The sequence below is a fragment of the Corvus moneduloides genome, chromosome 8, assembly GCF_009650955.1.
Source record: "Corvus moneduloides isolate bCorMon1 chromosome 8, bCorMon1.pri, whole genome shotgun sequence".
Taxonomy (NCBI): Eukaryota; Metazoa; Chordata; class Aves; order Passeriformes; family Corvidae; genus Corvus; species Corvus moneduloides.
Genome location: NC_045483.1, coordinates 6974110 through 7026488, shown reverse-complemented (window position 1 = coordinate 7026488; position 52379 = coordinate 6974110). Strand labels below are relative to the sequence as shown.

Genomic DNA, 52379 nt, shown 5'->3' with positions numbered 1-52379 from the left:
CTTAAATTCTAATGAATCAGCCTGTCTTTGTCTATGAATTCTTGACGATATAAAAAACAAGCATTAAGTCCTTTCAAATGTGATGCTTTATCGGAGATCTGAGTATACCATACATCACAGTTCTGAGTTCCATTAACTATTATTGAACCCAGTTTTTTCCAGGATGACCTAGGATAACTTGGAAGCAGATTATTTTCCGTGTGCATCCTTTAAACTTTTTTTCATTTTCTGTTTACTGAGCTTCTGTGGGTGACTGGTTAACTGATCTGTTTGCAACCCAACAATGGACTTTAATTATGTGAGCAGAGGATAACTCAATTTTAATGTGTCTAATTCAACACTTTACTGGACTAACTTAGTCTTGAAGAGATTAATAGGAACTCCCTGAGCTACATACTCACCTTGATTCTTAATTTTCTGCTAGGGACACTGAGCAAAGAGTTGGAACATATATTTGCTTCTACAATATACAGCTGAAGAAATTAACTTCTCAAGGCTAGCTTTATTAAAAAAAAAAAAAGGAAAACCTTGACCTTGAAAATGCTTTTGTACCTAGCATTTGCAAGAATCTCTTTAACCCAGTTCATATTTTTGTGTGCTAGATATGGAGTAACTCATCAGTCAGTGGAAAGGATTATACCAAAAGGGAGTCTCCCCTTCCTGTACACCCTTGTCTTAGGAGGTGTCAATAGTCACCCTAATACTTAAAAGGTTTAACATTAAAATGTGGAGATGCAGGTTTCTCATTTGTGTCTACACAGAATAATGGAATCATTTAGGTTGGAGAAGCCCCACATACACCTACAGGAACAAAGATTTCTAGGAAAGTCTGATCAGAAACGTGAACATAATAGTATAACAACAATATAGTACTATGTGAAATGACATCATTATCAAAACACTAAAAAATAAAATTACTGCAATTAATACAATTTAATTATGAAGATTCATGGTGATTGAATGTGGTGACAATCTGCCCCACGAACTATTCTCCTCTCTTTAAAAGCATTTCTGTCACCTTTTCAAAGAAGCCAGGTAATTCATCCAGTAGCAAAATTAGAGATAAGAGATCTACAAGATGAACAAATAAAAAGTGACAAACTAAGCTATTTAGTTTTTTTATTATTTTTCATACTTCTTTCTGCATTTTCTCCAGTGACAGTTTGAACCTTGCAAACATGTGCTAGCTCATCCCAAAACACCTTTTTTATCTCTTTGTCTTGCAACAGTAGACTTAGATATCAAACACAAACTTGAAAACGTTGCTTAAGACTGTAAGTTATTTAAGGCAGGGATCAGTTCCAGGAAGGACAGTTTTGCTATTAAAACTGTGGAGTGGAGTGCAAAGGATGGGGGCTCTGCCACTGCCATCGGGTGTGATGTTAAGTCACAATCTCAACTCAGCATCACACCAAGAGGAGCAGCCCCGCTGATCCTGAAAGGCCCTGTGTTTGTTCAGTGTTTACATCACACTTCCCACCAATTTTTAGCTTTGAAAATAATAACCAATGGAGGAAAATAACACCCTGTTTGAAACTTTGCATCAGGTAGGTGGAGTCACGCAGCAACTGGTTGGACCTGGTTGGTGTTATCTTGGATGAAGGCTGACAGAAGGAGATCTCTTTTGGCATTACCCAACAGAGCCACAGATGCAGCTGGGAATCTAAGCATTGTGGAGCAGCAGAGGGCAGGCACAGTGCTGTCCTGCTTCTCTCCAGGTTCCTCAAAGAGCTTCTGCAAGGTTTGCCACAAGCACCTGGGAAGCTGACCCTGAGAACTTGCTCTGAGCCTTGCCAAGGTAAAATGGGATGCACTGGAGCCAAGAACATCTAAGGAACTGAAATAAGGATCATGATGATGAGGTGTAGGGTATTTGGTGAGTGGCTGGAGGAGACAAGATGGAAGCAGGACATGCTTGAACCTGCACTTGGTTTCACAGGGGTGAACTCTTTGCTCCCAACAGTGTATTATGGACTTCAGGGGACTGGGAAGACTGATCAGGAAGGAGATGCAGGACTCTGCTTGTGCAGCACTGGTTGGATGATCTGGGCATGACATTAGATTTTTTAAGAATTGTCTATTTTCCTCTGAAGATAAGTTGCTTGTGGTAGTAGTGAGGGTGTACTTAAAGACTTTCCCTGCTTCCCCTTGGAGTAAATGATGGGTTCCATTTACTCCAATGCTTACCTATCAGCTGGTGATCAAGTGATCACACAGATGAGGGCTGATAAGCATACATGGCTGATAGCAATGATCAAAATGAGTTTTCAAGACTATCTGTATGATTTATGAGCACAAATTAGTTTTGTTCTTGGGGGTTTTTTTAAATATAGTCGTTGAATGACAGTTCTGTGAGTAACTTTTCTATGAAATCCTAGGACAAACTTCACTCTGTAAAAATATGTTGTTGTAAATCCTGTAAGGATTTAATTTGCATGCCCATAAACTGCAGATCTACAGAGAAAAAAAAGTTTCTGTTTGTCAAGGACAGGAAGATGATCTTCCTAAAGGATACCATGATTATGCAAAATCTCCATGGCAAGCAGAAATAATCCCAAAGCTATTTTCTTGAAATCTTACTATGTTTGAGAAAGTGTGGCTTTTTTTGAATCTAACTCAGTAAATGACTGAAGTACTAAGTTTCAAGGGGGTTTAATGGGTTAAGGGAACCTTTAGGTGAATTCCAGGTTCTAATTTCAGTTATGTTTGAATTGTGTTCTTTTTCACTTCAGATGTTTGCAGTATGGATCACTACTCTTTTTCTTCTCAATGCAGCCAGAGGTGAGACATATAATGAGTAAACTCTATAAACAGTAAGAATTATGTGCAACTTACACCAGGATATCCATATTCTAGAAAAAGTATGTTCATTGGAAAGGATTTAACATAATTCTTCATTAGGACCACTGAGTCATGTCATGTCTTTCCCACATTTAACCCACTCCTCTTTAATTCTGTAAAGGTTTTTGCAGCTAGCAAACAGAACAGGAATTAGAAAGGTATTTTTATATGCGAGTTGATAATAAAATTCTTCCAGAACATTTTTTCCCTACCCACCCTTAATGCACTCATGGTAGCTATAACCCTGGTAGTGAGAGCCTGGGCACCTACTCTTCACAGTGCTATGCAGAGAACAAGAAAAAGAAAAAAACAAAAAAAAAAAAGTCTTGATCCAAAATACCTCTTTAATGACAGGAAAGAATAGTCTTTTTAATAGCAATAAAAATTATTTGGGATTTCACAGCTGTTGTGCTGTAACAGTGTGGAAGGATGACAATTAATGGCAACACCTGCATGTCATATTTGCACCATTACTATATTAAAGGCACAATAGAAATTGGGAAACCCGTCCTTCAGGCACAGACCACACTTCCTGAGGCAGTGCTTTGCTCTGAGCTTCCATTCAAATTCCACTTTACTGCTTCCACTAAAATCTTATGGTGATAAAAAAAAATAAGGGAGATGTTTAATGTCCATTGTGGAGCAACCAGAGGTGTCTATTTTAATGTTTTGGTTTCTTTTTGCTCCTTCATGAACTGTTGTGCAAGAAATAACAATTTAGATAATCCCTGGAGCATTAGAAGTGATTTGAAGGGCTACTTTGTGCTCACAGCAAAAGCTGGTTTCTTCTCTGGATCAAGATTTTATTGTCTTTTTCCAAGGGCTGTGGTAACAATGTGTTTGACTAAACACATCCTTCATTCTCCTGAGTTTACCAAGCTGAGCTCCAGGGTCTGTTTGCAGCAGGAAGCACTCCTGAAGTTCAAGTCCTTGCTACAAGCACCAGAGCACAACTGAGCCCCCTAATGAAAAATGCTCACAAGCGCCATCATAATCTGAATCAGGCATGTTTGTCTTTCCTGGAGTAAACACTCTCCTGCCAGCTTCATGTACAGAACCTGTGACATTCCCAGAACACTAACACCTTTCTTTGTGTACCCCAGGGAGGGAAGTTTGCTACAAAAGGCTTGGATGCTTTTCAGATAGCCCCCCTTGGGCTGGGATCCCAGGGAGACAACTGGCAGGCTTGCCCAGCTCTCCAGATGATGTGAACACAAATTTCCTCCTTTACACCAGAGATAACACGGTGAAATACCAAGTAAGAAACTGCTTTGTTTTCAAATACTGACTGTGTATAATACATTCAACAAATTCTAGGGACAGTTTCTTTTCTCATATATGTTTGCTCTTAAGACTCCCAGGAGAACCTCCAATTCTATATTAGATACATGATGATTTTCTTCCATCTTTTTTCCTTTTTCCTCATTTCAGCTCTCTGAGAAGCCAGGTATATTTACAACATATTAATCACAGCCCTCCAACACAAGTTATTACATGTAAAAGGCTCCAGAGTTAAGGGGTTTTATATAAATGGCAGACACAAACAGTGGAAGTGTTTATTAAGTCACTTCAGAACAAGTCCAACTCCTCCAGCTGAGAGGGCCGATGAGGTTTTAACAAATCAGTCTTTCACTGAAGGTGAGATGTGTGCTAATTAGTGCATGACATCCGACTTTTAAATCAACAAAACCATAACAAAAAATATGTAAGAGCTAGTACTCAGAATTTCTTTAAAAGAAAATGATGTCTTCTTTCTCAATGCACACCAAAATACCTACAGCCTCTGACTTTGTAAGCCTGGTGGGCTTTCCCATAAAATATAAATGAAGCAATGAAGGTCTTATCTTCAAAGGAAAAAAGAAAGAAAGATAGGTATAGTTTCAAAGTCAATCACATAATACCTTTCAGAAGATGCTATCTTTGCATATCTACGGCCAAGTTTGATAAAATCTTGTACTTACATAGCATGTTGTACCAGTATATCTCAAAGCAGTGTGCAAAAGATGCCAGTATCATTAGTTCAATTAACCAGAGGAAGTGAATCATTTGTTGAAGTGATTAATTGATTTCCCCTCAAAAGGCAGTTTAGGAATGAGAAATAAGACCCATTTCTTGAGGGTTCAGATCTATGCCTTAACCATCGGGGTACTCTGCCCTTTATCAAAATGTAGTGGGATGGAGCAGTCACATCCTTGTTTTGTTTGTTGGTTGTTTGGTTTTTTTGGCACAGAAAATTTCAGCCACAAACCCTTCAACTATAAAAGCTTCGAATTTCCGAACACACAGGAAAACTCGCTTCATTATACACGGCCACCTTGCTGGAGCAGATCTCCCCTGGATAACAAGCATGTGCAGGGTAGGTACAACTATTGTTTGACAGTCATTTTGTATTTGAAAAGTCTTGCATTTGAAAGTCTAAATATCCACCTCTGGCTTAAAATCCCCATGTGAAATTTACAGCTCTGTTCCCTTGTTAATTCAGGGCATATATAAGGAGCACAAAACTCAGAATGAGGCCCAGTTCCACATGACCACCCTCTTGTTCCTGGCTATGAGTACAGTGCACTTGAGCTTTCTGCTGAATGCCCGTTTGCTGCATTCACCTCCACAGGGAAAGCTATAATAAACTGATTTTTCAATTCCTTGCCAATAATAAAGAGGGAAAAAAGAGTAAGTTTTCTCACCTCAGCAAAAGGTCACAATAAACATGTCAGTCTCAGTGAGACATTTGATCTAATAAAACCAAAAGGCTTTGTTCAGCAGATTGGTTTCATTTTACTCTGGCACATTTCAAAAATGAAATTGTGTCAGAATAAAAAACAAAATCAGAAAGTTCCATTGGCAGAAGTAGATAAATAGAATATTTTGGTTATAATGTATGAATTTAGGGCTGAACAATGCAAGCACAAATTTGAGAATCCTTTTAGACAATCCAAGCCAAAAAAAATTGAAGAATAAAGCCTGGACCTCTTTTGGTAACAGGGGTACTGTCATCAAGAGAAGTTGGTACCTTAGAGCCAACCAAGGTGTCTGGAATGGAAAAAGGAGCTGAAGGAAGCTTGTGAGTGTCCTCTAATCACTGGTTCCACTCTGCCTCCTTGTGTTGATCTTCAGCATCAGTAGGAATTACTAAAGATGTGTCTTCACTGGCCGCACAAACGGAACAAAATATAGTTTACATATGCCCTGCTACAATTGTAATTAACTCCTGTTTGCTTCTTCTCTGTTGCTTTCCTGTTCTCCACCAGTTCATGCTCCACACTGAAGATGTGAACTGCATTTTGACAGACTGGAGGGGAGGCTCCAGTGGTCTGTACACGGACGCCGTCAACAACGTCCGCATTGTGGGGGCCGAGCTGGAGTACCTGGTGAACTTCCTCGAGGTAAAATATCCCTGGAATGTGAAAGCCAGTGCATCTTCCACGTGGTAAAGGTTGTGCTCAGAGTGGCACCTTCAGGTTTGATCCAAAAGAGCTGGGAAGAACAAGAAGTACCCAGTAAAACATCTCAAAATATTATAAAAGGGCTCTAATCCCACACAAATGAAAATACCTGCTTTAGTGTCATAATCAATTTTGAAAACCTACTCTAATATGACTTTTCAGCAGTTCAAAAGTTTAAAAATCTGAAATGAAGAATTGAATCCCCTAGATTTAGTATATCAGGACAAGATGGTAAATAGCCATGAACACCCTGAGAAGGAAGAGGAGTGGGATGAATGGGAAATTGCTTCTCTTTAGGCAGAGATCCCATCACCCAGAACTGTAACTTTCCACCAGGACACTCACCTCCATCGCCCAGTGGTCTGGCCATGTCCTGGCACTGCATGGGGACATGCTGCAGTGTCACTGGTTTGTATCCCCACACTGATTTTTTTCCTTTCCTTAAATCTTCACAGAAAGACTATGGCTACTCTCCTGCCAACATCCATTTCATTGGCCATAGCCTTGGAGCACACGTTGCAGGGGAGGCAGGGAGGAGGAAACCTGGCATTGGAAGAATAACAGGTACTGCAGCCATTTCAGCAGATAAAAACTTTGTATTTTCACACAACTTAAGAGAACTGAAGAATCACTGCTGCTTTATAAACATACAATGCAGACTGCAATGTGCTGGCTTGTCATAAATAAAAATGTCCAGCCAGATGGAGGCACACAAGTCATGAAACAGTCACACATCACTTTATTTTAAAAACTCACTATTTTCTGTTTTCCTTCTCCCCCAGTCAGTTCTTTTCTCTGCATAGACATTGCTTTGTCTAAGCCATGCACACAGTGAGCAGTCACACAAGCAGCTCAGGGAAACTGGGATCAGTGCTGTGTTTCTTTATCTCCAAAGAGACCTCACTGACACTGAAGGGAAACCATTTTCAACCAAGATATTCTGGAAATAAAAATAGACTTCTTGCCAAAAAAAATTTTATAAATAAATCTACATGCTCAGAGTAGCATAAGATCTCATATTTTTCAATAAAATGACAAAAAAAGCCCAACAAACCAAACTTCTTCTTCTATCATTGTTCCCAAAAATAAGCCAAGCAACATTTTACTGTGCTGCAATGCCTTCAGTCAGCTTTCTGTTAACACCCTGCCAGTTTTTCTAGCTGTGGACCACAAAATGGATTTTTAGATGTGGAGTAAAGGCAGAAATGTAATGCCCTATAGTGCACACAACCTGCATGTTATATATATACAGTATTATTTACTCAATCAGATGTATCTCCATTCACTTAGGTTTGGATCCAGCTGGGCCCCTTTTCCAGTACACTCCCACAATGGTTAGGCTGGATCCTTCAGATGCAAAATTTGTTGATATAATTCATACTCATGCTGGCCATCTTTTCTTTGACTTTGGTAAGTTTCCATGCAAAGGCTGCCATTGGCTCATAGGTTGGCCACAGAATACCTGAGAGTGATCTGCCAGGATCCATTGTGCATTTCAGCTCCAGGGATACTTCAGACTTGTGGGCATCTGGATTTTTACCCAAATGGTGGGAAGAAGATGCCAGGATGCCACCAGCTTCGTGTGCCTCCTGCAACTCGGGATATCAATGACCTGATGAGAGGTAAATGTATTTTAAAGAAGTAATACCTCACTATAAGCTACAGTTAGAAACAAAGGCTAGAATAAGGTAAGACCTTTGAATGTATATGTTATTTATATAGCTCAGATTTGGAATAAGGAGACAATGCTCAAAAATGGAACATTTAAAGCTGCCTCTGAAATACCCTCCACTTTTCTTTTGTACTAACCAAGGCAAATTCCAGATGAAAACTTCAGTTAAAGCATGCAAAATTGTTCATCACAAGCTTTATAAGAGCCTGCCACTGTGCTGACAGGCTGACCTCAGTGGGAATTCCTCACACGAAGGACTGGTAAAATTTCATTCATGGATAATCCAAAAATACGTATTTCAAAATCTGAGCTCTTCTTCTCCCTAGGAAGACATCACTCCCAATATTACTGGGATTCATCCATGCCACTAAGCTTTAGTCTCTTCAAAGGGAACAGCCCAAGGTCAGAAATATAAAAGATGATAAAATGACTGGTCCATTAGTAGTTCTTCAAAGAAAGCTGGGCAGTTAATCAGAATTACCCCGGGATCCAGTACAATAGATCCACAAAATCCTGTCTTCTGATCCTAAACTACAGAAATGAGCACATCTGTTATTCACAGCTAAATGTTTAGAAATCCCTACCACTAGTTAAATAATTTGCTTTCAGAAATGCTCCCCCTTAGAACTGGTCGAGAACTTAATAACAAAGAGAACTGAAACTGGCTGGGCTCAAAGTCACTTAGAACAAAAACACTTTCCAACTGGAATGCATAAAAATGTCTGCATTTTCATAAAAAAATAAATATTTTCCAGAGACATTTCACAAGGCCCTTTGCAATGTTTTGTCTTGAAGGAGAAACTCAGCTTTACTGAACTTGAGCAGATGGAGTTGGTTGTTCATGCAGCTCCTAAAAATAGAGTCAGCCTTAACTCCCTCCTCTTGGTTAAACCTTACTTTGTTTGGTAACCTCTCTTTTCTTTGCTAATGTTTACATTTATGTAGTGCTTTTATGTATGAAGTGCTTTAGAAAGAATAGTTAGTGACTTTTTTCCTACAGTTTTTGATGCAGTAGAGAGACTCTAGGTGTTAAGTGAATTTGCCACTAACATAATTGAGCCAGCTGTAAGAGCTGAGGGTTTAAAAGCACAAACCCTTCTGAATTAAAGAAGCAGCTGTAAAGAAAGCATACTCAGGAAGCTGTGATGATGCAACTATTCTCAAGAAAACCAGAAAACAAGCACTTTTCAGAGAGGTTTTAGTATGTTGCTTCTTCTTTCCTTATGTAAAGAACAATGTGCCAATGGGTCAACACCAACTGGTCTATCTTAAATGCATAAATATTGCTATTAAAGGAAATTTGATTTCACTATAAACTGTGCTAGCTTGCAACTACTTCAGTGCCTCCCAGGCTTCCCCCTGTGGTTTGGTGAGCCCCCACCACACGCTGAAGCAGAATAGAGCCCATTTCCATACCACCAACCTAACATTAGTATATTGTGTTTTGAAGTAGGAGAGACCTCGGAATCAAGGAAGACAACATTTGCTATAAGGGATGTGTAAATATAACCCAAATACCACTTTCTTCTTTCCTTACTAAATGCTTATAAATTTCAGTCTGATGGGAAAAAAGTCTTGTTTCCAATAGTTCTGACAAAATCAAGGACACGCTGCCAAACATCCTGCTTTTCAGAGAATTTCACAGAATTGCTATCAAATGATGGCAGATTTTGTAGAGCTTAAAACCACCAAAAGCCACTGAGTTTAAAATAATTGCTAAAATTACCTTTAATTCTAGAAATTAGTGGAAACTGTGATTTTACAGAATACCATGTTGTGGTAACGGTGAAAAAAGGAAAACTACTTCATTGTAACTACCGTATGCTTTACAAAAACTGTAGCTGTGAAATATTCCTGTCTTTGAAATATCAAAGGGGAATACTCCTAAATGCTTCTTGTTTCACCTTGGTGCATCTCCACCTCTCTTAAAAACTACCTCTTTCCAATAGAAAAAAATACATGTAGGCATAAGTACACTTTCTTACTACAAAACCAAATAATTCACACTTTAAATGTTTTTTTAATTATTGCTATTTTTTTTACCTGAAACATCAGTCTATGTGCAAGTGATTTTGAGGAAAAGAGACCCATAAATGTTGCTCTGGCATGGACTTTGTATTAATGTATAGCTTTAATCGCTTTTTATCTGTTGGGTTTTTTGTTGGGTTTTTTTTTTCTCCAGCATACAGATCTTTTGGATGTGGACATAAAAGAAGTCTCAGGTATTATGCTGAGAGTATCATCACTCCAAATGGATTTGCTGGGTACCAGTGTGACACATACCGAGAGTTTGTGCTGGTAAGTACCAGGACTGTATTTATCTGAGGGCCTATGGCTCTGCCCTTCTTCTTTTAATAATTTCTGGGACAACTTCTACATTTGGGATCATGGGATATGGGCACAGGGGACATTCAGAACTACTGACTAAGTTCATCCAGACCATAGCCAAACCCAGGCAATTTCACAATAGACAAGTGATGATGATAATTTAGCCTTTTATTCACCAAATGCACAAATAGCCAAAGGTCCACAAATACCAGTTTGAACAGAACCTCCCACATACCAAAACTGAACTACCTAAACGTAGCAATGCTATTTTTTCCAACTGCAATTAATCTGCTTTCTTGCTTGTCTTTTCTTACCTTTTTTTTTTAATGGATGTCAAGGTCTTGATCTGATTGTCTGATCTATGTAGGTAAATTAATTTCATTAAGGTTCTGCATGGGAATAAAGTTTGAAGAGCAGACAGAACAAATCCCAAATTGAAAGCCCAACCTTCAGTATTCCTAAACATAAATATTTTTACCATATCAGTTAGATATCCAGCCAGCCCTCCTTGGAAATGTGGTTACTCATCCTATAACTAGCAGAAAACCTTCCAGTGGACCCCGTGAAAGATGAATATATTACCTGGATTTTACAGGTCAGGTAGCAAGGCACAACATTTGTTATGGTATTTATTTATGGTCTCTGCAAGACCACAGGGAATTAGGCCAGATTTCCAACCTGTTTCTCTCTGATTTTCAATCAGATGAAATAAGCTGACTGACCATCTCAAATTTTTTTCCAACTACAATGATAAATACTGAAGATACGATCTGAACTGAGAAGCAAATACCTCTTACAAAAAAAAAAAAAGCTGGGAAAAAGCTGAAATACCCTAATTTCTTAAAATTTAAGAGGCAAGATTAAAATAGGTAATATCTTATAACACACATTTTTATTTTCCCCCCAGGGAGACTGCTTTCCATGTCCAGAGGAAGGATGCCCACTGATGGGTCATTATGCTGATAAGTTTTTAGATAAAACCGGGAAAGAACAGCAAAAGGTTTATTTAAACACAGGGCCTTCCCCTCCATATGCTCGTAAGTGCTCATTTTGTGGTGTATTCTAAAGTGGCAATGAATTATGTGTGAAAAAGGGCCTTACATTTCTGCAGAGCTGCTGCAGTTAACGAGTTGCACTCAATAAAACATCTAGAATTTTAGGTGTTAGGAACATGCAGTACCAGCATTATTTGGGAAAGCTGAGATAATTGTAATAGCAGATCAACTGATGCTCACCTTTGGGTTAAATTTGATTGTTACACGATGGCTTCAAAACATAAAGCTATAAAGCTGAAATTGGGAGAAATGTTATCCTGGAAGTGCATAATTTCAAATTTTAAAATGTTGCATTGTTTTTATTGGCAAAAGTTTATAAAACTGGAGCATTTCAGGATACTTTTGCCAAGCTCATCAAGTCAAAATGGCAGGGAGCTATAAGAAACACAGTTTTAGTTGTGATTAATGTAGAAATAGCCACAGGACTGGGAAATAGGAAAATTAACAAATAAACTGTAATTCATCAGAGGTGTTTGCTTATAAGCATATTTATGCAATCCTTTTCTCTCTCTTAGAGACACTGAAATACAAAAGAAATTTTCCCCTTAGGAAAGAAATCTCCTTACAATCATAATCCATTTGATTCTGTTTTCAAAGGCTGGCGAAAAGAGATACATGTCAAAGTCTGTGCAACAGAAACCATGAAGGGAAATATAGACTTAGCCTTGACTGGAACTAATGGGATCAGGAAGAAATATACCATTGACAAGTAAGTTTAATGTGGCTGTTGAAAACGTGGCTCTATCATTGTTATCATATGGAATGTATACACAGCTATTTTTACATGCCTCACCTTGTTCTGTGTGGTCTGTGATTTGCACTGGTAATAAAAGTAGCTGTTAAGTGATTGAAGTTCCCCGTGCTACAGATTGTGGTAAAAATCTGCTTGCTGGTCTCCATTTTTTGTTTGTTTTCTGAGGTTGATGTTAGCACAGCAAAGTGGGCAAGAGCTCTGTGGCTGCTACTGGACTCAAATATGATTTGGTGATCTCTGAGAGGACAAAGAGCTCAGTGATGCACAGTAATTTAATCATTCCTCTGGGGAGTACGTGAATAAGAAAGTTGCAGCTTGCCCATGAACTGTGCTGGAATATGGGATTCCTGTCCACTCAGCCTGGCTTTTTCCAGTTAATGTGAATTTAAATCTCAATAAACAGAGGCTGGTCAGCAACCCAGCTTCAGTATTACAAAACCAACCTCCTCTGTGTTTGAACACAGTCCTGTAACGGGTCTCTGGTTATAAATACACCACTGCAGCAATACACCTGCGGATAATTTCAATGTTAATGCCACACTGCAAGGTGTGTTCTGTTAGAGTAAACAGTGATAGCACACTGTGAAGGCACAAATGTAAACTATAATTTTCAATTTCCTTCATGGTTGAGAGCAACCAGAAACATTGAGAGAACTTTTTGACTTGGATTTATTTGAAGATAGATCTTATTTTTCAAAAGTAATGTACAGAATAAACCACGGCCATTCTGACAAAGGCTAACTGATAGAAGTGTTTTCATCCTGAAAGGCACAGGAATTTCAGCAACTCTATAAAAAAAGTTCATAAAATTGTGACGATAGTATTCAAAGCTCCAACTCCCATGGCAGCCCACAGCTTATCTCCCTTACTGCCTATACTCAAGCTTTTCTTTTCCCCATCATTTGTGTAGAACACTGAGCATCATTTCTGTGCTTTTCCTTTGGCAGGGGAACTTTCAAACCAGGCAACACATACTTGAACTACATTGATACAGAAATTTCTGGGAACATTTCAAAAGTTGAGTTTCTCTGGAAAAAGCATCTAGGTCATGCAGACAGAGGCTGCATGGGAGCTGAAGAAGTCACAATAATATCTGGGGAAAATGGACATATGTAAGTACATAAGCTAATGGTGATCCAGAAAGGTAGACGTTTTTCTCCTAAATTGCAGTTTCATGTGCCCAGCTCTCAATTAGCACACAGCACAGCACACAGAAACATCTCTGCAGGGTTCAACATTGTACCTGCCTGGGCAGGGTACTTCAGGCTGACTCCAACCTGAGCCCATGGGCCTGGCAGCCACTGGCATTTGCAGGACATTAGATACACTTTTGGAGCACACCTCTTGTTTAGTTTTAACCAAAATTAACCCAGTTGATGTGTCCACCCCACTCTGTCATGTAAACCAAAGTGTGGTCAGTGGGGAAAACAGAGTGAGCAATTCCCTTCCAAAGCACACCCCTGTCCCAAATGAAAATGCTAAGGGAGCCTGATCATAAAGGCAAACACATCCTAAAAGTTAATAATTAGTCATTAACTAGTAAGTCTTAAAAAAAAAATAATTTGATACCATACACTTGATATTCTCAGTCTACTGGAACTCATGCTTTGACCTAACATGAAATAAAAACAAAATTTATATTGGCTATGTTGGGCTGCTGCTACGATAATGTCCCATTTTACTGACAAATCTTTTCCCCCCTTGTCAGGTCCATGTTCTGTGGGTGTGGAGCTGTGCAGCCCAGCATGTGGCAAGCCCTGGCTCTTTGCTGAGGCTGGGCCAGGAATGCCTGGAATGCTGTGGCAGCCCTCACCAGCTGGAAGAGGACACTGTGGTCAGCAGCAAAGGGTTAATGAGGCTCCCTCAACAGACTTTGAGAAATTTGCCCAGCCCACTACAAAAGCTCTATTTCCCAGTTAGTGCTGTCAGCTTTTCTCCACACAGGGCAGTTACACTCCTGTGAACTCTGGTCATGATGACAGATAACATGTATGTTAATAGGAACTAGCTGGGATTCTTTTCTGTGCCTGAAACAGGCATCTTCTTTACCAAAACTGTACTGTGCTACTGAGAAACTTGAATTTTCTGGCAGCCTTCAATAAGGAACTATTTTCTCTTTACCAGTGAAGCTGGATTTTCCAACTCTACTTTGCCTTTGTGATGATACTGAGGTCAGGCTTGAGCTACATTATTTGCATTAGCATTGCCACTCCAAATTTGTCAGAGTTTTGATTGTACCAATTAGCAAAACCGCCAAGTGTTATCAGCATCAGCCAAAATAAGCTTTGTTTCAACACAAGCTATCCACAAAAATTCTTTCATTTTTTAATTACCAGCTGTTGTCTAAGGCATGCAACTAATTCTTGCCTCTGATGTGAGGCTTATCATTTGGGTGCAGAAATTATGTGTATCAATCACATTGGGCAACTCTTTTCTGTCCCATCCCAACACCTAGCTATTCCAGAACACTTCCAGTGAGGTTCACCAAAAGGTGTTGGTGTGTTACACAAGGCTGAATGTGGCTGATGAACAGGTGTGTTTCAAATTATGCAGCAAGACCTTTGAGATGTCAGAACCCCGTCACCTCCTGTGAAGCTTCCCGAAGGATCTTGCTCAGGATATTTGATAAATCAGGTGTCTGCCTTCTCAGAGCCACTCCTTAGTACCCTTCATTTATCATCTCCCCACAAGCAGGGTGGGACCAGAAATCATCTTGAGCAGGAAATTCATCCTTCTTTACCCCTTAAGGAAACTTCTTGGCAAGATGCCCTTCTTGAGCAAGAAGGGGTTCCCTCTTCTGTGCTCCCATGGAGATGTAAAAGAACCCCAGATACTTCTACACAGATGGGAAAAATCTGTAACTGGTAATTACCATAAACTGCACGTGGCTCTCTGCCCCAGAGTTGCACAAATTAAGGAGACTCTATTATTTTGCCTTTCTTACAGTCAGGAAATGAAGCCAAATAAATGTAAATATTTTCCTCAGAATCAAAAAATGTGTGCAGCAGGGCCAGGAACTGGGTTTAATGGCATGAACAGGAGTGTGATCAGTGCCATGTAAGGGATCACTCCTCACAGGAAGGAAACAAAGTCCTATTGGATTCAAGATTTCTCTAAAGCCCATCCTCTCCTGGCTCCATACCTGCCTGTGCCACTTTTGCAATTCTAAAAACTAATTTGATGTTTTTGTGAATGATAAATCATATTCTTTCAAAAACACAAGTTTCATTTTGTTTAATTTTAAGCTATAGATTTCAACAGCATTCTGATAAAATGTGACAGTTCATATAGGCTGCTGATTTGTGCTACAAGTGTGGTACAGCTGATTAGATCACTTAAAAATATGCATTTTTCTCACCCAGCCAGTTCAGCTAAAACTAAAACATTGCATTATTTTCTTCCCCTTGTGTTGTTCTGTTTTCATTCTTTTCATATGGTATTTCTTGAGTTAATTTTTATTCTTTGGTATAGTAGACATCAACACAGCCCTTTGCTAATGTATTTTTAGACAGAACAAAAGAGATTTATTTTTATAAGATAAAGGTGAAAAAAAGCACATTGACAGCATCTGTGTGTTGCTGGTAGCAAATAATCTTCCTCCTTATTTCTTTCTCTATTTATAATTTAAAATTGTTCCTTGTATGAAATCTTTGGATACTAACACTTTGTATTAATGGCGCTAGTCCGAATAATGCAAGGGTTTGATATTTCATGAGACAATCTGCCTTTGACAAAGCCCTGGACAGGCAATTCTTTCATATCTTTACAATAAGGTAAGCCATCTTTTCAAAACAATTTAAATTGAATCTTTAAAATGTCAAGTGAGACACACCGTTCAATATGTTTGGCTGTCACGTGGAAAGGTAGAGCTTTTTAAAATCAAATGTGCCTCATTTCTCCAGGAATTTAAGGACATATTATGATTTGCATTCAGTCTTTTACATTATTTAAATATTTTGACAAACTACAAGTGCTTCAGAATGACAATAAAAATTTAATTTTATGCTACTTAAGCATGTGTTCACTACAAAAATTATGCCAAACATCAATTGATAAGAAAGCCATTATGAAGATTTCAGCCTCAGTCACTTCTCTCTTGTGACACTCTTTCAACAATGGAGTAAGGTAAAACAACTACACAAACAAACCTCTTCAGCCTTTTATAGAAAAAGGGACAGCAATAATTAGCAATCTAAAATATGAACTCTCTGGTCCACTTACATCATCTTTATGTACTTTAAATGTGACACAAGGAAAATAGTTTTAGGAGAAAACCTATGCTTGTCATAAAGGCATATGTGCAGGTGTGCTAATGAGAAAAGGGCCATTTTTGTCAGAATTCCCTGTTAACAAAACCAAAATACTTTACTGCATAGCACAGCAGTTTTTCTTCTTTCCAAAATCACAGCCTATCAAAATGCACCTCATAAATATTTGTAAGCCCAGAACTAAAATAACAAGAATAATTAAAATTAACTGAATAGGACTAATAGGCAGAGATCTCAGCATTCATATTGTGCCTCTTTTCCTGCTTTTGATCCTATCTTAATCTGTGACTTTTTAGAATTTTTTATGCTACTCTAATAAACTACAATATATTATATATATATTGATTAAATCCTCATAAAATAACCAGAAATTTGCATGACTAAGCCTACCAGGGTCTTTTGGTTTTTCATCCTTGTTTTTCTTTCCTAAAGCAGGCTCCAATTCTCAAATATGTGTCTATTTATAGAAATTTTAAAAGGCCTTTGGAAGGTAATTTTCCTGAGACTTTAATGCAGTCAGGGTATTCTGTGTAGCCCTTGGGTCTAACAGTTGTTTGACAGGCTGCTGGGACAGAAGCAAAGCCAAAAATCTTTGCACATTCCCAACATTTGAGTTATTCTTCCATAACCAAAGCTGACTGAAGTTGGAGTTGCCACTAAACAACTGACCTATAACTGACCTATCAGTAAATCTGTCTGGATGGAGTCCCTACAAAACTTGGGGCTCTGTTATTCTCCTTTTGTCATAACACAGTATCAGGGAACTTTGTAATTTCAAGTAGTCTCCAAGCTGCTTTAAGTTGCTCTGTTTCCAGTAATTAGGGAGCAGAAGTTGATAGCACGTCCAAATCTCTTTTTGTGGCATATTTCCAGGACAAAACAGAGCCAATAATCTGCTCCTTATCTTCAACTATCAAGGATATAAAACCTTCCAGAAAGAACATGGCTCATCACCAGCCCTTGCACAAACAGAGCACGCCCATGTTGCTGTGCTGAGGAGCACAAACCTCTCCTCCCAGCTGCCACAAGGGTCTTGCAACACCGGAAGCATAAGCAATATGTGAAAATACAGGCTGGCAGTGGTGTCATCCCAGAGTTTTTCCCTTTTTTTGTGGCACTAGGAAAGCTTGGGGCCAAATGCAGATGTCCAGAGCTCTAGATGATTAGCTTTGTTCTGAGCCACTGGGCTGTAGATGAGCTTGCCAGAGCCATGCTTTTATGAAAATACATATTCAAGATTTGCTTCTGCCTTTCCATTTCCAAGGCAAATCTATAGTTATTCCCTTTTCTCTCACCTGATTCTTTCAAACAAGTTTAACTCTCTAGCATTAACAGGATATAAAGCATTCTGAATAATGAACTTCACCCTCTTCCCTTTAATTCTGCCCATTACTTGTAAAGAAAATCTGGCTGTACCTAAGGACTCTCCTCTGCCTTAGATTACTTTCACCATCTGCTCTAAAGTTCCCGTTTCCTTCAAATACTATATTCCATAAATCTCCAGCTCACAAAACCAATAGTTAATATTATCTTTGCTTGCTTTCAGTGATTTAATTAGCAGCCAGCATGTATTATGGAAAATCATAAATATTTATAACTTCCAAAACATTCCTTTAATTGCTGTTGTGTGATACTAGAAAGGATATACTAAGGCAAATTGGTCTTGTCTCTATTCAATTTAAAATTTGTTCACTTGACCAGAAAGAAAACACTGGAGTTAAACAATAGAAATATCGAGCAACTCTTTTATTCTTGGCTCTGCCACTCAGATACTGGAGGTAAGATCTCCAGGGAGCTGAGTGGTCTTTGTCTACACATATCAGCAATTCCCTAGGGGATGGAATACACAAAGCTACTTCCACATGACCTCCATCCAACCTAAGAAATTCATTAACCATCGTCAATCTAAAATTGAAATGACAGCGAGAAAAATGTTGCTTTTACAGTTTTATACACTTATCCTTCTGTGAAAGCCTCAGTAACTTGTACATTGCTGTACTTGAAACACAGTTTCTGAGATTCCTTTGGAGAACATGATTCTCAGTGAATGTTTTGATCCTCTTTTTCCCACCTATGTGAAGGCCACTGCTACCAAAATGCATTTATGTCCTTGATAATTCTCAGGCTGACATTTATAAAACCACTGGATACGTTCACTTGCACATTGTCAGAGGCAGCTGCAAAAGCCAGACTTTTCTTCCTGCCCACTAAAATCTGTTGTTCCTCTTAAGACATAGAAACAGGCCCAGAAAAATTGACCATTCCTAAAAGGAGCTATGCCTCAAAACCCTACTACATGGGTTAGAAATTATTTTTACTATTAATTCTGGCTTGTCATAGTGGCCTACATTAATTCAATCACACCACTGCCTATTCCCTCTGAAATACACTGACAGTGAAATTCAGTGGCACTGTTTCAACACTCACACACAAAGACTAACTCTATGGAAAGAACAGCAAAATATTTGAGCATATCCAGCAATCTTGGTCCCCTAAAAAATGTTTCAAAGGGGTCTGATCTCCACACAAAGGTGTCCATCAGATTCTGAAGATGTCTCATCATAAATAGAGGCAGCAGTTTCAGTAGCTGCTTTGCATTTAACTTATGGGCCAGAATTTTGACACAAGGCACATGAGGGCAGATAACATTGCTTATCTCTTTTCCTTGGCTCCCCAAACTCATTCCTCCCCAGACTTATCTAATGAGCTGCATTGTTCAGAGGAGATACGTGTCCCATAACTGCTGCCAAATCTCCATCTTCCAGTCAATGAAGGTAGACTTGAGGGTTGAGAATTTCTTATTAGCTGGATCTCTTCTGTGTTATCAGAAATTACACACACATTGTCAACATAAGCAGCAATTAAGTATGAGATGCAGTGCCTTACTGGCCACTGCTTCCTCCACATTCCTTTGAGACTTCTTTCTTTATTTTCATATATGGCACTGCCTTGTACCACTCTACCAACAAGAACCAGACCCAGACTCAACCACTGCTGTAGGTGCCGTGTGCCACAAGGAGTGACAGACACTCCTGACTCGGTTTTTACAATGCCTTGCAGGCTGATTGCCTTGCATACCATTCAGCATGTGGAGAAACACTTTTTTGGTGTTATTTCTTCTGGTGAAATATCTTCTTTCAGGCAATGCACATATCTCAGGACCACAAATTGGCTCCTTATGTGAACCATAGATCCGGCCCAAGTTACTTCCTGCCCTCAGGCACTTGAACCACTCCTTAATTAAGGGTGACAGTCCTACAGAGTTGCCTGAGCAGGTGATTATGGCAGCAACCATCCTGCAGATAGCACTGTAGGAACTTGAGGCCTTGCTCAGGAACTGAAAGAACTGGGTTCTGACATGGCTGTGACTCACAATCTCCAGAGCACAAAAGAGTATCTGGGATTTACATGATGGACAAGACATGAAAAGATGAATGACATGATTATCATCATCCTATCCTTCTCCTGAAGCGATTTTGAATGAAAGTGCCTGTGGTTTCTCTGATCTGAGTGGATCACAATAATGTCAGTTTACACCAGTTATATTCAGAGCATGCCAGCTGATAAGAGAGCTTGGGACAGAGACACATAATGTGTAAATCCCCCATGGCCCAAGAGGACATAGATTAGTCAAAATGGTAGTGGGTAGAGAGAGCTTGTGCAACTTCACTAGTAAAAGCTATTAAATGCTCAGATATTTATTTTGTCCCTAAGTTGTAAGACTACTTTTGTTATTCCCTCTTTTTAAAAGAAGCTAGTCTGCCCTTGATTAAAAAAAAAATAAATAAAATTATTAAGAGGTTTGATCATATGAAAATGTACAAGGGTTTGCTTTGACAAGGCATGTTCATCAGACAGCTAACAAAAAGACAGCTGGTGGGGGACACAGCAAGGAAGAAAAGGTCCTGCTCTGAGCTCCCCCGCAGTGGAGGGTCAGTCATTACCTGTAACACGAGCTCACAATAACCAGTTCACTCAGGAAAGCATTTCATGTTGGCTGGGATGAATGTTACATAAAACAACCCCTCTGAGTGGGCTCAAACGGCCTCGTCTTGCTTTCCTTCAAACTAACAAAACTTCAGGAAGGGAAAATGTTAATGAATTAGGTGCAAAGAGAGACAAGAAAAGGCAACATCTGTTATATGCAGCATTGAGGGGATCATTCTTACAAAGGTTCTCGCTCACCCACACCAAGCCTATAATTAGACGCCGTGTGGGCAGGTCTGCACCTACTGTTGTGGGACTGATTCCAAGTGAAAAAGGCCGGCAGCGACCAGGATTTGACAGGGAGCTGGCTGAACAGAGCCTGCAAGCAGAAACCCCTTCTGCATTCAGAGTGGTAAGTGCTGAAAAATTGGTGGGTTTTGGGGGCAAGTGTCTGCACAAACTGCAGATCAGGGCTGGGGGACTCCAAGGACTCCTTGACTTAAAAATATCCAGGCTGAATGGTATGGTCTGAGTGACCATGCAAAGAGCAAACAGCAGCACTCAGAGAGAGACCCTGGCAGCAGCTGCGAGGCTTAAAATTTTTCAATTCCAGGAAATCCTAGTAGGAGATTCTGGGCTGTGACAATGCAATGCAGCTTGGAAAACAGGGTGGAATTGGTGGGGCTAAGGTAATTTGGGACTGAATATATCCCTGTTTTTAAAGGAAGAACAAAATGACAGTATTTGCAGATGGTATTTGGGCTTCTTTCATTTTTCAGGGAAAATGCATTAAAACACAAAAACCAGCAGAAATTAAAAAGGAGGATAAAACAGGCTACATATTTAAGCATTATTAGGAGCACCAAAAATTTATAGGGGGAATGGAAAAGGGGAGGAATTATAGAACTGTTTCTTGGAAGAATGTGAAAAGTGAGACTTCTTTTGGTAGACTGCTGTGCACAGGGAATGAACTAGTCATTGATGAAGGCTATTCTGCACTTCAGAAATGGCAAAAGGCCAACAGTGTTGGTCTTGGAGTTGACTAAGTTTAAAAGCAGCCTAATCATGGAGACAAACAGTGGAGATCACCCTGGGAAGACAGACAAGTGGCCAGGTGGTGGCTGCAAGTCAGCTGAAGGCTCCCTGGTTACTCAGAATTGGCACAGACACTTCCCAAAACTGAATCACGTTTGTTGTCGGTTTGTTTTGGTTTTTTTATGATGCTTGTAGTCAGATTAAATTATCGTAATTGTGTCTGTAAACTTGAATGTATGAATACCAGTGTAAGGTCAAGGTGAGAACCCTATTATTTAGGAAATCTGAGCAAATACTGCAAAGTAGGAAGGCCGACTTGTTATTAAATATGTTTTCTTCACTATTATCCTACAATTTCTTTAGGTTGTTCACCAGTTCTAAGCAACTGACCTAAACACCTTAAAAGCCTAAATCTTACAGCACCCTCCAACATACCTACTAACCTTTTATTGGAGCTCTTCCCACATTAAGTGCCTCAAGAAAATAATTTGCATCACTACTCTGAGTCATTCAGGTCAATGTCCTAGTCCACTGTTTCAGTTTAAGAGGTCAGTTGGCACTCAGAAAAATCTACTACCCAGGCCAGACGTGTGTGAGCCCTGCCTTACCGTGGTTATTACTTTGTAGTGGGTGGTTTGGAGGAAGAAAATTGGCAAACAGTTCTGCACGTCTTTGCTCTGCTACAAAATTGATTTCTCTAATACTAAATTTGTGGGTTCCAGAGCTGTTCAATTAAGGCCAGTTTCCTCCTGCAGATCTTCACTGTACCTAAAAGCTGGCGAGCAAGCAGGAAAGGAGGCTGACCAATGCCAAGATGGCTTTTTACTTGTTATTGCTCGTTTGCATCGAAGCAGTGCCAAAGAACCTTCATCCAGAATCAGGACCCTGCATTGGGCTGTTCATGGGGAGGAGATGGAGATGAAATTAAGTCTTTAACAATTATGCCAATTACCTGAGTTATCACACCATATCACCAGCATTTTCCTGCAGTACTCTGCACATCAGTTTTCAGTATTTGATAGTCTGAACATACAGTGTGCCTGAGCCACTGATTGTGGGCTTTGCCTAGGAAGAATGGTATTCTTTGTATGCTTGTATAGAGTAGGTGGAACAACAAAATTACACTCAAATAAACAAAAATATATATATATATTGTACTTTCAGGCATTTGTATCTGGGTAAATACGTACATGATCCCCGTTATGATGCCTAAAGGTACTATTGTAATTTTTTTTCACTTACTGTCTTTTACCATTCTCAGTAATGTTCAATACTTGGGTGTACAATTAGTTCTCTAAATCCTTCGTGCTCAAAGCCATGCAAGAATTTGATGGGAGAACAAGAAATTTAACCTACAACTCCTGTATCCAAAGCTTATATGCTGAACTCTGGGTGGGTTCTCCTCCTTTGTATTGATTTACACTTTTAACTGAGCACTGAGCCAAACCACTGAAAAATAAGAAAGACTTAAATTAAACAGTGGAAAGACAGAACTGAAAAAATATTCTCTGCTTAAAGACAGTGCCAGTGCAGGAAATATAGGAAGTATGGTTGGAGTGGTAAGGAAAGAAAAGAATTGAAAAAAAAATTCACACATCAAAAAGACCTGAAAGAAGGTAGAGAACTTAAACTTCAGTATTGAAGGGAACAAAGCAGACCTGAAAATTGTAAAGTAGTATTCTCCCAACTGCATCTGTGGAATCAAAGAATAACAAGTTCCTTGGCACTTCAAAAGTCACTACTAATATACTAGCAAGACTTTGAAGGTCTTTTCAGTAACAGCTCCCTCAAATGTCCACTTCAGTTCTGCAAACATGATATGCAGTGTGACAGCATTTAATTCCCCAAACACCAAAAAATAATCCTACATTCAAAACCTGCACATTTTTTACTATACCTTAGTCTACATTCAGTACTTTTTCAGTCTGAGCTCACGTCCAGCAATACCAGTGTTGAAAGCTGGCATTCAGTGTAATGCCAGCAACTGCTTCCTCTAAAATCTTCATCAGGGATGATCCAGCATGAGCAGTGAGTAAAAAAACCCCTAAAGATAAAAAGCTAAAAGACATAATCACACCTTGATCATGGTAAGAGATGATACATGATACGCTGTATGATATAATATAAGATATATGATAAGATACATGAGATTGATATGATATGATTGATATGATATAATGGTGCACAGTAGCAAGAACTGTATTTGTAAATCCAGGAGCTGCCTTCTTGTTCTTCCAACTGTAGGCTGAAATGCAGTAATGACTCAAAAAATGACTCAATTTTTAATCTACTTAATCCATGCATTTAATTTTAATCTACTTAACTGTTGTAGTATTGCATGTATATAATTTTACTTTCTTAATCAAAATATCAAGTGGCAGAGAAGATCTTCCTAAAATTCAAGTATCAGGTGACTTAAAATGTTGACCTTATGAGACTGTCAAGTTTGCCATGTCATGTAACTGAATTCAATTACACAACTTAATCTTTTAACAATTTTTCACAATTTTTCTTTCATGACCGATTATCCTGTGGAGAGTTTCATTATTCTGCCTCAGGCTGACATTAGACTGAAATTCCACAGGTCTGAAATTCATCAGGTCATTCATCCTAGTTTTTTACCTAATCTCATATTAATTTTCTTCTAATTAGGTACCTGGAATTTTCTTAAGAATCAGTAACTTAAAAAAAAAATTGCCAAAATTGTTTTTTGAAGCATCTCAGCTATGAATTACTGAAATTCAATTATTATAGAATATGTGGTTCCAGCAACTGCTGTAAAGTAGATCTAAAGTCCTTGTCTGAACAAAGTATCACCATGCATGCTTCTTTTTTTTCTGCTGTGAATTTCACCTGGTGTTGGTAAAGAAAGACAAAAAACATTCCATATTTTTAAATTCTTCCATGCATGAAATATTTTTTCTTAATTCTCATCTTAATTCTAATGGCCATAAATTGTAATGTTGGCATTATCATCTTCCTTATGAAATCTTTTCTAGCCATTAATTCCTAGTTACAAATATTGCCCTTTTTTGCCCCCTTGTTTTCTTCCAGTTTCTTCCACTTCACCAAGTAGTTGTTTTTAATTTCTTTTCTATTATTTGTTTTCAGCATAAAGCTATCCAATTTTCATTGAAGGAAACAGTGGCCGTTTTTGTACCCTGGTACTGCTCACCAGAGAAAGAGATAACAAGGGTTAAAAGAGAATGGTGAGTAAAATTCTTAGCAATTTGATACATAACAAATGTTGTTTAAAATGTTAAAAAATATCTATTTATGGCAGTGAAATTACTGGGTTAAAATGCTGATAACGAGAACTCCTGAGATCTGGCCTTGCTTCTCATTAGAGTCTGTGTGCCTGCTTGTGTGCATGTCCTAGGGAAGGTGTGTGGGTACATGTGTGGGACTTGAAAATACACTGCAGACAGTCATTATGCAGACTTTCTCATATCTCACCAGCCATGCACTATGGCCCATGAGTCACTGATTGAGCAATGGTGTCCTGAAGGTGACTTGATGTCCTGTTGTGAGGGACAACCACTGCTCCAGTCGAGCTTTTATACATTAGGATGGCAGTCTATGAATATTTGCAATTTTTTTTTCTGAGCTGAACATCAATTTAAGAATATTTAGAGCTGGTTTTGCATGTCTTCTGCCCATTGAGAGGTTACCTGAGCTCAGAATTCAACAGCCTCTTTCCAGAAGCACTGGTTAGGCTGACATCACATTCAAAAACAAGTCCTTCCAGTTCCTCTTGTTCAGCTCTACGCCTCCTAAATGCCCAGTGGAAGAATTTTCAAATTGCATGCTTCCTGAACTCTTTTTACATAGTTTTTTAACCTCTTTGCAATCTTTTTGTCATTAACATAGACCGACACAGAAAGGCTTCCCACTAAAAAATTATCTTGTAACCAAACTGCAACTCTCTTAATTACAGAATGTATCAACATTCCACAAATAATAAAATTTCTGCTGCTTCTTTTTTTTTTTTTCCCTGGCCACATGTTCATTTCTATTTTCTGCCATCAAAGGAAGATCCTTCAAAGAAAATTACTGACCACATTTATTTGGCAACAGCCTCCCACATTGCCTTAAATCATTACTTTCCTTTCAGGTTTTAGGTCTGAAAAGAAATTCTACTATCCTCCCTGCTGTAGTGTTCCTGACATGGACTGTACATCTCCCAAGTATGAGGGCTGTCCATTAAATATTAAGAAATCCCATGGAGCTCTCAAATTCATTTGATGAGCCGTATCAGCTGTGATTTTCCTTCACTGTCATCAGGTTCTCATCATGATGATGGGCACCTTGACAGACATTCCAGATGAATGGAGCTGCTCCTTTTGGCTAACAGTTGGGACTTCTTTGTTCTTGTCCTTCACCAGCTGCTTAGAGTAACTCCTGATCCCTTTCTTTCCTATTTTACTGCCAGAATTCCTCTCTGCTTTCCACTCTCCTTGAGCAGATAGTTTTCCTCTCTGTTAACAACATCAGTGGATAAATTAGGCTTAGGATCAGAACTGTATTTCTAAGGAAATTTCATGATTCCTCTCAGCTCTGCACTTTGCAGCTCCTGCTCACTGCTGAGATATTCATGCTCACTCCTCTGCCCAAACACACAAACAAAACAAGCTATTACCAAACAGGGACTTCAGAGTTTATTAGAGAGTACTCTGACCTATCCAGTTTGGCTTTGTTAGGAAACCATGTCATTACAGCCAAATAATCCCACTTCCATCAAAAACAGGCACAGAGGTGGATCATTCTTCCTGTCTGACGTGTGTCACACAAGCTTCAAGGACAAATTCTGTAAAATTCCCAATTGTTTCTGAAAGCATTTTGTAGTGTCAAGGGCCTTTGGAGTGTTGTGTTTCTGGCTTTCTCACATCTGTAAAAATATCCCTTAGAGAGTGTTATACACATAGTGAGATTATAACTACTGAATTTACCTTTTTTTCTTAATATTTCTAATGAGCTATCCCAGTGGCCAGGGGTGACAAATTTTTGGTTTAAAAGAAAAGCAGTATGTTAGAAATGGGAGGTGAGTGCCATAGGAATCACCTAAAAGAAGAGGAAATTGAGAACAGCGAATGTGGCAAAAAAGAGGGGAGGGGGTGAAATTAATGGAATTCCTGCCATGGAAAAGACAAGTAAGGTAAGCGTAGAGGAAAGGAATCTGATCAAAGTTTTCCTTGCAGTGAGAGGCCCTAAGCTGCCAAGAGTGCAGACTTCAACTAGTTACACATAACCACTGTGCTTGTTGTACCACACCTCTCACCTATCCCATCGCAGCTGGGAAAAAAATCAGACCCCATGATCTGATTGACTCCATCAGCAATCTGCATGAGGTGTTGCCTGTGCAAGAAATGCAATGAACAGCAGAACTGTGTGGTGGGGAAGGATCACTTCCCACATCTTACTGGTAACACTCCTCCTCAAGCAGCCCAGGATGCTGCTGGCTGTGGGGCACATTGCTGTTTTATGGTCATTTGATGTCTGCCAGGACCCTTCGGCCTCTTTCTGCCTGATGGGTCCCCTCTGTGCACAGAGCAATGTGTGAGGTTACTCCTCTTCAGGTGCAGGTCTTTGAATTTCTCTTTGTATTACACTCTTTTGAGAAGGACAGATCACTCAAAATAAAATGCTTAACCTGTGTATTCAATTTGCTTTAGGTGGTTGGAATGTGGATTGTTGCATTTTATCTCCTTGGCACAGTAGCAGGTGAGAAATTGTATCTTTAAAAACTACCACTAGAAAGTGAATTCAGATGAAATGGTACACAGGAGATGATGACTGTTATTTTCCTTTACATTGACATTGTAGAATGATTTGTGGGTCATTGTAGGGCAATGTCTATTACTGTGCATGGAACTAATGCTAAAAGGCTCTACTGTGTTTAAAATTTATTATTAAGAGCACAAGAGACATAACCCTGTGCTGAAAATCCACCGAGAAATTCAAAGTCACGTGTCCTACTTCTATCAAGGCAATGCAAGATCTGTCTTTACATTACTGCTCTATACAAAGAATTGACCAGCAACAGGGTGCTCAGCACAACAGTGCTGAAACATAAAAGCTGAGTGTGAGCACGAGACCCATCTGCTCTAGAATAACTACTAGATTGAAGAAAATGCTCGTATCATTCGTTGTGCAAGGTTACCTTCATTCGTATGACATAGCCACGATGCTTTGGAGCAGAAAGCATGCAGGAGCAATCCTAACAAGCATTTCTTGCAAGGCTTTTTTTTAAAAAGAAATTGTACTAATCCTTTTCAAGCCTAGAAAGTGGTGTCAAAACAGTGTTGTGGTCCTTACTTGGTTTATCCTCAAATTATTTAGCTCCCCTTGCCTTCCCACTTCAGGCAATACACATAAAGGATACGAAAATGTCCTTAGAACAATTAATTTCAAATTCAGTCATAAAATTAAATCCTTTTTTTTTTTTTTTGCTCTTCAGACTGTTGTAGTCTCAAATGCATCATCAAGCATAAGAGAATCATACATATAAACTAACTGTTTCTCCTGCTCTAGGTAAAGAAGTTTGCTACCCCAGGCTTGGCTGTTTTACAGATGACCCACCCTGGTCTGGGGTACCAGGGAGGCTTCTGACAGGTTTGCCTGATTCTCCAGAAGAGATGAACATCAGCTTCTCTCTCTACACCAGGGAAACAGGAAACAACTCACAGGTGACATTTGTTTTTAACATCAAAAGCTGACTGAATCCAAAAATGTTTGTGAGCTTGTTACAAAGTCTGTGTCAGTCACCATAAATAGGCAAAAAGTCAGAATCAGAAGTTTGAAGGTATGGTAATGAATGTACTTTGGAGTAAAGCACAAAAAATTTTTTCTGAATGAACTGTAGGGCACAAAAACTTTACTGGTATTTTCCTGAATGACGATACAGGTTATGGCACCTTTTGCATGTATTTAAGTCTCTGAAGAAGGTTGAATCACATAGGATACACTCAGCAGCAGGTTGCTCAGCACTTCCGTTGTTGATAAAATAAATCAAAATACCGCTTGAACTACTTTCCATTAAATTGAAGCATATCTATGATCTAGGACACAGCCCTTCCACACCCAAACTCCCTGAGCTCACATCACCGCCCCTGTATTTGTTTGAGAACAATACAGACAGATAACATTCTCAAGGAAAAATAGATAAAGAGTAGCTTGCAGCAATGTGTGAAGATCAGCTTCACCCCTACTGCATGCAGTCCTTGCATGAAGTCCTTCCAGCCTTTCTGGAGTGGCTAATGAGAAAAACAGGCTGCAGCTTACAAGCAGAGCAGCACATTGAAGCCAAACGTCAGGTCAGTAAAAGGACAAGCTGGAGAGGGAATTGTGGTGCTGGTGGGCTGCTCCCTGGAGAAAATCATCATCTCAGGCTAAGAGACACACTGTGACAATGTGGCACTTTTAGGTTGCTTCATAGTCTGCAAAAGGGCGTTCTTCAAGCAATAAGCAGAATAGAAGGGAGCAGCAAAACCACACAGCCACAACTTCAGAAGTAACAGTGGAACTGAGAAAGAAGAGATAGAGGAGTCCCCAAGTCCCAAAAAACCACAGACTTTGTCCTTTCAGAGTAGAGTCCCTTTAGTCCTAAGGGTATGACCTAGCTGACTTTTTTAAATGTTTGAAAGTATGAATACATAAAACCTTTTCTTTTTTTTAACATATAGGTGATCTCGGCGATAAACTCCTCGACCATCCAAAAGTCACGTTTTTCCTCACATAGGGAAACCTCCTTCATCATTCATGGATTTGGCAGCACTGGAAAAACAGGCTGGGTGGTAGAAATGTGCTTGGTATGAGAGAGTATCCTCTGGTTCCCAACAGCTCTGTCAGTGTCCTTTAGGTGTTAATATTCACCATCCATTTTCCAGTTCATGAGGTAGTAGAACATGCAAACCAAGAATTAAATTTTACAAAAGTCAAAATGTTTCCCCTCAGGAAGATGCAGCATAGTCAAGGCTCCTTGGTCATCTCTGACATCGTTTTTCTCTAGAGTTTCCATTCCCAAACCCTGCAGATCAATAAAAGCAATAACAGAACAGAGCTGTCCCCAGCCTCTACACTCATGTCTGGATATGGGATTAGACACCAATTCACTGCTGCTCCCATTACCAGCAACTGAACCTTCCTTCAGTCCAAAGGCCCTCCTGACTTGTAAAGCTCAAGTTTCAGTCTATAAATACTACTCTGGTTCACCACTATTCTGTTCTTAGAGACAAATAAAAAACAGCCAACTAAACAACCACAAAACCCAAACAAACCAACACAAGAACACCACCAAACTTTTTTGGGTTTTGTTTGATACAAAGTTCAGTGAAAAAAAAAAATTCAGATATGAAATGCAGAAGATCCCACAAAACCAGCAGAGTGTACCTTGGCTCTGGCAGACAAGCAAGATCTGCTCTACTTGCTGCTGCTTCTGTGTTGGCAGGGAAAAGGCCAAGCTGGGAAAAGACTTCACTGGATACTAACTCACAAATCTGCAGCACTGCTTTTGTTCACAAATTCATGAAAACTTTAAATCTGAAATAGTAATTTTTTTTTTTTTTCAATTGAAAAGAAACAGCAATTCTTTCTGGCTCTCTACACTACAAATTTATGGTCCCCAGAGGAGAGGAGAGAGTCCAGAATGCACTATTGTTTCACTTCTGTTTTCCTTGTCATTCACCTTTAGCTGTTTTTTGTGGACTAATTTTGTTACCACTCCTTGTTCTATCTGAAACCTTAAGTGACCCTTAGTCACAGAAAGCTGTAACTGCAGACTAACACATGATTCTTCCACTGGAAAAATCACTGATCTCTACAAGACTGTGCCCAGTACCAAAGTGACCAATGCTTCCTTTGCTGAAATAGAACCTTTCTGCTCTCCTCCAAATTTTTTTAAGTCTGACATAACTTTCACAGTTTTAAACCTAGTTGGTAAATAAGTGTACTTCTTACAATTCAGTTAAACTACCAACATCCCTCAAAGAAAGCACACACTGCACATAATCTCTACTGTGCAGTTGTATGTCCTTTCCAAGTTATTTTAAATATGTAAAGAAATGGTGTATAAAGTCAAATATTTTTATTACAGTTTTCATAATTGGTATTTTTTTGAGGATTGGCTTCTTATATTCTGTCTTGTAGGAAGATGCATGTTTCAGTGTGGTGCAGGCTACAGTGAAGAGTCCCATTTAGTAAAGAATGAGAAACTTGATTATTATGTTACCTTTTAATCCTTATTCTGATTTGAGTCTCTGGTTGTTATTTTGTTTCTTTAAATACTTTGTGCGTTCTCACATCAGCTGTTACTGGAAGTGGAAAACATCAACTGCATTGCTGTGGATTGGAAAGAGGGAGCAAAAGGCACCTACGTCAGTGCAGTGAACAACATCCGTGTGCTGGGGGCTGAGGTTGCTTATTTCATAACAACTCTACAGGTAAAAAACCCTGCTTTACCACCTGCAATCCCTCAGTGGACGCAGTGGGGTTGTGACGCTGCTGCTTTGGGTTTGAACCTTGCCCAGTAGGGTCAGGCAGGGCTGTACAGTTGAGATCCAGCTAATTATACTAATTATCAGCCCTGTGCGGCCTTCTCACAGCCGCAAACGACACAAATGAGGCTAAGAAGATTAATTAGAGACCAGTAGGTGGCAACATTTCCATATGATGTTACAGGCAAGCCAGCATTCCATAGAAAAGAGGCGAGTTCAGCGCTTACAGGGGTTTCCCAGCATTATACACACGTGCCAGAAGCGCATTAATATCTCAGCTTAGCGCAGCTGCCTTAATTGATAATCCCAGGTTTGCTGTCTACAGGCACAATAAACTGTCCAGTTGCCTTCTGGTTGTGAGCCTCATGTTCCCAAAGGCAGGTGCTCACATTTACACACAGAGTGCAGCTCTGCTCGTTTGCAAAGTCATCATCAGCATCTCCCACCGATTTCAGAAAGACTCTCGAGTACTTGGAGCAGCTGAAAACCAGAATGTTGCCTGGCACTGGACTTGATCTTGGTTGGAGTTGCTGATCTTAAAGTGCAGCAAGAGGTATTTCAGAGCCCACGAGGCAAAGTGCCAACCTTGCCAGCGCCTGAGAATCAAAGAACACTTTCCCAGATTCTGCTGGGGTAAAATCTACTGTTCCTTCCTAGAAAAATCATACCTAGACTCACATATTTGGCTTCTGGATCTTTCTCCTGTATGTGTAAATATCAGGCCATTGGGAAATGGGTTCAGTTTCTCATTTACTATCTCTGTTACTGCATCATTTGCAGTCTAGGGCACCATTTTTTCCCTTACAAAAATGCATAAATGATGCTTAGACTTCCTTTTCTTTTCCCTAATTTGCAAACTTCTGGAGTTTGACTGTAGGAAAGGTTAAGCTGCATTGTAAATGGAAACACTGCAGTAAAATATTTTCAGAGGAATCTGCCATCTAACAGTAAAGGCAGACAGGCCCGTTCTCCAGATCTGCTTTAATTTTGGTATGAACATTACAAAACCTAATGTAAAAACTCAAGCAATTAGCAGCCTTGTTGGTTGTGGTTCCTACAAAACCCAATGAAATGTGTCTCCTTTATCTCCCTTTCCACCTTCAGTGCAAGTGTAATATCTCAGCAGTGCTGGTCTTGTACAGGTGAGACCTGGCAAAGAGGAGAATGGATGTCACCCCACCTGGGCTTGGCAGTGAAAATCTTATTCATGATATGATCACATATTCTAAATAGACATGGAGAACAGATATGTGACAAAAAAAAGGGCTGCAAAGTAGAATAAATAAAGAAAAAATAAGATCATTTTTATGGAAGATGGCATTAGACATTGATCCAAATGGGAAAGATGGTTTACATTTTGTTCACCCAAGATAATGGAATACAGCAAGCATATGCTGCAACCCTACAACAGTGAATCCTTCATCACTATGCATGTAAAATTCCAGATGGGATCATTTTTCTGTCAATTCTTAGTGTAATTTAAACAGCAATTAACTCAAGGAACTCACACACCCTGTTTGCTATGCAGAAAGTGAGTCTAAGATGTTCCCAGAGGCCCATAATGTCAGACCTTCTCTTTCCTTGTTATTCAAAGCCTGTGTTCTTATCTCCTACCACCACCACTTTAATGATCAGAAAATGTTCGGGTACTCCCCTTATGAAATCCATTTAATTGGCCACAGTCTGGGAGCACACACTGCAGGAGAGGCGGGAAGAAGGATCCGAGGCATCAGACGGATAACAGGTAGGCTGCTCACCCAGATGCAGAGCTAACAGCATGTGTTTAAAGGAAAAAACCTTGCAACACGCTGGGCTGTAGATTGGAATTAAATTATTGGCAGTGGTGGAGATACCTGTCATGAGAGCAGGCAAAATTTATGGTTCTCATAGGGTAATTTCTACGTCTTCTTCCTCTACTTAAGAGCTCTTTAGTGAAAGGACAAGCGTAGCTAACATGTTTGTAACATCACCATCATTCACTGGGTTACAGCAAGCCCCACACAAAGACAAGGCAACAAGAACCCTTAGTTTTCCCTATTTGTAAATCTTTGCAGGCCAGTAATAAGCTCAGAGATCATGAAATGCCTCCTTCAAAGTAATTATATGCCATTATAAAATCTATTGAAAAAATATTCTACTTATGTTGGAATAAGTCTTCAGAAAGGTTCACAAAACCATACCATTGAATATTTTTTACAGTTTGGCTTGGAATTCACATCATTATTGGGCTTGCCTTTCACAAAACTAAACATCTGATATCGTAAGTTGGCAAAACACATATTAACAAATGCAGTATTTCTCTCCTCCCTCAACCAATAAATGCGGGGGTTTTTTTAGGTTTAGACCCTGCTGGGCCCTATTTTGAAGGTACTCCTCCTGAGGTGAGACTGGATCCTTCAGATGCAAACTTTGTGGATGTTATTCACAGCAATGCTGCTCACTTTCCTGTGGCAGGTAAGTGCTCCTGTGCCAGTAGGTACCTGCAGGGATGGGCATGGCACCAAGGCACTGACAGCTCCCCATGGATATTTTAGGGTTTGGAATATATAACACCACTGGGCACCTGGACTTTTACCCAAACGGAGGAACTGTGATGCCTGGATGCACTGATTTAATTCCAGAGATGAAACAAAGTGATTTTGAAGCCATCATTGCAGGTAAACATACAATTCCAACATGCATTGTACTTTATTTTTGTTCAATTCTGAAACATGAACAGTGAAAATTGCCATCTGTTTGGGAGAAAACAGGAAAACAAAACTGCTTTTTGCCTGTTTACTCCTAAGTTAAAAAGGAAGTAAGAAACAATAAAGTCTGGAACAGAACAGTGGCCCACAGAGAATGCTCTGGGGAGAGCAGGTGTCACACATGCCTAAGCTTCCCTTCTGTAATTTGAAATTGGATGCAAATCCCAAAAAGGCAGGAAACAGGGCGTCTGCAGGTCCAACAACCCCAGCAGGAGACTTTCCAGGCTGAGATAGGCCAAATCAGCAGCATGACAGCACCACCTCTGGTTTCTTGCAGATGCTGTGAAGAGCATCCAACACTTCTAAGGCATGAATTAGTTAAAAGCACTCAGGTGTTTCCAGGGACTGCACATGCCTCACCTCTGTACCTGAGACTTCTCTCTTAAGAGATTTTGGACAGTTTGGTGGGTTCTCCATGTGCTGTTAAGCCCTTAAAAACTGTAATGAATGTCATCTTGCTGTGACATCTCACACACACACACACATATATATATGTATATATAACTGTCTTCTGTAAAAGGGACTATTGCATCATAGCAGACCAACGCATCTCACTTGAAATCTTGTGGTAATGGTACACCATTCTCCACATAATACACAAACAGAACAGCAACTTCTCCTGCAACTAGAAATCCAGACCAAAAAGAAATTATTACAAGCCCATGCTGCTGTTCTGTTCTGTGTCTCAGCTGTTTCCATGTTGAGACAAGTGCAACTCTTGTAGAGGATAACAGGAGGTTATTTCACCTAAGCTCACAAACTTTTTTCCAACAGACGCTACAGTGTTTGCAGGGTGCCACCACTCACGCAGCCACGAGTTTTATTTTGCAAGTATCCTCTATCCCACTGGATTCCTCGCATATCCCTGTGACTTGTACAAATCCTTCAATGAAGTAAGTATTTCAGCCCAGGAAAGGGCTAAGGTGTAAAGAAAATAGTCCAGGTCTCTGCAGCGGATAGCACTTGGATGCTGGTGGCTGAGGTCCCATGGTGTGGCTGGGCAGGAGGAAGCACAGCACACAGCAGTTCCAGTCAACTGTTCCGCTCTGGAAAAGGAATCCTGAAACATAAATGATGTCACCAAAATAGTGGGGGAAAAAAATGAAAGCTCGTGGAATTCTCACCCCAAACCTTTATGCAAAGGGAATATAAGTTAGATAGATCTATCCTACTAATTCCTACATTTAGAGCCTCCAGAATCCTTGGCTGCTCTCTAATTCACATTGGGCACTGTGAATACATGCACTTTGGAATGATGCTCCTTTCAGTTTCCCCCATTTGTGAATGCAGGCAAGTTCCCTTCCACTAGGAGGGTAAAACTGGCCTATATTTTGCACTAGAATCTAACTGAAAAATACTTGAACTAGCAAGTTTCAGACTATTATCATGCACAGGTATCAAACCTACTCATTCTGCACCCTCTTGGGTGCAGGAGCTGTTATCTAAAACAAGTTTATCAGGTTTTGGTGTTAAGTTATGAAAACATACAGCACTGCCGCAGCTTTGCAAGATCAGAACAGAATCTTGAGCCTTAATTTCATCATGGCTAGCATGAAAAAAAAATATTCCTCATTAACTGATGCTCTTACTTTCCCTAGGGAGACTGTTTCCCATGTCCACTGGAGGGATGTCCAATGATGGGGCACTATGCTGACAGATTCCCAGAAAAATTGAAGAGGGAAAACCAAAAGTATTTTTTAAATACAGCAGCAGATGAACCTTTTGCTGGTAAGTGGAGAATAGCTAATGAAAATGCTACATTACTTATCAAAATTCATGCTCACCAATGGTAATTTGGATTTATTTTTGCTTTTATTTATGCAGCTTGGAGACAAAAAGTATTTATCAAACTGTCTGGTGTAAAGAAAACAAGGGGAGACATAAACCTGGTTTTCTATGACACACTGGGGCACGCAAAAGAATATGAAATTGCCAAGTAAGTTAAATTAATATTTCCCTATAGCATTTAATGCTGCTAACATTAATCTACACATTTGCCACATATTTAAGCAGTGTGAACACTAATCCTGCATTGCAAATATTCTGCTTAGCATCAGATATGAAAGAAGTTACTACATAAGTAAGAGCCATGAGGGCAGATGGATGGTTGTAAAAAGGAAGTGGAAGACACTTCCATTTCCATGAGTTCTGTGTTTCTGAGCTCCAGGTGAGTGATCCCTGCAGCAATCCCTTCAAACTCAGCTCACATGGGCTCTGGGGACAGCCCCAGTCTCACTCTTGTCATCTCCCCATGGCCTCCTGCCTTGGGCACATTTAAAGTGTTCAGTGATGGCTTTCATCCTTTCCTTGTTCAGAGCCCTGCTCCAGTGACCTGTGCTCTTACAAAGAACAGCAAAAATGCAAATTTCTGTTGTAAAAAAGGGAAAAGCTGAAAATTTGTGGAGAATGTGATTTATTTCAGTGATCTCTGAGCTTTTAAACCTGATGTTTCCGTTTTCATTCTGTTCACAGTGGAGATCTCTCTCAGGACGAAGTTTACACAAAATATCTTGATGTTGAAATCAACCCCAAAAATACTACAAAAATTGAATTTCTCTGGAATAAAGCCATATTCTCTCTGCTCTGGGCAAGACTGGGAGCAGAATCAGTCAATATAATACATGGAGCAGATGGACATAGGTAAATATATCCCATTTAGAGGTCAAAAGGCAAGTGAAATACCCTGTGAGAAAAGATGGAAAAATGGTCTTAAATTAAACACATGGTTTGTAATTAACAATGTGAATCTCAAAAAGGACAAGTATTACACTTTGGACAGAAAATCAGATGTTTGACTACACACCAGGGAATAACTGTCTGGAAAAGAATATGGCAGTGAATAATTTGAAATGTATGGCTTTTCCACAGCAAAACAATTACAAACTAAGATAAAGCCTATTAAACCTCAAATTTTACAGCTGGTCCCCAAAAGAAGGAAATTCACCTTGTTACTGTTAATGTACAGATGCTAATAATCTTTGCAGCAGGCTTTTAGGAAGCCTTAAATGGGATTATGGGTTGGACTAACAGCCCTCAAGGCAACAGCTGACACCCTTTCATTTTTCATTGGGTGAAAAGAAATAAATCTTGATTCAAGCATTTTTTTCTTCCCAGGTCAACTTTTTGTGGCCGTGGAACTGTGGCATATGGAGTTCCTCAGTTACTTACACCTTGCTAGAGGTCACCAAGGTCTGTACAACCAGCTGAGTAAACCCTCAGTCTTGTGCATGGAAATCTTGGCAACAGTGCAATTAAAGCAAACTTAAAAAAAATAAAATTGTTGTTCCATTTGGTTTTTTCAGTTCTTTGCAAACACACTTGTCCGTATTTCTCGTGTTTGAGCCACGTTTATTGTGCTTGTAACTATGGAGCCACCAGAAATAACGTGTGCTAAAATCCATTTATGGCACTGCAGTCTCATCTGACCAGTTCCTCAAGGCAAGAACTGAGTCCCACCACACTGACAGATAGAAAATCTGGGATGTTATCTAACACTCTCGAGGCAACACATGTCCTCAGAACACCCCTGCAGCCAACAAGGGCCCCAAAAACCTCCTTTCTGCAGCCTGTGCTGCTGCTCAGAGCTTTCCAGCCCCACACAAGAGCACTGCCCTCAGAAGACACTCTGGGATGAGGCAGGAGAAGCACAAGACCAGGTTATTCCTGCGGCAGGTGAGCACAGTCCTTTGTACCTGCACCTGCTTGGAAAACGCAGATAAGGCAAACCTCAAGTGCTCCCCACTTTGGAAGGAACTAAACACTGAATCCCAGCTCATGGCTACTGTTTAATTTCCAACAAGAACCTTTGCAGTGATCACTGACAATCCTGGAGAGAAACTCTGAGTAACCAGGCTTTGCAAACCCTGGGGCTGACCATTTCACAATGAAATAAACACTACTGCTCTGCAAAGCATGGCATGAGTGATCCTCCTGCAGCTGTAAGAGATCGAGGCAGCAGATGTTTTTCTAAGTATAAAATCCAAGGTCTGATCTAATGAATAGGAAGAAAGAGTTAATAATTTATTCACTCCCATTTTCCCCATGTTTGACAAATGATGTATGAGCACTTGGGCAGATAAATTTCTAAGAAATAGGGGTAGAAATACCATGGGAACACATTTATGGGTATAGACTTCTGAATGAATTTTTTTTTTAAGAAAAACCCCAACCCTGTTGTATCTTTGAATAAACACAAGCCTGTAAAAAATTAAAAGCATAATTAAACACAAGTCTGAGGTTCAGCCAGAGAGACCTGCAGTTCTGAGTCCTGCAAGTCTCCTGGGGACTTGACACGTGGCAAGGAAAATGTGAACAATGCTGGGAAGCTCCACAGTGTCCCAGGAGAGAGCCACAGCATCCTGCACCACCAGAAATCCAGTCCTCTCTGCCTGCTTCCTATTCCAGACTACACCTTCTTCAGGATTGCAGAAACATAGTTGTGCCTTAATTTATCACTTTTTTTAAAAATCAAAACCCATCCTTCTCCCAAAGCTCCCAGCTGTGAGGCCCCAAGGAGCAGAGCAGCTCCTCCAGGCACAGAGCAGCCTGCATCATACTGAGGGACCTGCATCCCAGCCCTCCCAACAGAGAAACAAGCAGCTGAAATCCAACTAGCCATGGCCTAAGGAATTGTCCATTTATTCTGTCTGACCCATGTTATTACAGTTTTGAAAAAGAGCAGCAGACTAACTGATAAAATCCTAACACAATTCTTTTCCACCAGCTCTTAAATTGAAGAGGGAAGACTGTTCCTTCCTCATTTTGAACAAGTGTTAAAGCTTGTCAGTGCACTGGGGCATGTACTGATTCCACTGACACAAACCTATTTACACACCAAAATCCCACTTCAGCTAAAGACAAGAGCACTGAGCTCTAAATCCATATCTAAGGTGGTATCTTAATAAAAAACAAAATTTAGCTACTGTTTAAAGAAATAAACTCCATTAGCACAGATGATAGCAGTGGAACACCTGGTATCCATTTGGTCATTCCCAGAGGTGGAGATTAGGGAACATCAACTCTGCAAACATACAAGGCCATAAAGCAGAGCCAAGCTGACAAAGCTCTATAAGTGGAGTCATCTCAGGTCTCATTTCTTCCTGAGCTCACTTACAGCCTTCTCCTAAACAGGTCCAAGGGGTTCCCAGACCTAGTCCTGTGGCTTTGCACAGGCTGTTTTTCACCTTTTAGTTGATGTTCCTACTAGAACAATCTATGGAGCTTTGCAGAATTCCAGCCATATCCCAATGTCTGGAGGAATTTTTTATGGTATTTGTATACATTTCCAGTGTGTTTGCTCTCAGTTCGTGACTCAAAGACTTTTCTCAAAGCTGGGGTTACATGGCTAGTATAGAAAGGATCCCAAGGGTTACACAACTGTCCTTCTACGTCTATTTATTTCAGCAAGGAAATTAAAGGGATACCAGGAAGTCGAACTCTTTCACTATGAAAAGAATATACCAAGTCCACTGAGAGTTTCCCAAAAGGGATAACAGACCCAGAAAACACAGGAGCATTTCACATCTGAAGTCACTTGACGCAGGGCAAGGAAGGGCATTTAGAAATGATGTGGCTCCCTACTAACTCCCCCAGTAGAGGTCCTACACCCCAACTATACAACACTGAAAATTAAAGCCTTCCCAGCCAAGCCAAGACACGCAGATCTATACAATTCTCTTTAATGTCCCACTCCTGATGAGTTGCTGCCTGGGAATTACCAGCCAGCTCCAATCCTATTGTGGGCTCCAGCTCACTGATTCAAGAAATCTACGTCCATGGATTTTGGAGCTATCAGAGAAACCAACCATTAAAGTTGTTTTCCAGCTTAGCTGTAAACTATAATCTGAAATAAATATTCCTATCTTTCTAGGAACATTTCCAAGGACAAAGCAGACTATAAAAAGTACATGCAAAATCTACACATTAATTCCAGGAGCTTCAAGGCTGCATCGTGAGTAGTTCAGTTCTGGGGGTTTTTCCTTGTACCTTGTCAGGTCTGTGGCTTCTCACAGCACAGGAGTGTGAAGGGGAATGGCAGCTCATGTTCTCTAGTCTTCATGCTAATTCTAAAGTAGCTCCTATACATCTGATTAGAAGTGTAGCCTCAACAGGAAAAAAATTACCCTGGATTTAAGCTGTGCTTTAGTGTATTTATGGCCCTCCAATCTCCCGTGGAGCAAGCAAACACAAACCTGACTCATATCTGTCTGGCACACACAGCAGTCAGGGATACATCCTGTAGAAACAACAGGCACTCTGTTCACCTTGAGAATATTCAGCACCAGAGGGCTGAGTCTGCTACTTGCTAAACAAGTGGGTTAGCAAATCCTAGCTGCTTCTCTTTCTACTGTTCCAGATGCTTGGAATTTGGATTCTTGCCCTGTTTCTGCTCAGTGCAGCAGAAGGTAAGCATATGGGGTTAGTGTTCGTATTGCCTTTCTCTGCTGCTGTATTTTCCACCTATTTTCTAGGTATTATTCTACACCCTGCTGCCTTAAAACTTCCTGATTGAGGTTAATGTGGTTCACTTTCCCACACAAGGATGGTGAGATGTGAGCGTGCGTGTTGTCTTTCTTCTCCACTCTGGGAATCCTACCCAAGGACTGAGCAAGAAAAGCTGATGTTTCCTATCTCAGAACAAAGATACTGCTCTATTAAATATAGGGAATTATTTCTTGTACTCTTCTTAGTGGTGGAAATGGAAAAGAAGCCAGGGGCAGGGGGTGGAGGCAGTCTAATGAGGGCATAGCTTTGTATTCAGCAGAAGACACTTCTGTGGTAAAAGACTTCTCACATACAGTCAGCTGTTCAGCACAGCCTCAATTTATTGCTGATCATCTGCAATATTTTGGCCTGGCATTAGGAGAAACTCATCAGCTGTCTCTGCCTTGGGCAAAGCAACAGCTGGGGGAAGATATCCAAGGTATTGAACAGGATAGCACAGAGGAATGCCTCTGAAGACTTTGTTGATGAACAATAGGGTGGCTTCTTTCCTCGGGGTAACCTGCAGCCTCTCAAGATCTAGGAAAGGGCAACTGCTGGTCTGGGCTTTCTGTAAGCTGTGGGATTTTCAAGGAACCAAGAGACCCCCAGAGAAGCCACGCTCTGAGTTCTGACCATTCCACTGCTCTGCCTGTTCACGTATTATTGATCTGATCTTCATGCTACAGGCGATGAAGTTTGCTTTGAAAGGCTTGGATGCTTCACAGATGATGTGCCATGGTCTGGAACTACGGAAAGGCCAGTCTATAAATTACCGTGGAAACCAGAGAGCATAGACATTCACTTCCTCCTGTACACAAGAGAAAACACTGATGACTTCCAAGTAAGAGCTGTAGTGGTTTAAACATTAGTGAACCACATGCAAAAATCGTAAATAAACACAGACTCCTGCTGTGTTCCTGAAAAGTGTTAAAAATGGCCAAACTTCTACCTTATTCAAAAGACCACCTCTTCCAGCTCCTTGGCAGGGTCCCCACTGAGAACTACTGGGAAACTGAGCATTTTGGGGTAATTTTTTTCCACAGATAAAATCAAAACACACTGAAGTCTTGTCTGCTCTAAGACAGGTTCCAAAGCTTGCTTTGAATGCAGATACAGACCATAAGCCTTCATGTGAACTCTTGCAGATGAGTTCAACATTGCATAACTTCTAAACACCTGCACAGATAACCATAGTTCAGGTCTTTGCAATTTTGAAAACCTATTTAAGAAAATCAGATTTTAAGAAAGCAGATTTAAAGGTTTATTAAGTTACTATCTATGCTAATTTATTATTTTAAAATCCACATTAATGTAGGAAGTCTCTGCAGTTGACAAGTCAACAATCGAGTACTCAAATTTTAACGCAAGCAGGAGGACCAAATTTATTGTACATGGATTTGTAGACAATGGAGAAGAAAACTGGCTGTCAGACATGTGCAAGGTAGGTACCACAGGGACACCCTTAGTTTGCATTTATAAAAACATTCATATAAATTGCCTGTTTTCTCTATTTCTAACCAATTTTTCTCATGGTATTGTAGTGATAAGAAAGAGAAAAAATAGGTCACATTTTCAGATTGTTACCAAACTGAATATGTAGCTTTGCACCTTGAAGAAAGGCATGAGGTAAAATGCATTCAGTTTTTCTCTTTAGTGAAGTGAGTGACAGGAAGATTTGACTCAGTAAATACCCTTTTTCTTGGTAAAAAGAACACAAACCCTGGAGGAAGATACTGGATAGGATTGGGGTGATTCCAGAAATAAGTGCAGACTCATAGCTCCTGCATCCTGTTTCTACAGCCAAGAGACAGGTTTCCAGATGTGGAAGGTCTATCAGAAAGGTTTGGGCTGCCACGTGGGTGCTGAGGCTGAGCACACGGGCTGGCCATTACCAAAAGCAATAAAGATGTACAAATGTACATCCAAAGGGGACCTCAAGGGGAGCATTTTGAACACAGCTTTCAATCTAGGACTTGCTATGAGCACTGAATGTAGTAAAGCACTCTGCTTTATTGATTTTTGTGCTAATTCCACAAATTATTTCTTAACCCTGTCCTTATGCAAAGTGCAATTCCAGCTTGAGGTTTTCTCAAGTCCTCCAAACATGTTTATATTGCAGCTGTAGCTAATGAAAGCCCCTAGTCATACAGCACAGAGCAAAATACCAGTTGGTGGCACTTTGGGGATAAGGTTTTTCAACCATTAACACAACTACAACTTTTTAAAATTATGTATTCCTATTTTACTTATGAGAACACTATGAGTAACAACGTGAAACTAGAATCAAGGTATTTCACATTTATTGCATCCCCATTGGCTGCTTCTCTTTGATACTAGATCAAAAGAAAAATGATGGATGATTGCTGGATTTGTTAGTTAATAATTTCTTTAAAGAGTCAGAAGCAGAATGACGTTTTTATAATTTTCTGTCTTACATTTTGCACTCTTAAAATAGAGGGTTTTTTACTGCAGATTCACAATCAATGAGATAGCTCACAATTTTCTTCAGCTTGTCCCTTAAATCCATTTGATCCATTTTCCAGGATGTAGAGGCATGAGGTAAGTCCTTAAATTCTTTATCTATTACGGTAGCCTGTGTTTTATCACAATACTCTGGTTTATTTATATTTAGAAACAAGTTGGTCTCAGTGAATCTTTTCAATAAGGAGTGGAGCAAAGGGGATTGTGAATACATCAATCCTCCTGTGTGTATCTCTTACTTGCTTTCCCTCCTATTAAGCAATAATCCTATCTGCATATTGATTTTTACCACTTCAGGCATGGTCACAGACACTTTTATTGCCCTTTTCATTCTTTGTCAGTTGTTGCCATAAACTTCAGCTGCTAAAGCAAAATACAATCCAGCTCAGTGGAGCACAGAAAAGCCTCTGATTCTGTGGCAAAATCTCTGCCTGCATATGCATATTTCCAAATAAAGCCATAAACCTGAAATGAACACCAAGCACCCTCTTATAAAAACACATTCTCTTTCTTACAAATCTGCATCAGAAAACCACTCTTGACTTTTACAGTCAAAAGTATTCTAATTGAATTTGAGTTAAAGCAGTACTTTTAAATCACTGAAATGAATAGGTGCACAAGTAGAGGTCTTATTTAGTGCTACATACCAAGTTTGACTGAAAATAAAAATTGAGAGTTTCATTCTTGATATTGCTTTCTCTTCTGTAAAAAATACTGCTCTGGGTATTTGAAATGATTACTACATTACATATCACCCTATTTCAGCATTGTATGATCACAGAAACCCCTCTGAGCACACATCCATGCTACAGCTTTGGTTTTCAAAACATTCTCATACCGGTTCACACAACATTTAGTAGTTGAGCCACAATGAGCAACATGAACCAATTCCACACTGTATTTACCATGGTTTTTACTTTTGTTTTACAAAACAGAGGATGCTTACTGTGGAAGATGTGAACTGCATCTGTGTGAACTGGAAGAGAGGTGCAAGGTGTCAGTACACGCAGGCATCGAACAACGTCCGTGTCGTGGGAGCTGAAATCGCTTATTTTGTAAATGTTCTCATGGTAAGAGTCTGCTGTTTCCAAAGCTATAGCTATAATGCTGATTTGAAAGAAATACAGCTCTGGAACGTTCACGAATGTGGATGTAACCAGCAGAAAATATTGTCCTCTACTCCACAATCAGTTGTGGTGAAAACAAACCTTCTTTTAAAACGAGAGGACTGTGTGATAACAGCAGGGCCTGCCAGCTTAGGGAGAGGAAATTCTACAAGGCATTCTCTTGGTACAGCCAAAGAGTTACTCTGTAGATGTTAACAAAAGCAGAGTAAAATTTTAAATGTGCAGAGATAATGGATATGGCAAACTGCTTTTTTGTGGAGACAGAACCTACTAAAATCTACCAAAGAGCTCACAAGAACACCAGAAAACCAGCTGGCAGCACTGGCTGGGAACAAGCAGGATCCACCAGCTGCCCCAGGGAAAGCCAGGGTGGACAATGCCCAAACCTACAGGAGGTGCCACATGCCCCCTTTTGCAGCCAGCTTCACATGGGAAGTGAAGCTTTGTTTGAAGCCTTCTCTTAATCTAATTACTTTCAACACACATTTCCCATAAAAGGACTATAACTAAAACCAGAGAGTGTGGTGGTTCTAGCAGTGCTCTGACCCACCTCTCCCTCTCCATATCTGCATTGCAGCTACTGAATTCCTGTCCAAAAAGGCTGAAGGCATCTCTCCTCTCAGCCCTCCCCAGCTGTGCATGGTGCTTAACCTGCCAGGTGTAAATAAGAATTCCTGCCTGGCTGACTCTTGCAAGCCAGACAAGCATTCTGTGACCCTTAAGGGGCCCTCTGCAAGGATACAAAGCCTCTCAGGACTCTTGACAAAGCTCTCTGGACTTATAACAACCTCCAAGCAAGGGCAGCAACTGAATAAGGAGGTTTGGGAAATGTGTTGAAGTTACAGAAGTAACTGGCAGACAGACGCTGAAATCCTGTAGAAGCTCCTGAGTCAGCAGGCAAACTGAAAATAGATTTTCACCCCCTTTTAAGTCTTCCCTGTTGCTGATGCAAACAGACATGGCAATGTTTATTTATTGTTGTTTTGGCAGGATGAATATGGATACTCTCCAGCTGATGTTCACATCATTGGCCACAGCCTGGGAGCACACGCTGCTGGCGAGGCCGGCCGGAGGCGCCCGGGCATTGGAAGAATAACTGGTCAGTGACTGCAGCCACACTCGCACTAAAGCCACCGAACAAAATGCTGCTACTCACTTTATGATTGCATCTGTGGGCTGCAGCGTAGTCAGGGGTAATTGGAATATTGTAGAACTCAGCCCCTTCACACAGTGCCCCAAGGAGCAGGGCTGTGGGAAGTGCAGGAAAAGAGTGATGATTATTTTGTTTGCACGTGTGTTACACAGCAAAGGGATTTTTCAATATGTTCAGCAATTCCAGAGGTTAAAGCCGTGGGTTTGGTCTCCTTATTTATCACACAGGCAATGCCAAGGGCCTTGTGCATTAAGCAGAGTGGCCTTTCATGCATAAAAGACAATTTTGGATATTATTAACACAACCCTTTTCAGTTGTTACTTTTCCTCAGGGATTTCAGGCTTGGTGAACCTTGGATTAATAGTCTACAAAATTTAGTTTAAAAGCAAACCCAAAATGTGCTGCCCAGGGACAAGAAGAGATGCAAGTATAAGGTAGCAAAAATTGTGCCATTTGCAAGACTTTACAAGCACCTGAAATTGCTGGAGCAATGGGAAGCAAATTAATTCCATTTTCTGCTAGGTTCAAAAGCAAAGTTTGTTGCTTCAAAACCAGATGTTTTTCCCAAAATCTGACTGGAGCCAGAAGTAGATAGGCAGGTTTCAACACCTTCAAGCAGGTGGGGTGCTATCAGCAGAAATTCCTCTTTGAGGACTCTCAAGCAAGGGACTCTAGAAACCACGCAGATGGATCAGTTACTTGGGATGCAGACACAGTAACCTCAGTTCAAGCAATTTTATTAAAGAGAAGTTCAATTAAAAAAAAAAGTTAATTCCAAGTGTTAGGATTCAATATTGCTGTAAGTATGTAAAGCAGTAAAATTTAATAAGCTTCCTGCAGGTGACTTCCTGGGAGAAAAGCCACTTGGTAAGAGAGAGCACACATCCTCATTTTAATGCCTGTGTTACTTAGATATAAGGAACCATAAGCAACTATATTAAGTGGTATTCATTATATGTAATCAATCAGTGCCATGTAAAATGATTCTACAGCTACATCTCTTTATTTTTTATTAAATACATAACACTACTCTTTTTCTCTCAGGACTGGACCCTGCACAACCTTATTTCCAAGGCACCCCGATTGAAGTCAGACTGGATAAATCTGATGCAGACTTTGTTGACATTATCCACACAGACTCAGCTCCCACAATCCCTAACTTAGGTGAGTATGGAGCTCTACAGTACTGATATGAATTATTTATGCCCTTAAGTGTTCTGGTTGTCCACCAAGGCTGTTGTGCTGTGTCACAGACACAGAACAAATACACCACTTTAGTCACCAACAGCTCCTGTCCTAAAACACCTTGCACAGGCAGACTTTAAGCCAGCAACTACAGGTATGAGACAACATTAATTTAAAACATGCTTACCCCTGTTTCAAATGCTTCAGGTTTTGGCATAAGGCCAGCCATAGGACACATTGACTTTTTTCCAAACGGAGGAGAGCAGATGCCTGGGTGTGGGAAGAACCCTGTTTCTCAGATCGTAGATCTCGATGGCATCTGGGAAGGTAAGTGTGTTGTTTGCATTACGAATTCAGGGGAATTCAAGGTGTAGCCACTTATCTTTTCTTAATTCAGGTGTTTTACATCAGCTTTTGGTGTATCCACCAGCAACGGCAGCTGCAGACTGCAGTGAAACTGTTAATATGCTCAAAGCACACCACTTTGCCAGAGCTTATTAAAAAATAAACAAGACAAGGGTTTGCCGCTGGAAAATGTGTTTCCTCCAAAGGATCTAATAGCAGAAACAAAAGTTGCTGGAGCTGTGCCAAAAGATTTTGGAGGGTCTGTAACAACACATTGTGTTTTGTGCCTGATCGCCCAGCAGCAGCACTGGTGGAATTGGGCAAAGATGTTCACAGCTACTCCTCTGAGAGTGTCTTCAGCTGAAATTCTTCTGAGATAGAGCAATTAATTCAATTCCTTGTTAAGTTACGATTACAATCTGAGTTGCATTGAAGTGATGTCATTGTGCCTATTTTTAGGCAGCTAAAAAAAGATTGGCATTGGCACGCAGTTACTCAGATACGCTGTTCTTTGTTGTTTTACGTGGTTCTAACAAAATCTCGAAGTATCAGAGAATTCCTATGCGTCTTTCTAAAATTAGATTGCACGTAAGTTTAAAAAAAGATAAAGAAAAAACCCGAAGATTTCTGCTGTGGAGATTTTTCAGTACATTATCTGAGCTCTTTCTTACACTACTGCAAACAATTTAACTCTGGGAATCCATTAACTGATTTGTGATAACTAGCCTTTTACTCCAGGTTTTATTCAGTGCAGCTGGAGACATTACTTTTTCATTCTCCCCGCCCCCCCCTTTTTTTTTTTGATAGAATAAACTTGTTATCAATAATGGGGAATTAAAACACAAAGAAATAACGGCGTTGTATATGGTCTTCTTTTTAACCTAAAGTCAGGAAAATACAGGCAACACAAAGGAAAATAATATATTCATTATTTTAATTTTAAGAGTCTCCCTTTCTTAAGCACCCCCCAAATAATAATAATTTTGTTTTGAAGCCCTCAGCTGGAGCAAATCAGCACTGCCCTAGGAAGTTCACTGTTAAATACTTTTCATTTGGTTTCCTTTTGTTATGGTAATGAAACTGTTGCCTACAAAAGACCTGCTTCAGGCAGCTCTCGTTTCTATTGTTAAACTCGGTCAGATCGCTTGAATAAGTGTTTTTTGAGGGACAGGGGCTGGGCTGAGCTGCACAGTTGGTCTCCACAAAGCATTTCAAGTTTGCATTTTATACCTGTTGAGCCAGTGACATTCCTTAGGGCATGAGTGCATCAGAAGCAAGTACGGTTCCAACCTCCTGTTTGATACTCCAAGAATTGTGACGAGATTTGGAGGAGGAATGATGCATCTCAATGACATGGGTTTCTTTCCTTGAATGGTAACAGAAAAGAAGAACTAACCTGGCATCTTTTCACAGGAACTCGGGACTTCGTGGCTTGCAATCACTTGCGGAGTTACAAGTATTACTCGGACAGTATCATCTACCCTGACGGGTTTTTAGGCTATCCTTGTGCTTCATATGATCTTTTTCAATCAGTAAGTATTTCTCAGAGCTTCGGGATGGACGCTATTGAAAACAGTGGCCCTTACCTATGCATCTGAAAGTCAATTTATTTATGCTAGCTCGCACCCAGTGAGTGCACCTATAAGAGAAGTGTCAGACAGCCTAAAGTGCCACAGCTTGTGCAGATGGCATGGGTCAAGGTAGGAAAAGGCAATAACAGCCAGGGAGAGCCCTGGCTCTGTGCTGGTGTGGCAGCCCTGAGGCATTACTGTGGTTATCGTGGCTTCCCCAGACTCCTCTGCTGCATCCAGGCGGGGAAGAGGTGAGGAGGAGAGACTGTCCCTGTAAGGGCCAGATGTCTTTATCAAAGAGCAAGGAGCCCTCAGGTGAGCTTTCAAGCACAGCTTAAGTTCCTGATTTTTGAAGCAACAAGAAATAAAATAACACGCGATAACCTGATGGGGTCAGTCTGTGATCAAAGCACTTTGGTGACTGAAGACGGCCCCAGGGACAGAGCAGTGTTTTTTGGGCCAAGGTCAGGAAGCCCTTCTTTGTCCCACACCAGCAGACAGGGAGCTACACTCTAAGAGCTGGGTCACTTCTATGACCTTTCTCAAGTTATGGCAAGGGTTACTCAGAATTTCTTGCTGTGGTATAGGGCCAGATGTGGGTATATTAAAAATAAATCCATTGACTAATTTTTTTTTCTTTTCCTTGGCTGACTGGATAATGTTATCAATAGATACCTTTGCTTTCACTAGGGAAACTGTTTCCCATGCCCAGAAGAGGGATGCCCAAATATGGGTCACTACGCAGACAAATTCAAGGACAAAATTAAATCAGATGTCCTGAAACTTTACCTGAACACTGGAGAGGCCAGGGATTTTCCTCGTGAGTTTTGAATGCTTCCATTGCTACATACTCTTCGTAAAAATTTTATTTTCCTGTTGAGCAATTAACATTAGCAGATGAACAGATCTCATCACAGTGCAGTGTCTCTTCAGTTCTTCACGCTTTTTTCTCTTTTGCTCCACCACTAATGCCAGTTTGGGCCCCTACAGTACAAGAAAGTTGGTGACAAACTCTAGAGTCTAGTGGAGGTTACTGAGATGTTTAGTGGATTGCAAGGTGCAAGGAGAAGGGAGGAGAGACAATGCACAGAAGTTGCAGCAAGGGAAATTCTTGTTTAGCAGTATGAGAATCACAGCCACAAAGGCAGTGGCTAAATGCAAGAAGAGGGGCCCAGGGAAGCTGGGAAATCTCCATCATTGGAGATGCCAAAAACTCCATTTGACAAAGGCCAAGAACAAGCTGGTCACAGCTGGCCTGGTTTCAGAACTGGATGGACAAGACAACCTCCTTTACAACCTCGGTTATCCTAGACACCAGCTCTCACAACACAGTGCTTAAGTGGCCTTTGTAAACACAAATCCGAATCTTCTTGAGCTCCTTTTGCTAATTGCACACTAAAAGGAAGTTCCCACCCACAAAAATTATTTTCCTGGAGCTTCAGGACTTTTTCATGCTGCTTAGATTCTGTCTGTATCCTTATTTATCCCTAACACCCCCTTACTTCCAGCTTCACTGTGTATGAAAACCTTAATGGTCAAAATGCTGAGATTTATATCGTGTTTACCAAGGCATGGACTAGTTTTCTCTTTTTTCTCTCCCAGAAAGTAACACAAATGTCTTCCATTTCTCATGTTGATCTCATTAGGACATAATGACAGATTTGATTCACTGATGTTTTGTATCTTCTGCTCTCAACTAACCTGTACAGACAGGAAAAATAAAAACCCCTAGCATCTGGTATTTTAGAGACTGTTTCTCCCTGGGTACAATCTAAGTCACTGCATTTCTTCTGTGCAGTTTGGAGGTACAAAGTAACCGTGACCCTCTCTGGAAAGAGCAAAGTAAAAGGATATGTAAATGTTGCCCTGTATGGCAGTGGTGGGAACACAAGGCAGTACCAGATCACCAAGTAAGTCAAAGAGTCAACAGAAAGGAATTTTTTCTTCTAGAACCCTTAATTTGTGTTTGTAGCTAATAATTCTGTTTAAATTGATCTTATGAAGAGAGAAACAGGCAGCAGATCAGGCCCACCTGCCTTTGCTGCCTCTGAAAAACAGCGATTTGGGATGAATTTCATCAGAAATCTGGCAATAGTGTTGCTACGGTAGAATAAGATAAACAGTGTCTCTCTGCTGAATTTCTACCCTCTTGCCACCACAGCAGAGCCTTTGACAGGACTGGTAATTAACAGTAAATGCTGCCATGCCTCACATCCATAAAATGCTGTTTTTCACAGGGGTACCCTCAAACCAGACAACACTTACACAGCTTATATTGATGCAGAAGTTAATGTAGGAAAAGTTACCAAGGTTAAATTTCTCTGGAACAACAACTGGATAAACCCAACTTTTCCTAAACTGGGAGCTGCAACTATCACAGTAGAAGTTGGACAAAATAGAACAGAGTAAGTATATTCATTGGGAAAATCTTGAAAGTTACTTGAGAACATAGGTGGCAAAATTAAAAGTGGAGTGGAAGCCTTTTCACAAGAAAAGTTATTTAAGGCATTAAAAGGAAAAGATCCTCAAGAAAACCTTTTCTTTCCTTCCTTTCAAGACACTATTCATCCATAGTTCATCTTACTACTACTTCAACCCTTTGCCTTAAATAACCTCAAAGAAAAAGTGAAAATGTTTCCAGGCTTTAGAAGAGCAAACTTTCTGTATAACCCCTTGGGTGAGAAAAATTAATGCTGGCTTGGATTGTCAGCATCATTCTTGCCAAGCTCCCACAGTCCACAAAAACAGGCTATTTGTGGGTCTGGTTTGCCATCAGCTGGAACCAGCAAAGTATTCCACCGATATTGATGACCCCTGTTGTCATGATTGACTAAAGAGGATTCTGATAATAAACCAGCCTTCCAATGAGGAGCACTAACACTTGGAGCCTGCACTGAAAGGCTATGTATAAAGCTGAGGGAAAAAGGCTAAAATTGATTTCTCTAGACTTTGTAAAATATGGCTTGGATGTTCAGATTATAGCAGCAAGATCCAGTTTTACTAATTTGCCTGGACTTTTAAATATTAATTCCTTCATTTTCTTGATCAGTTATTTTATTTTATCCGCACCATTATTTGGTATCTAGAACAGGAGCTACAGTGTAAATTTTAGACCTAACTACAAAGGCACAGTTAAAATTCCATCACTTAAAAGACAAAATGGGAGGTGGAAACAGTTTCAAGCAAAGTGAAATGGTCACAGCCCAGCACCACTTGAAACTTAAAGCACAGCTCCTAAGTCTGGTTGTAGTTTCTAATGCCAAAGCACATTACTGACATTCCTGTAAAAAGGAACTCACCCTTCTACTGACTTGTGGCCTTTGCACAAGTAGTTGTGGCCATCTGTATAGAGATGGTAGCACAAAACCTGGGAAAAACCCCAAAAACTGTAAAATTAAAGTAAGGCAGGCAATGAAGCAGAACAAATACAGGCCATCAATGATTTCCCCAGCAGCAATATTTCAAATTTAGAAGCTCAGAGTTTGCTCTGTTCAGTTGTGTCAAATGACAAATCAGGTTAACATCAAAATAAATCCACTTGTGTAATTTCAACAACTGCTGACAGCTCAAGGTGCTTGCATTTGTTTTATCCTCAGGTACCGTTTCTGTGGTTCTGAGACTGTGAGAGAGGATGTTCTGCAGACTCTGACTGCTTGCTAACAGCATATTTGGATGCCCAAATCCTTGCTACCAATAAAAGCTACTCATACCTAAAACTCTGCAGCTGTAAGACTGGTGGTGTGTGTTGTTTTGGGTGGGTTTTTGCTGGTTTGGGAAGCAGAGGTTAAGTCTGTGGGTACCTCTCTATAGACAGAATTTTTAGAGTAGCTTGAGGAGTGAATGTGCCAAAACTTGTTGAAGAATTCCCCTGCTTTCAGCCTGATTCAAAATAACTTCAAGCAAGAGGAAAGGGGGCAGGTAACAGAAACAAATTCATTTCTGTCCCCATGTAATCCTGCCTCATCCCCCTCAGCATTCTGCTGGACAAGGGTGCTGTGTCTCCTCTGCTGCCAGAGGAAGCTCATCCTCACTGATAAAACCTCACAGAAGTGCTGGGGATCTACTGCTACACAGACCTACTGCTCCTGGGGACCTTTTCTCAGTTTCTCCTGAGGTTCCCCAGACTGAAGCACGCTGCTCTTTGTATCTCTCTGGGCGACCTTTCCTCTCCCAGAACATCCTGTCCTGAAGGACATCAACCCCTCAGCAAGGCTTTAGATTCTCCGTGCAGTGGTGGAGATGGAAAGCAACTTATTTTGTGTTGGAGCACTAATTTTCTAGTAAAAAAAAAAAAAGCTGTGCTGTTTTGTTCTTTTTTTTAAATTGAGTGCATTCTGCCAGCTCTCACAGGGTGATGGGAGGGAGATGGGGGATGTAAATAATAGAAGAAGAAACATCAGCACTGAAGATTAGCAACCTGTGGGTATGCTCTGGGCTGAAATAAGTTCTTTACATAAAAGCCAAACTGTTCCT

At 40.2% G+C, this 52379-nt stretch overlaps 2 protein-coding genes across 3 annotated transcripts; both read left to right on the top strand.

Annotated features, from left to right (window-relative positions):
• The first annotated feature begins 1619 nt into the window (after window positions 1-1619).
• On the top strand, window positions 1620-36851 carry LOC116447499 (pancreatic lipase-related protein 2-like). 2 transcript variants are annotated; one of them, XM_032116740.1, is made up of 14 exons: window positions 1620-1798; window positions 2733-2781; window positions 3945-4099; window positions 5072-5197; window positions 6090-6224; window positions 6740-6848; window positions 7575-7694; window positions 7784-7906; window positions 10139-10254; window positions 11192-11321; window positions 11937-12048; window positions 13041-13205; window positions 13802-20700; window positions 24435-24531. In XM_032116740.1, the coding sequence occupies exons 2-13, from the start codon at window positions 2733-2735 to the stop codon at window positions 13863-13865; spliced, it is 1404 nt and encodes a 467-aa protein (XP_031972631.1). In that variant the 5' UTR covers window positions 1620-1798; the 3' UTR covers window positions 13866-20700; window positions 24435-24531. The 2 variants fall into 2 exon arrangements, with proteins under 2 accessions (XP_031972631.1, XP_031972630.1); XM_032116739.1 differs by lacking the exons at window positions 1620-1798; window positions 2733-2781; window positions 3945-4099; ... (7 more) ...; window positions 11937-12048; window positions 13041-13205 and adding exons at window positions 26996-27044; window positions 27855-28009; window positions 29006-29131; ... (7 more) ...; window positions 36034-36201; window positions 36676-36851 and having other exon boundaries at window positions 20384-20700; window positions 24435-24532.
• A 3006-nt stretch (window positions 36852-39857) lies between these two features.
• LOC116447337 (inactive pancreatic lipase-related protein 1-like) lies at window positions 39858-52147 on the top strand. The gene is made up of 12 exons (XM_032116449.1): window positions 39858-39965; window positions 40731-40885; window positions 41360-41485; window positions 43461-43595; window positions 44643-44751; window positions 45850-45969; window positions 46198-46317; window positions 47749-47867; window positions 48597-48726; window positions 49705-49816; window positions 50144-50311; window positions 51503-52147. Exons 1-12 carry the CDS (start codon window positions 39917-39919, stop codon window positions 51564-51566), a joined length of 1407 nt encoding a protein of 468 aa, XP_031972340.1. The 5' UTR covers window positions 39858-39916; the 3' UTR covers window positions 51567-52147.
• Window positions 52148-52379: the final 232 nt, after the last annotated feature.

Excerpts from the sequence above, each read along its gene's own strand:
- LOC116447499 (XM_032116739.1), top strand. Across the intron at positions 28,010-29,005 it reads AAACAGGAAACAACTCACAG|GTGATCTCGGCGATAAACTC; the intron begins GTGACATTTGTT and ends TTTAACATATAG. Across the intron at positions 35,498-36,033 it reads AAAGAATATGAAATTGCCAA|TGGAGATCTCTCTCAGGACG; the intron begins GTAAGTTAAATT and ends TTCTGTTCACAG.
- LOC116447337 (XM_032116449.1), top strand. The coding sequence starts at position 39,917 with ATGCTTGGAATTTGGATTCTTGCCCTGTTTCTGCTCAGTGCAGCAGAA. Across the intron at positions 48,727-49,704 it reads AGAGGCCAGGGATTTTCCTC|TTTGGAGGTACAAAGTAACC; the intron begins GTGAGTTTTGAA and ends TCTTCTGTGCAG. Across the intron at positions 49,817-50,143 it reads AGGCAGTACCAGATCACCAA|GGGTACCCTCAAACCAGACA; the intron begins GTAAGTCAAAGA and ends TGTTTTTCACAG.